This window comes from Astatotilapia calliptera, chromosome 20 (assembly GCF_900246225.1).
Source record: "Astatotilapia calliptera chromosome 20, fAstCal1.2, whole genome shotgun sequence".
In the NCBI taxonomy this organism is placed as follows: domain Eukaryota; kingdom Metazoa; phylum Chordata; class Actinopteri; order Cichliformes; family Cichlidae; genus Astatotilapia; species Astatotilapia calliptera.
In genome coordinates this window covers 22,884,200-22,947,738 of record NC_039321.1, presented here as the reverse complement: position 1 = coordinate 22,947,738, position 63,539 = coordinate 22,884,200, and the positions used below count along the sequence as shown (strand labels likewise).

Here is a 63,539-nt window from a genome sequence, read left to right as displayed (position 1 = left end):
TTAAAAGTTCCAGGTGGCAACAAGAGTTGCTAAGGAAGGACATGTTAAAATAAATGCTTAGACTACAAGTTGTAACCTATGGTGGTTACATATTTTAAATTATTACAATAGTAACAAAATGTATTCTTTAATCTGGTAAGTTTATTCGTCAAGTTGACAGCTCATACAACGAGCTTGCTGGTCAGTTAGTAGTCTATAAATGACTGGGGTTTTAAAATTAACTTGATCTCCAAATCTTCTTATCTTACTGTAAGCTGCACTGGTATAGTGGACAAAATTGATGAATTTCATAAAGCTAAATGAATCTCAGCTAATCTGAGCTCAATCATCAGCCCCACACACTGTTGTAAAGTGAAAAATGTGCCTGCTCCAAGTAAACACTTGAGGGTGCCCTCTTCCTCCTATACAAGCTATGTTACTGTGTAAATATGAAACCAGGACACATGCAAGGTCAAGCGGGGCAGTGGATATCATCTTTGCCCACTACTACACTTATCTATTTTAGGCTGTAGCAGACGCTGTGGGCCTTGCACTTAACAAGGTGCCAATCTGATAATGTCAGAGTAGGGTTTCTGCACTGTGTCAACAATGCAGTACCCGAAAAATTACAGTGATTGTGAATATATCATTTTAATCCTGTTTATATGTATATTTATTAACAAAACATGTATGTCTTCATTGAAAGACTCTTTCAAAACATTTTTTAATTGTCAAGTTTTATGTATCAGGACAAAAATAAAATCGTTTGAGTTAAAAACAACTTCAGCAGTGTGTGAAAGAGTGCATGCTAGGATTCAGTAGCTCATAGAAGCTTTGGCAGCCATAAACTTGAAGCATTCATTCTCTTTATGGGTTTATTAGTCTCTCTCACATTGTTGTGGAGGAATTTTGGCCTACTTTTTTTTTTACAGAGTTGATTCAGTTCATTGAGAGTTGGTAGCATTAGTTCATGCATATCTCTCTGTAGGTCCAGCTACAGCAGTGCAGTCAAGAGGCTTCGGATGAGGCACCTTGATTATTTTGTCAGTCAGTCTGTTGTAGATTAGCTGCTGTGCTTGTGATCAGTCATGTTACAAGATCCTGCTACAGTCTCAGCTGAAGCTTTTGTTTAGCAGCATTATTTGTTTTTGTGTTAATGGACTGAATGTTTGCTGCACTTTGTATTCTCACTGATGTGTGTCTAACCTCACATCCTACACTAGAATACTTTGGTATACAGAGGAGGCAATTGTTGACTCAATGACTGCAAGGTGTCCATGTCCTGGGGACGCCAAACTCCTTCTTACCTTCTGTATTTTTCCTAATAATTAGAAGATTAGTTTACCTGAGGTTGCATTTATCAGAATTTTTTTTTTTTTTTTTTAAATATACCAATACAGAAAACCTTTGAACCTTAAAAAGGTTTTTGTTGTTTTTTTTGTTTTATTACCGGTATGACTGTGTTGGAAACAAAATAATGACACACTGCAGGTGTAGGAATGACCTCTGGTAAATGGACTTGTTCTTATATAGCGCTTTTCTACTCTCTGAGCGCACTCAAAGTGCTTCATACAACACGCCTCATGCACCCGTTCATCAGCATTGTTTTTTGTATGCCTAAGTGCTTTCTATCTAACATTCTCACACACATTAATACTCTGACGGATGCATCAGAGAGCAACTTAGGGTTAGGATCTTGCCCAAGATATTTGATACGAAGACTGGAGGAGCTAGGGATTGAACCACCATTAGTCGATCAAAACTTCCTGTTAGCAGATTATCCTCTACCTTCAGAGTTACAGCCATCCCCTGCTGTGTACGAGACTCCTCTAATTCACATTGACAGCACAGTGTGAGGGAAAAAAAAAATTTAGATCTTAAGTCCTATATAGATCAATCATGTCACTGAAATCACTGGCAGGTGAGGTAACATTACCTGGTTGCTGTGTCACCCCAGGGTGAGATATAATAGGCAGCAAGTGACTAGGAGGTTCCTACTGTTTTGGAAGCAGGTACTAAAACGTTCCAGGCCCACAGGAGTGCTACTGTAACACAAATAACCTTGATGATAGCTATGAGGTAAAAAGGTCAGTGGATTGGATTCATCGAACTGTTGACACGTACCCCACACATCAACATTGTGGCTGACCACAAACAAGTCTTGCTTGCAGTGTACACCCTGATGGCAGTTGCCTTCTTCCAGTAAGACACCATATGCTGGCAGTGTCTATAAAAACAAAGTGTATTTATCCATTTCAGATGTTTTATTTGTTTGTTTTTAGAAATCAGAGTGCAACTTCTTGTTAAGGATGGATCATTAACTCAATCATATTTTCTCCTTTATCCATCCATCTTCTTCCGCTTTATCTGGGGCCGGGTCACGGGGGCAGCAGCCTAAGCAAAGAGGCCCAGACCTCCCTCTCCCCAGCCACCTCCTCCAGCTTATCCGGGCGAATACCAAGACGTTCCCAGGCCAGCCGAGAGATATAATCTCTCCAGCGTGTCCTGGGTCTGCCCCGGGGCCTCCTCCCGGTGGGACATGCCTGGAACACCTCACCCAGGAGGCGCCCAGGGGGCATCCTTGTCAGATGCCCGAACCACCTCAGCTGGCTCCTTTTCGATGTGGAGGAGCAGCGGCTCTACTCTGAGCCCCTCCCGGATGGCCGAACGTCTCACCCTATCTCTAAGGGAGAGGCCAGCCACCCTTCGGAGGAAGCTCATTTCCGCCGCTTGTATCCGCGATCTCGTTCTTTCGGTCACTACCCACAGCTCGTGGCCATAGGTGAGGGCAGGGACATAGATCGACCGGTAAATTGAGAGCTGCGCTTTTACACTCAGCTCCCTCTTCACCACGACGGACCGGTGCAGCGTCCGCATCAGCGCCGCATCACTCTCCTTTCATTTAGTAAAAAACTAAAATAATTAAAATTCCTTAAAATAAAAAAACAACAACAAAACAAAACAACTTGATTTTTTGTCCTTTAAACCTTTAAGTGAAATTCTGTGTGAAGTGGTGTTTGTAATTAACACACAAGAGACAGGATCCGGTTTAAAAACTCTCTCAGTAACTCTATTTCTGTATTAATGTACAACCGTTGAAAATTACAGCTTTTTTTTGGTATTTTCTTTTTTTTCAATTTTTTTTAAAACAATCTATCTATGAAGAGCCATTTTCCAGAAGAAAAGTGAACAATGTCAGCAGGGAAAGGAAAAAGAGAAAACGAGGGCAAAATAAAGTATAGGGGGATGATGGAAAAGAAAGAGGAGAGCATGAGATGGGACGAGGAGAAAAATTAACAGTTTGTTTTCTGCAGCGGAGTGTTTGAGCGTGAGTGTGTGGGCGTGTGCATGCCATGTCAGTGGGAGGTGCTGTAGTGTGTGTAAATGGCAGAGATTACACTCACAGCTTCATAACAACTTCATGATCTGATCAGCGGAGGTGCTAATGCTAGATTTGCAATAGAAAGGGATCACGCCGGCTTGGATCTAGATTAGCTGAGCACAACTGAGCGACAGCATCAGAATGCGGAGACCAGAACGGGACCGATTCGGTAGTTTTACTTCGGCCATAACGACTCTTTGCTGGCAGCGGTTGCTGGAGCAAAAGACAAAACAGTGGAGGGAAGGTGTGTTTACTTTAAAAAAAACTAGTGACTGAATCTAAAGAAGTGAATGTTCAAACAAGTGTTTGTTAAAGAAATGAAACCTTCCCTCCAGCATGATGCAGGTTCTTGCATCATATGAGAGGGCTGTGCCACCCATCATTGAAGATATCACTCTCCAACAGTGAGAAGATGATGCACTACAAACCCCAACAACAGAACTTCTACACTCAGTGTTTTCTTCCCCCAAAAAATATCTGGAGAGGAAACTAAATTTCAGCTTCGCATGTGCAACTACCATCAAGTGGAATCTAGCCATTATGGTCGCTGTAACACCACCCATCTGCACCTTCTGCTTAAAGAAAATAAATAAATAAAAGAAACAAAATCCTCTTCCCAGCTTTTCCTCATCTCTATCAGAACACAAGCTTCTCCATTCATGGCAGTTTGACTAGAGATTATGCCACAAAAGGTCACCAGCAAGTTTTTGCAAAAAGCAGCTCTGCTCTCTTTTCATAAGGCTTCACTCTGCTTTCAGGTGCTGGTGCCAGTGTCTCTATGTTTACTGACAAATAAAAAGCAAAGCAGCTGGCAGAAGACCTCTGAGCTTTGACCTACATGATCAGATCTGAAATGCTGAAACCAGTGTAACCGCGGTAAATGTGATGCTTTGAGGCAAAAACCTGTAAACGGGGTGGGGATGATGAAGAGGTACGGCTGATACAATCGTGCCACTCTGTGGCCCTGCAGCCTTATGGAAGTGAGGGGGAGGGAAAGATGGAAGCAAACAAGTGAGTGCAGTGAAGCAAAAGGAGGGAGGGGGTAAAGTATGACTGCACCGAGGCGTGGTCATGGAAGGAAGTAAAGGTTAGGAGGCAGGGAAGGAAGAAAGTAAAGAGGAAGATGCTGGTGCTTTGCAGTCGCGATGGAGCTTCAGGTGTCGTGGAAATCCTTCAGCAGCGTGCGTCGCCTCTGCTCAGCAATGTGCATCTGATTTTCCAGATCCTGCAAAAAGAAAGAAAAAAAAAAAAAGAAAAAAAAAGAAAAAGAAATCACTCACTATTATTTTAAAAAAACAATACTTTTCTGTCAATAAAAATCATATGAAACACTGAAATCCAAAACTCATCAATGAACTGAACCATCTAATGGATCTCAGTAGGATCAGTTATTCCCTTGTGTCTGAGATCCACTGTTTATCAAATTAATGAGCCATGGACTTGCCTAAAACAAAAAGTCACCTATTTTACTTGGGAATCAACTCAACAACAAATAAATACTCCACCATGCTTCATGTGCTGTCATTACTTGGATGTAATGAAACCAGCAACAGATTCCCATGGCTCATCCTGTAGTTTTCCCTGTCTTACACACCTAATGCATTTCCCCTCCCTCCCATTGTTTAGTATACTCTCTCACCCCTCTGTCACTGGCGCTGAGCTCCCCCTCGCCTCCTCTCTCGTAGCTGTCGGCTCGCTCGACCTTCCACGACAAGTTTTCTATCTCTGCTTCCAGTTGGGCCTGCTGGTACTCAAACTACAGAGGACACATGGAGGAACACAAACGTCAGGTCAAAAGAATCACTTCCCTCACCCAAAGAGAAATCTGACTGAAGTCACAATTACATTTGTTGAACAGATACAAAGTCAGTGGTAGGACAGTAAAAGGAAGGCACTGAAATCACAGCTGATATTAGATCATTTATTGAAGCTTGTTTCTCACCAGTTTCTTGCGCGGGCCCGACTCCATGTAATAGGCGTAAGGGTAGGTATACTGCAGTGTGTAGCGACACTAGGAACAAGACAACATGCAATCACAACACTGCACAGGCTTACTTGAGTTATTTTACTTTGCACACAAAAACTCAAATTTGTAAAACCTTGATTTAAAAACTTTAAGCATCACAAAGTTAAACTTTATCACCATCTGTATATACTCAACCCAAGCAGCACATATGTTGCATGTGAGGCATTTTCATAGACATGTTACAAAGCAGATTTTCACTTTGAAATCCTTTAAAAGCAGAAAGGAACCAGTTGATCAGTGCAGTGTTAAAAGTGTATTTGCACATTTACACTGATATGCCGGGAGACCACATGCTCAGTGTGTTTGTGAATTCTAGTTAATCAAAGATGTTGAGTTATTTGCAGCTCAAACTTAATTGTAACTGTGATTCAGCCCAAAGGAAATGAATAAATAGATCACGGTTGATATTTTTTTTCCCCTATGTGCATCTGCTTCCCCATTTCTGCATTTCCACCTCTGTAACTCACTACCCATGCATGCATGCAGCCACAGTACCTTTGCCAGTAGCTTTGCAGCGTTATGCAGGTACTGCCAGTCGATCCAGGTTCCCAGATTGTTCATTACTCTCTCCTGGATCTTCTCCTGAATCCTCTGGTATGTCTGAGCTTCCAACTGCAGAGATTTGTTGTGATTCTCCCACTGGTGGGAAAAAAATTAAATATTCGTTTGTTTCTAGCAGTACGACACTTTAGATGGGGTGCAGAATCTTTTAATTTCCAATGTCCCACAAAGCTTTTATACAATGTTAAGCTCCCTCTTGTCTAAAACTGTAGGTTTGTTGACAGTGTAAGAAGCTGTCAACCCAATAAAACTTCAGAGAAAATGAAATTTAAAAAAAAAAAAAAAAAAAGGTTTGTATCAGAGTGTTTGGAAACAGGACATAAAAAGTCAGGTTTGTTTAACCTGGAGCCTTTCTACGGAAAAACAGCTTACCCTCTCAAAGTAGAAGAGATATTTCTTGAGGGCCTCTCTGGCCTGAGCCTGCTGGCTCTGGTTGACTATATCAGGATTTTCTTTGTAGCGACTGCACTCGTAGTATTCACTGCCATGGGTCTTCCAGTCTCCAAGACACATCCAGCAGAAGTCTTTCACAAGAGGAAAAACAAAACAGATTTATGGACTCTCCACAGCACATGTTGACTTCACAGTACACACAAGTAAACCAAAAAAAAAAAAAAGAGAGAGGAAAAAAAAGCCATAATTATAACTTCAGTTCTTATTTCTAGTAGTCTAAAGAGGATGATGTGATAATATATTGTTATGTCAATGAATGACAGATTGATTTAACCACATTTTTGTGTAACTGATAATTGGAGTAGCTCAGAAGAAGCCGTGTCTGCTAGTCCGCCAAACCGCAGCTTCTAACGTTTTGTTTTCAAGAACATAGTAGCAAGCCGTGACTGGAAATTTCTTGGAAATGCAATCATTATCCCAGATGGATGCAAATTGCTCCACAGAATCCTCCTCTGAATCATAGAAGAGGTGTGACATTTTGAGACAGCCAACTTACCGTGTTTGCACTTGGAGCATTGCTGAAACAAAGAAAGAAAGAAAAAAAGAGGAGGAAGTCAAATTAGTGAACCAGAAACCTGAAAACACAATTTAAGATTCACTAGGACCGTGAATCAAAGCCATTCGGCAGATCACACAAGACTAATGAACACAATGCTGTCACACATACAGCTTAGAGACTTTAATAAATGAAAAGCAAACACAAATAAGTAACATCTTTCTGGAATGATTCACACAAGTGGCAAATGATTAGAGCTGAGGACAGCAGCTCTCAGAATGTGAATGTATTTTTAGTGTTTCCTGTGTTCTGGGAAAGTGTGAATTTCAGCTCTGACTCACCATGTGATTGCACCCTCCATTCTTCTCAATGCAGATATTGCACTTAGGACACTAGAAGACAAACAGACCTCTTAACTTCCTACTCCGAGCTGAAAATCTGCAGTGTTTATACAAATTACATTTTCAAACTGTGCAAGATTTGTGACCAACGGAGAGTTCAAAACGAAAGTAGGTGTGCAGGCGCACAAGTGTGTGCAAGCAACAGTTACAGTACATGCGCATATCAGTGTGTTTACATGCAGATGTTCTTACATCTTTAGTGTGGGCGCTGATGTAGTTTGCAGTCTCTGAGTCGTCTGCACATTTGGTCAGCCATTTCCTAATTGTTGCACAGTCTGTGGGTGCATGATACATCTGACGGCATTTGAAACTGAGGAAAAGATAACAAACAAAGACAGTGATAAGCTTCACTGATTACAGTGACATAAAAAACAGACCGAAGTTAAAACTGAGTAAAGTTCTCAGGAAAAACAATATGAACCAATTACAGTAGCGACATAATTCCACCACATAAAGTCTGAACAAGTAACAAATTCTGCAAATAATTCACCCCATAGCTTTTGGATTCATAAAATAAAGATTTTAATAATAATTTTAAAAAAAGTCACATAAGGGGAAAAACTTCGGAGGATAATTTTTAGTTAAACCGCTGTATGTGAAACAATGATCCAATTTACTAATTCATGAAAGACTGTTAGCTCTGTGCATATCTGTAAATGTGCAAGTTTTTAATGTTTTGAGCCTCGATAAAAACATATTTAAAATCAAGTTTCAGAGTTTCAGTGAAATCTGTGAGAAAATAATAGTAATCTGTCTTGTTTTTATTTTTAGCAGCATGTTATTCTACTAACTTAGCAGGATTTATAGCCAGCACAAAAAAAAAAAAAAATAAATAAAAAATCCAAAACAACAACACCCCCCTCCCAAACAAACAAACAACAGTATAGTAATGAGACTTTTAATTAGACAGCAAAAGAAATGAATAATCTACTTTGTGTGAAATTCTTACTGTAACTTCAATGTGTCACTTACCAGAAGACTTCACTGCAGCGGCTACACTGCACTCTACGTGCCCGTGGCTCCTGCACTTTGATGACCATGGGACAGTCTGCACCTGGACACAGCTGCAATTGGAAGTGACTCTGCAGAAAGCACAAAGAGACAATTAATGAATTCACCTCCAATGTAGGCACAAGTATCTGACATAAGACAACCTTGGTAATTAATTTCAACTGATGATGTATTTCTTTATCATCTGAGGGAATGATTGCTGGAAATGACTGTCTGATTGAGATATAAGAATTGGCATTAACAAAGATACCTAGTTGGTGAGACAGACATATATACAGGAAAGAAGTCAGATTTCACGCTGTGTGTGGAACAAATTCAAATTCAAATTCAAATTTTATTTGTCACGTACACAGTCATACACAGTACGATATGTAGTGAAATGCTTGGACAACTGCTCGTGACCTAAAGAAAACAAAAAAGGAAAAGGCTATGAATAAGATAGGAAATAAATATGAAAAATTAAAAAGGGTAAATTTAACTAGGAAGGAATAAAATATAAATTAAGGTTAAAAATGAAAACTGTACAACACAAATTAGAATGAAGGGTAAATTTAACTGGGAGAATAAGATAAAATATATAAATTAAAGTTGAAAATAAAATAACTGTACAACAAAATACACAATATAGAACTATATAAGAATGTATGAAGAAATATAAATAAATATATACACAATAACAGCAGCGTGATTTAAGTAATGAAGTGAAACAATGTCCAGAATGTCCAGTGTGTGTAAGAACTGTATGTGTGGGTCAGTACTGTGTGGTGGTGTGATTGAGAGACCGTATCGCCTGCGGGAAGAAGCTCCTCCTCAGTCTCTCTGTGTTGGTCTTCAGAGAGCGGAATCGCTTTCCTGACCTCAACAGAGAGAACAGTCTGTTGTTGGGATGGCTGAGGTCCTTCACGATCTTCCTGGCCTTGGTCCAGCACCGCCTGCTGTAGATTGAGTGCAGGTCAGGGAGCTCGGAGCGGATGGTGCACTCAGCTGACCGCACAACCCTCTGTAGAGCTCGTCTGTCCTGCATGGTGCTGTTCCCGAACCAGGTTAAGATGTTTCCCGTCAGGATGCTCTCTATGGTGCAGGAGTAAAAGTTCCTGAGCACCTTGGAGGGCAGTTGGAAGTCTCTCAAGCGTCTGAGGTGGTAGAGACGCTGACGGGCCTTTTTCACCACGGTGTTGATGTGACAGGACCATGACAGGTCCTGCGTGATGTGAACTCCGAGGTATTTGAAGCTGTCCACTCTCTCCACTGGGCACTCGTTGATGACAGGGGTCTGGTAGTTCCTCTCCTGCTTAGTGCTGAAGTCCACTATCAGCTCCTTTGTCTTACTGACGTTTAGAAGGAGGTTGTTCCTCTGGCACCAGTTCTCCAGATTCCTAATCTCCTTCAGGTAGGCCGTCTCGTTGTTATCAGAGATCAGGCCCACCATGACGGTGTCGTCAGCAAACTTGATGATGGTGGTGGAGCTGGTAGTGGCCACACAGTCATATGTGTACAAAGAGTACAGCAGGGGGCTCAGAACACACCCCTGGGGGGCTCCAGTGCTGAGAGTGGTGGAGGCTGAGACATGTCCGCCCATCCTTACTGCCTGTGGTCTGCCAGTTAGGAAGTTGGAGATCCACAGACACATAGATGAGCTGAGTCCCAGATGCTCCAGCTTGGTGGTGAGTGTGGAGGGAATTATGGTGTTAAATGCAGAGCTGTAGTCTATGAAGAGCATTTTAACATAATTCCCCCTTCTAGTGTCCAAGTGAGTGAGTGATGTGTGGAGGAGATGAGAGATGGCATCGTCTGTGGAACGATTTGGACGGTAAGCAAACTGTAGTGGGTCCAGTGTGTCTGGTAGTGAAGAAATGATGAAGTCTCTGACCAGGCGTTCAAAGCACTTCATCACTACTGAGGTGAGGGCTACAGGGCGATAGTCATTGAGAGAAGCAGGGTGGGGTTTCTTCAGGACAGGAACAATGATGGACTCTTTGAAGCATGTGGGGATCACCGACTGAGATAAAGAGATGTTGAATATCTCAGTGAACACAGGAGCTAGCTGGTATGCGCAGTCTCTTAGGATACGACCTGGGATGCCGTCTGGTCCTGCTGCTTTCCTGGTGTTCACTCTCTTGAAGGCTCTCCTTACTTCATGCTCGGAGATGACGAGCACGTTTCCGGTGCTGGCAGTATCTTCCTGTCTGCAGCCGTTAGCGCCGCTAACACTAGCATTGTTGGAGTCCTTAGCTGCAGCCTCGAAGCGAGCATAGAAAGTGTTCAGCTCGTCTGCCAGAGTCATGGCCGCGTTCGTCATACCGGTTGTTGGTGCTTTATAGTCCGTTATTGTCCTTAGTCCCCGCCACAGGCTCCTAGAGTCACTCTGTTGGAGTTGTGACTCTAGTTTCCTCCCGTAGCGCTGCTTCGCCTCTTTCACCGCCCTCCGCACGTTATATGACGCGGCTTTGTACGGGTCCATGTCCCCCGTCGTGAGTCCCGTGTTGTAGGCAGCGGTGCGGGATCTCAGAGCGTCGCGGATGGTTTTATCCACCCACGGCTTCTGGTTGGGAAACGTTGTGATAGTCTTTGTCTCCACGGTATCATCCGCTAGTTTCCCGATGAATCCCACAACCGCTTCCGTAAACACGTTGACGTCATCGTCGGAGCTGTTTCTGAACATGCCCCAGTCTGCGTCATCGAGTGCGTCCTGTAACGCGGCACCGATTGATCCGTCCAGCGCGCGACCTTCCTCTGAACCGGAACTTCCTGTTTCAGCCTTTGTTTGTATTTTGGCATGAGGAAGATGGCGGCGTGATCAGATTTGCCAAACGGAGGGCGGGATTGTGCCTTGTAGCCGTCGTTGACCGTAGTGTAGCAGTGGTCCAGTGTCCTTTCACCTCTGGTGGGGCAGGAGATGTGTTGATAAAAGTTCGGCGCTGCGCGTTTGAGGTTGGCGCTATTAAAGTCCCCCGTCACAATAAGCGCAGCGTCCCGGTGTTGTGTCTGGTGCTGTGTGAGTGCCTCATGCAGCTCGCATAAGGCGGTGACCGTGTCCGCTTGTGGTGGAATATAAACGGCACTTATAATGACCGATGTAAATTCCCGAGGTAGATAAAAAGGACGACACATGATGGACAGTAGTTCCAGATTTGGTGTGCAGGAGCGTGTGAGAGGAACAACGTTCGCACTGTTGCACCAGTTGTTGTTCACCATTAAACACACGCCGCCTCCCCTTGACTTCCCCGAGTCCCGTGTCCTGTCCATGCGGTGAACCGAGAAGAACTCGGCCGGCTGGATGGCGTGGTCCGGCACCGCTGGGTTCAGCCATGTCTCGGTGAAGCAGAGGAGATTGCAGTCCCGAATGTCTCTCTGGAACTTTACCCTGGCCCTGAGGTCGTCAAGCTTGTTCTCCAGTGACTGGACGTTGGCGAGCAGGATGCTAGGCAGAGGTGTGCGGTGTGCACGAGCTCTCAGCCTGTTCCTGACGCCGGCTCGCTTCCCTCTAGGCCGCCGCCGCTTCCCTTTGTTCTCCCTCAAGATCTCACTCGGCCAGCTCGGATCCAGAGTTAAAAACTTCGAATTGTGAGTACATTGTAAACCAATAGAAACAAGAGTGTCACTGTCATACCTAATGTACCCAATGGTGGTGATTTTGCCGATTTAGAAACGCTGAAAACTAACTTAAAAAACAAAGACAAAGAAAAAGTGGTCGGAGCAGTCGTGACGGCAGCCGACCTCACCGGCGCCATCTTTAAATCCATTCACTGATTCACTGATTCAAACATTCACTGATTCAACATTCACTGATTCAAAGCAAACACAAATAGGCCAACTCAGTTCTCACTGCCTCTCCAGATGCTTCTCATTCACTATACATGCAGACTTTGACACAGTATCTGAGCAAACACAGAGACTGTCACAGACCTCGACATAGTCTCTGAAGAGGTAGCGTCTGTATTTGTCCTTGAGCTCCTCTCCTGGCAGCAGTGGCAGGACAAAGTCTTCTGGCATCTGCAGGGAACAGTCCTGAGCCATACACGAGATACCTGAACACACAGACACATGCACATTTATTACAGTCCTAAATCACAGACAGCGAGACAAATAAGATGTAGACAGTGACTTCTAACACCTCTGTGTGCTTAATAGTACAAATAAACCCACTCTTTAAATTTAATTACAGCCATCCAAAAGTTCCACTGCAGCCATGTTTGGCCTAAGTAAGCTGGTTTCTTGTGTTACACTGACCTACAACTAGACTGGGGTCATCTGTCACCACAGACCCTTCCTTAGTGCAGCTGACATAGAGACACTTATCAGACTGAGAAGGACTTGGTTACATGGACTGACTTTATCAGAGAGACTGTTAAAGGCAGTACAGGGACGTGCACACAAACATCCTCACACATTTCACTGCTAAAGCATTTGCACTCCCACACACATGCAGCTACAGGGAGCCTGGTAAACTATGCACTTTATCACACATAAAATGTACAAGAGCTGAACCCAAATATTGGACTATTCTGATCATTTGGATCTCAGCTTAGGTGTCTGACCTCTCTCAGTCACAGGAGCGATCGTCAGGCTTCACTTCATCTAGTTGTTGCTAACATAGGTTTGTAACTAGATTTACCAACTTTTTGTCAGAGTGTAAGGTCTTCCTCTCGTCCTGCGGCTACACTGGTTTCTCTTTTTCGTCTGCTGAGTGAGTAACAGTGAGGAGCAGCAGTAACCGCTCATGGAAAAGAAAGGTATCTGGCACAGGTCTACAGTATAATGCTCAAAAAAAACTTAGAAACGATCAATGTACACACCCACACACCCATCTGCCATCCTGCTGACACAAGCACACTCTTTCACAGACACACACTGATAAATGAGGCTTCTGCAGGAGCATGTCTGCCTGTTTAACTCCACACCAGATGGAAATCATCAAAAGGTCACATTACACCACCTTTATCTTCCAAGTCCAAAGACATTCTTTAATTTTCCACACGTGCAGAAGCACAAATAAATATGGACATCCGGGATTTGCAGTGTTTTCTGTTAGTAAACATGGTATTGCTGGGTGGCTGATGTAGCGCAAATTAAACACCACTCTGCAAACTACGCTGGTTTGGCAGTAAAGCAAGGCAGATCAGAGGCTGAAACTGTGATGAAACCCTTAGTGGACAAATACACATACCAGCGCATAAATATACAAAGTGCAGACATACAGATTCTTGAACAGACGTTTGGGAGCTCTGATCAAACAAACTGTGACTCACTCCCACTCTAATAACCGCTCTGATGACTAGAGAGATGCTTACAAACACGCTTGCTGTGTACTCACCCACTCCCGTGCCATCTTTGACCAGTACGGTGCAGTGCTGCTCCCAGCATGCTTTACAGAAGGAGTGCTGGCAGGGCAGTGCCAGCAGAGAGTCTCTCCGTACGACCTGTAGACACACACCACACTGGAGGGACTGAGGGGCCTGAAACAGAAATCGAGATTATCAGCCTGATGAACCAGAGAGCTTGTTAGTAAGCTCAAAGTTTCTGACAAGAGCAGTCAAAGGTCATTTTTATTAATATAGTGCGTTTAAAACAACAAATACACATTAAAAGACAATAAAGAAAATAAAAATACATTGAGCTAAGAAGTTTATTGTAAGTAGAAGTTATTTTTTTAAATAAAGATTTAATAAAGACAAAATTTCACGTATTAATATAAAGCCAGAGTACTCTGATCAGCTGTGTTAGTACAAGTGGATTATCTGGTGCATTACAATCACAGTTACTTTGATGCAGATATGAGTACAGAGTTGAATCAGTGACAACAAATGATTATACCCCACTCACAGTGACTGATTTGCACGTGCTGCTGGGCTGGACCAGAGCGTCTGACAAGAGCAGAGACGAGTTGGACTTATATCTGTGGAAAGCAGAGGTCAAATGAGGAACTCAACAGCACATTAAAGTTGATCAACAAAGAAGTGGATGTTAAATGCCTGAAGAGATATCAAGTCGAATGTGTTACTAAGTATCAATGAGTACTAAAAGTAACTGTAATTTAAGTTTATTAACTTTTTTGATACCGTCTGCCATAAGTTGTTAAAAAAAAAAGGATGGGCTTAAAAAAAAACAACTACAAACAAACAAACAAAACAAACATCTAGTCTGTGCAGTTTAAACAACACAAAATGAAAAAGAAAAGAGTGTCAGAGCGAACTAAAAATGTGTGTGGGGGGGGCAGTTGCAGAGTGATATTACACAGGAAGATGATGAGATAAAAACAGTGAAGAAAAGAAAGTGCAAGGGCAGAAAATAAATTTGAGAAATGGATGTGAAGAACAGACAGTGTAAAAGAAATTCTGCAAAGATGAGAAGCAGTGGAGACATACCTGTCCAATATCTGTGAAACCTGCCAGTGGAAATGCACTAGGATCAGTTTTGCTACTGACGGTACAACCTGTGGGAAAAAGAAGGGACGCAGAGATGTTGAGATGTTGCTTCGATGATGTCCAATTCTAAGAAATAAAAGATTGCTTAAACGATTGGTGCGTGACTCCCTTTGTTGAAAGACTGCTACTCGAGTTCTGTGTGTAATTCTACAAATGACTCAGATCCAAGTTTGGCTGATGTTCAAAACACTGCATTATAGGTCCTGACCTACAAAGGTTTCCTCCTTAGTAAGACCTCTGCTACATAACAAGCGACTTAGTGGCAAAAGTAGACAGTTCGTTCAAAGTAGTGAATGTCGAGATTTGATGAGCTGAGCTTACGATAAAAGAAATGCCATTACAATTTTATAATAAAGAAAAGACACTCCAAGTCTTCTTAAATGTAACACTGTCTTTGTGTTTTAAACTCTTAAAGTACCCCTTAGGACTTATTCCAGCAAAGGCACTGAGACATACTTGTTTATTTCACCTAGTGCCATCAAGAAAAACACATGCCTCAGCTCTGCTAACAGGGGACTGCAGTTGTGCTGTGCAGCTGTCAAATTTGACTGTGTGGAACTGTGAGCAAAGTAACATGTTGATGGAAAACAACCTGTCGACTTAGCAATGTTACCCAAAACAGGTGACCTGAAGGGATAAAGATTTTTAAAAAAAATCTTTTACAGATTTAAAAAGATTTACAGCCCAGACCAAAAGTGCTACAAAGTTCTCCGTTCTTTATAGCATCCCACTGACAAGTATCACAGTTTGTAAATGTTTTCACTTCTTGTTTAGGGAATTTCTGCCTGTTTTTGACTGCAAACACCTTCTGAATGATTCTTGCACTTTTCAGGTCTCTCCACTGATTTTTGATCTGCAACCCTGCCCCTTTTAGACTTCGAAGTATTTTTACAACAAGAGCAGTTGAAGCCATTGTCTTTTTTTTTTTTTTTTTAAACACATACTAATAATTGCTTCAAGAATTTATTGAAATACGACTGAAGAAAATCCACTGCCTCTAGTTGCAACACACGCCCAAATCCATCCCTGCACTTAACAGCAGAGGAGATGTTTTCAATTAGTCGCCCTTTTTCCTACAATCAAACCTTCACTCATTGTCAAAATGTTTTACTTTACATTCCATCAGTTCAAAAGACTGGTATTGGTGATTTTTTTTTTTTTTATGTTTGCCTGGAACCTTCTGACAGCAAGTTTTGTGATCTAGACTTTCAAAAAGGTCTTTTGCAGTTAACCTCCTAGGACCTGGTGTCCACATATGTGAACATCACATTTTGGGTTATTTAGACCAAAATACTAAATTTTGCTCTACAAGAGCCTGACATCCACTTACGAGAACATTATACTGCCACTGTTCTATCGAAATTTAAAGTGAATGTCCTCATATGTGGATCTAATTTTTCTCAAGAACAAAAGTCATGTAAAAAAAAAAAAAAAAAAAAATCTTATAAGTCTTTGTTTTTACATTCATCGGGCCCCAATCAGCCCAAATAGCAAAAAGAAATTAAAAATGCATGCCATGAAAGATTTTGGCTGAAAACTACATCTTAATGACATTAGGAGCAGAGTAAATGGCCCCTGAAAAACGCTGTGCCATCTATTTTCACACATGAACATGTGAAACATTGTTCTAAGGTGTGTTTTCCCACGGGTAACACATACCACAAGCTAGTCTGCATCAGCTGAATTCTAACTACTGGAAACACTGCCTTTTTCTTTTTTTTCCTTTTGTTTTTAAAGCCAAGGGGGCTGCATGAGTAAAGCATGCATGAGGAAGGATGCAAGACTGCATGCCACCGCATGCCTTCCTTGACTCTTCTGCAACATTTCCTGTTTCTCTCTTATCCACCTTTCCAATAGTTTCTGCTCCAATTGAAAAATAAATAAATAATAATTTGGTTCATTAGATAAATTTACCCAACTGCAATTTTGTTGGTGATCCATGATAACTTTGTACCTGCGATTTACTGTTTCTTATGAAACTTTGTAAACAAGAAAGAATTAGATTTGTAATATTTTCAATAACATGACATATGAGGCATGACAAATGAGGGTGACCCATACTGAATTATCTAACTTGGGGGGGGGGGAACAAAAAAAAAAACAACCAAAACACACTTGCACCCTGCTTTTGCCTTTCAGATTTTGATTTCACACACTAAACCAATGTTTTTGAGAAGAGTGCAGCTCCACTCACCTTCAGTGCGGCAGCCACAGTGTTAACCTCCTCCATCAGCACCCGCTGGCTCTCTTTGTAGGTCAGACAGGTGAATTGGTACTCCTCTGGATCGAAGGAGTCGGCGCCTTGTTGCTCCACGTCACTGGCCACTCCGTCGTAGTATCCTGCAATATCACCCGGATCCTCCTCTTCTCCTCCATCATCCTCATCCTCCTCTTCTGAGTTCACCCCGAAGTCTTCCTCGTTGCTATCCGACGCCTGGCTATTCATGTCCACAGACATCCAGTCGACTGATTTGATAACCCGGACAGGTAGACTACCCGCCTACCTGTCGGATCCTACTCGTCCAATGAGCTGAAATGGCTTGACTGATGCGCCACCTCCTCGTTTCTCGCTGCCCTGTTTCCACTTTCTCGTGCCACTTCACTCTACGAGACACCGTGCCTTCCTGTCTGCCTGAAGCGCATACACAGCGCGTTCAGCAGCAGCGGAAGAAGCAAAAGAAGTCACACTCCCCGTCACTCATTTGGAAGGTTTGTTTGGATAATCTGAGGAGAAAAAGACTGGAGAAAAGGGGAAAAAGAGAGTTGAATAAGGAAAATGGAAAAAAAAAAAAAAAGAAAAAAAAAAAGAGAGAGAGTTAGAATGAGCAATTCTAGCTTCTTAATCCAAAACAAGCCGTTTGTCCACGCCTGCCCTCTCCCTTCAAGTTTCATTTACAAACACCATTTGTGTACATGAAAGACAATAAATACATAAGTAAATCTAGAGACGATGCCTGCATTATCACATGGTAAAATACAGTGACACAACATGTGCACTAAGCCACTCAATGTTGACTTCCTTACTTTGGTGAGAGTCTCTAATGCCATTTTCTCCATTTCAACAAAGTAAACACGTACAATGAAGTGAGCACTAGGGCTGGGCAATATCATACATTTTACGGTAATGCCGGTATAATGTTAGGCAACGATAAGAAAATGAAATATCGCGATAGAATATGGGTAAAACGTGCATGGGCAGTGCCTTTGTTTTCATATGCACATGGTGGAAAAAGCATGGCGCCGACGGAGAATGAGAAGAGCGAAAGCGGATCATTGAATGAAACGGATGAACCAGAATTGGTTGTAAAAATGCTGCAACTTCAGTGGTGTGGAACTGGTTTGGATTTCGTCCGTCAGATACACAACAAAGCACATTTTTTGGTAGAGCATGCAAGCGGGCCGTCGTTATTACCGAACTTATTTTATGTGGTACCCGGCACTCAAAAATTTGTCAAAAAATGTTTTAGTACGACTTTGCTAAACTACGAAGCCGCACCGCTTGATGCGTCGTCGGAGCGTTACGGCTACCGTAGTCAGGAGGCTCACGGAGTACTATGTACTTTGCTTCAACATAATATTACCGCATTGTGTGTGTGTGTGTGTATAGACTCTAAGTTTTGTGGATATTATACATTAGGGGTGGGTTTTGATTATCGATTAAAATCGATTCTGGCACTGACACTTGCAGTGTGTGAATGTGTGTGTGTGAATGGGTGGATGACTGGTTGTGGAAAGCACTTTGGGGTCCTTAGCGACTAGTAAAAGCGCTATACAAATACAGGCCATTTTACCATTTGGATAACGTGATATTGATTCATTAAAATCCTGAATCGATTTTGCCCTCAGGTTAAACCTCACAAAATTTCAACAACCACCAAACAGCTAAAACAGTAAATGAGAGCAGGTACACGGACTCTGCACAAAGATGTAAACACAAAGCGCGGACCCGCCGACGGATCAGAATCAGTGAGATGTCGCCTTTCTCACCCGACGGCACGGACACGGTCGGGGCTGAAAGCCGACAGCTCAATGATTCTGATGTTTCGGCGGGTCCGCGCTTTGTGTTTAGGTCCTTTTTGCGCTAGATTCTGAAGCTACAGGTTTGATCTCTCTCCAAACAATATTGACTGAACCAGCAGCAAAAGAAGATCCAAACTACGCTTCACATAAACATTGTCATGAATTCCCTCTTACTTTTCCTGTTTTGCTTCCACCACGATAAAAAAATAAATTAATTAAAAAAATAAAAATAAAAATAAAATAAAAAATAAAAATCACACTTCATGCAGAGCTCTTTGTCTCTCTCAGTGTACTTCACGAACAGTTTCACATCTAAAAATCTGTTTTCTGCATTATTCGCTTGCTTATTACGCACAAGTCTACCATTGTTTATAGCGCTGTCGGACGCTGTTTTTTTCCTTTTACTTACTTCCGACAAGAAAGTCTCATTTCTGCTGTTCAATAGGCCTGCTGAACAAATTAAAAAATTTTAAAATTATGCAAAATTGCAAAACGCTTAGCTGCGTCTCTAATAAAACCTCTAACTTTGCTCTGCTTCACTTCAGCAGCATCAGGTAATGTTCATATGTTGATTAATGGTTTTCTTTCATTTTTGATCTACTGCAGAATATTTTTAAGTTCATCTGCTATAAAATCCCAGGCCAGGATTTCTGTGTTTTATCCTCAGTTACTTTGACAAAGGCATCTGCTGCGATGCTCACACCTTTGATAAAGTCTCGCAAGTGTCAGCTTTCTTTTTATAGACAAAAAATATGGAAATGTACTGATGTGTGATCAGAATTATAATATTTCTGACTGTCTGAGTCACAATTTCCCCGATTCAAATCGATTCGGGACCTTGTGAATTGGAATCGAATCGATTGTAGAAATCAGTGACGATACCCAGCCCTATTATGGTTATGCTCAGGATATGTCGGCCAATTTCCACTGGAAATGCCTTTTGGTTAAACTGTCAGTGAGGAATTTGCATTTGCACTGTTAAATGTTTATATAGCTTTAATGCACATAAAAAAAACAGCTGCTTGTTTATGTGAAAATACATTGATGGGGTTTTTTCTTTGCACTAATAAATTTGTGGAGTTGTAAAGTATTTGTCTCGCATCAATTATATCACTATGGAAAATTTTCAAATATATATTGTGATAAATATTTTTACCCATATTGCCCTGCCCTAGTGAGCACGTAAATAATCTATAGTACTGTGCAAAAGCATTCAGCCACCCATCATTTCTTTATTTTTTCATTTGAAGGAGCCGGACTTTCTTGTAATTGTTTAAAGTGCTCTCGAGCAATAGTTCTCCAGGTTTTCTGAAGATCTTTCAAAGAATGTTTTGTGGGGGTTTTTTGGCTGCTTTTTCACTTATTTTCAACCCAGTCCTTGTGCTTGACTATTTCCAGAAGATTTTTCTGTTTGTTTGTTAAGTTTCTTAACACTGACCTACAAATCATTCAAGCATTAAAGAAGGCGCCTAACTCAGGATATGAACCAGTGTTGTGTCTATACATAACAGACAACTTGGCAAAAACTAATTGTACCTGCATGCACTTTGATACTAGCATCCTGTCACAAAAACACATAATTTGTTTCCTTATAAAAAAAAATGCTAAAGATAACACAGTTTGTCAGGCATAAAAATAATATTTTACCCCAACTAGGTGATTCCCAAAATGCTATAACCCAAAAACCTGGCATAGATTGGCAAAAACATGAGGAAATTAAACAATTTGAGGACCATCGAACAAGTGGCAGGCCGAAAAAACGATTAATGGCAGATGAAAAGTATCTGATACACAGCGGAACACTGTCAGTCATGGACCAGCCTCCCCAGAGCCCGAACCTCAACATTACTGAAACAGTGGGATCATCTTGACACAAGAGAACAAAATGAAAGGCATCCAAGATCCAAAGAAGAGCTTTGAATGTCTTCAAGGAGCCTGGAGAACTATTTCTGAAGACTACTTTAAGAAATTACAACAAAGCATGGCTAAGAGAGTTCAGACTGTGTTGACAAATAAACTTGATTTCTGCAGACTACTGTAAATAAATCCCTTCTATTTTTTTATTACTACATAATTCTGTAAACAAATTACATACTGCAAAGCTAAATTAAACAAAAGAAACAAACAAAACAAACATGTATTGACAGATAAACAATGATAAAAATAAAATTTAAAAAAAGCCTGAGTAATAAACTCTAGTTGGGGGAAAAAAGAAAAAGGGAGGAACCATAAAATAATAGAAATCATATTTGAAAACATAAAAGCTTATAAGCTGCAGATAAGGTTGAACAGGGCTTTCACCGCTGTCAAACATCTACTACCATGATATCTTTTCTAGGAATCTCTGAGTAATACCTTGGAACATTGGCTCACAAGGTCAAAATACAATACAATGATCAGTTATCATCCTCAATGTGGTAGAAAGCAAATGTCCCATAATCTCTAGAAAATTGTGTTCTGATAAAAAGGAAATAAATAAAACACAGATTAAAATGTTTCCCCAACAAACCAATTGATTTAAAATGATTGTTACTAAATAAATAAAAGACAAAAAAAAAAAAAAAAAACAATGAAAAAATGCCTGTGCCAAAGTTTAATGACAAACTGAAGTAAACTGGAATGAACTAATGAACCACATAACCTAATCACATGTCTTCTTCCTTGGGGAACACAGATGGATGAGATGGCGATACTGGGTCAAATGAATTTGACCACCATTACTTTTGACCGTTAACAATACTGACTTTCCTAGAGTGTTGTGAACTGCATCAAGCTGGCAACAGTCTTTGTGAGATGTGATTAAATACACTTTAACTGGAAGGTAGATGGTGGATTTTAGTATTAATTTGTCTTCGTTATGTGTGGATGAAATGTTGACTTCGTGATTAAAGTCATTCTGAACAGAGGACCTGGTGGTTCACACACTGAGGAGAGCCTGCAATGACTTTTTGTGAAAATTTCTCAATAACACACTTAAATGGATTCATACCTCACAACAAGTCAGGAAGACCAATTGCTAGTTTCCAAATTTGGTTCATTTACAAGAAAATGTGGTCTAATGAGAAAATTAAATCTTGTTATAGCTGACAAGCTAGAAAACAAAAAAAAAAAGGAAAATGATGTTAAGATGAATGGCTGTGACTGGATTAAATCCATGGTCCCTAACTTCAAGGGTTCATAGTTCAGTTACACTTACATGACTCAGCTTCTCACATCTTTCCCAAGGATGAACTTTCCTGATGTTTCCTGATGTTTCATTAGCATCTGTTCAGTATAGCTATGCGTTTACTCTCCGTTTAGCTCTGCTGAACATCATCAGCTGTTTATGTTAGTGTTTCCAAAAATGTGTGTTGCCAACAGTGAAGTTAACAAGTCCCTTCTGGTGGTCAAAGTATGCAACGATAACACTCATAACAGAGGTGAAAGGTGTTTCATCAGTCTCTTCTTTACTTTTTACATTTTCATTTATGAGTCATAAATATGCAAGCTTGTTTGCACCACTGGGCCAGGCACAGCTAAGCCATCATTTCAGGTCATATCAGAATTTCGAGTTCTGGTATGAACTGATATGAACAACTACAAATTTTGGAGCAATGCCCCAAAGTTTCATTATCAGTGCTGGAAACAAGCTTCCATATTATAAACACCAATACGCATAGATAACTCCTACCTAATTCTAGCCACTAATATTGGACCCCCAGTATATCGGCTGGGGTCTAACACAGACAGATGCTTTATATAAACTGCATTTACTTTCTAAAACCAACGCTGCACAGAACTTTACGTTTTTTAAAAATATGGGCGAGAAGCTTGCGTTTTTTTTTTTTACTTATGGAGAAAACGTGTGTCTTCGCCGTGTAATACAAAGTAATCCCCCACTTCTGAACGGAAAATACATTGAGGATAACTAAAACAGTGACAGCACAAAGGCCCCTCTAGTAGGCTTATTTCGACATGTGATTTGATCAACAGACACGGGATCAAAGACGACTGCTGGCACCGGTGTTCAAAATGTGACTTTGTAAATAGCCACTGGACAGAAAACAAGGTTAGCCGGGAAAGCCTGCCAGTCGGCCCCGGCAGACAGACGAACGCTCGCATTCCACCCGATCCAGGATAAAAATAGGCAGCAAACTGGGTGACACACATCTTGCTAGGCTAATGTATTACAGCGACTCAGCACAGGTTTGATAACAGGTCTTGTGGGAGGATGAGGGTAGCGGAGAGTCGAGATTAAATTACGCAAATAAGCACCCGGTCGTTCCTGGACTTCAGCGTTTCGGCTCAAAGCGCCTCTGAAGTTAAATCCACACAACAGCTGGCTAACTTACCGTTAGCCGGATTAGCTCCCTGGCTAGCGTACTGGTATTTCTGTTGAGCAGAGGAAGTCACGCAATTGCAAAGCCACGACTCGGACGAGTTACGACTGTTGAACACCTTCATAACACACTTGCAAAAGTTTTCAAGCAACACTTTTAATGTATTCCCCAACAAGAATTGACAACATAAGAGCTAGCCAGGTAGCCACCCCTCCTCCTCATTCCCCTTCCGCTGTGCCTCCGCCTCTCATCCACTCTAGTCCGGGGATCGAGATGTAAACAAGGGCCTCTGGAGAAGCTCGGGAGCAAAGAGGCACATTTACACAACCGCTGCGTGAATTTCCACTGTTTAAAGTCGGTGGGGTTTACCTCTTAGTGCAGAGTCAAGTCAGCCCGCGGTGACAACCAGAGGCGAGTTTGGAGTAAGGAAATCCCAAGAGCGATTTACACGCTTTTGCTTGGCTGGTAGACGGAAGATAGACCGTTACAGGGGTACTTAACAGTGACGTCACGTCCGCGTTTCTCTCGCAGCCTTGCGCGCTCTCTCTCTCTGTAAAGAAAGATGCAGCACTTCTTGTTTTGTCCGGTAGTATCCAAGCACCAAAGATCTGCCTTGTTTTGTTCCAAACATGCATCTGGTTAAATGCATGTTTTGATCAATATAATTTGACCTTCACTATGCAGAGAGATTGATTTATTGATTTCATGCTGAAAAGAGGATTAATTCTAAATTAAAATTTCTCAGGATACTGTAGCCTATGTCCACTGTATACAGTCGATGGTTTACACACATAGAAAATTCTCTCCCGGCATATTGCTCTTATAACGTGACACCTAAATCCCATCCACGTTATAAAGATTCCATAAGTAACTGTATAGTCTGGGACTGTGTTTCCTTATGCCCGTTCAGTAATCTAAAAAATAGTTACTTTTGGAAACTTCATGTTTAACAAACGCTTACAAGATTAAAGCTCTCACACAGTGCAACATACAACCTTCGTAATTGAGCCAGGTTGACAGAAAACTGGCAACTGCTCTTGTTATCAACCAGAGTACTTGTGATATTTCTCAGTATTTATTAAAAATCTGATTCATGTATAATGCAAGTTATCATTTGTTGCAGCTAGAAATTGCCTCTGTTAGCTATACAGCACAATCCTGTTTTACATTAATGCACGATCAATAATAACCTAATTAAATATTTTCCCACACGGAGAACTTTTTTTTTTATTATTAGTGGTACTCTGGCGATGATATACGGGTTGCTTTTATCTATGTAACTGTAAGAAGGCTTTTACTTGCACCCGAGTAGTTTAGGATTCGAATACTTCCTCCACTGCTGTTAGCAAATGGGTTTTCAATTGAGTATCGTTGTGTTAAACGTGTTTCTAGTTTTACGCCCTTCTACAACCCCTACTGGCCGTGCAGCGGCAGTGTGTGTGTGTGTGTGTGTGTGTGTGTGTGTGTGTGTGTGTGTGTGTGTGTGTGTATAAAACACCCAGCACGCCCCTGCGGGCGGTTTATCCTTCAAGCTCGGGTCCTCTACCAGAGGCCTGGGAGCTTGAGGGTCCTGCGCAGTATCTTAGCTGTTCCTAGGACTGCGCTCTTCTGGACAGAGATCTCCGATGTTGTTCCTGGGATCTGCTGGAGCCACTCGCCTAGCTTGGGAGTCACCGCACCTAGTGCTCCGATTACCACGGGGACCACCGTTACCTTCACCCTCCACATCCTCTCGAGCTCTTCTCTGAGCCCTTGGTATTTCTCCAGCTTCTCGTGTTCCTTCTTCCTGATATTGCTGTCATTCGGAACCGCTACATCGATCACTACGGCCATCTTCTTCTGTTTGTCTACCACCACTATGTCCGGTTGGTTAGCCACCACCATTTTGTCCGTCTGTATCTGGAAGTCCCACAGGATCTTAGCTCGGTCATTCTCCACCACCCTTGGGGGCATCTCCCATTTTGACCTCGGGACTTCCAGGTTATACTCGGCACAGATGTTCCTGTACACTATGCCGGCCACTTGGTTATGGCGTTCCATGTATGCCTTGCCTGCTAGCATCTTGCACCCTGCTGTTATGTGCTGGATTGTCTCTGGGGCATCTTTACACAGCCTGCACCTGGGGTCTTGCCTGGTGTGATAGACCCCAGCCTCTATGGATCTTGTGCTCAGAGCTTGTTCTTGTGCTGCCATGATTAGTGCCTCTGTGCTGTCTTTCAGTCCAGCTTTGTCCAGCCACTGGTAGGATTTCTGGATATCAGCCACCTCCTCTATCTGCCGGTGGTACATACCGTGCAGGGGCCTGTCCTTCCATGATGGTTCCTCGTCTCCCTCCTCTTTCTTGGGTTTCTGCTGCCTGAGGTATTCACTGAGCACTCGGTCAGTTGGGGCCATCTTCCTAATGTATTCTTGGATGTTCGTTGTCTCATCCTGGACTGTGGTGCTGACACTCACCAGTCCCCGGCCCCCTTCCTTCCGCTTAGCGTACAGCCTCAGGGTGCTGGATTTGGGGTGAAACCCTCCATGCATGGTAAGGAGCTTTCTTGTCTTTATGTCAGTGGCTTCTATCTCCTCCTTTGGCCAGCCTATTACCCCAGCAGGGTACCTGATCACGGGCAGGGCATACGTGTTGATGGCCCGGATCTTGTTCTTACCATTCAGCTGACTCCTCAGGACTTGCCTGACCCTCTGCAGGTACTTGGTGGTTGCAGCTTTTCTAGCGGCCTCTTCATGGTTCCCATTCGCCTGTGGGATCCCCAAGTACTTGTAACTGTCCTCTATGTCTGCAATGTTGCCTTCTGGTAGTTCAATCCCCTCAGTTCTGACTACCTTCCCTCTCTTTGTTACCATCCGACTACACTTCTCCAGTCCGAACGACATTCCAATGTCATTGCTGTATAGCCTGGTAGTGTGGATCAGTGAATCGATGTCTCGTTCACTCTTGGCATACAGCTTGATGTCATCCATGTACAGGAGGTGGCTGACAACTGCTCCGTTCTGTAGTCGGTATCCGTAGCCAGTCTTGTTAATGATCTCACTGAGGGGGTTCAGGCCTATGCAGAACAGCAGTGGGGACAGAGCATCTCCTTGGTAGATCCCGCACTTGATGGTGACTTGTGCTATGGGCTTGGAGTTGGCCTCTAGTGTTGTACGCCACATCCCCATTGAGTTCCTGATGAAGGCTCTTAGGGTCCCATTGATCTTGTACAATTCTAGGCATTCCAGTATCCAGCTGTGGGGCATTGAGTCATAGGCCTTCTTGTAATCAATCCAGGCAGTGCACAGGTTGGTCAGTCTGGTCTTGCAGTCTCGGCTGATTGTTCTGTCTACCAGTAGCTGGTGTTTTGCGCCTCTGGTATTCTTGCCAATTCCTTTCTGTGTCCCGCTCATGTATTGACCCATGTGCCTGTTCATCTTAGCTGATATGATGCCTGACAGGAGCTTCCATGTAGTACTGAGGCAGGTTATTGGTCGGTAGTTGGAGGGGACCGGTCCCTTCTTGGGGTCCTTGGGGATCAGGACCGTCCGGCCTTCAGTTAGCCATTCCGGGTGTCTCTCGTTAACTAGCAGCTGGTTCATTTGTGCTGCCAGACGCTCGTGGAGTGCAGTCAGCTTCTTCAGCCAGTAGGCGTGAACCATGTCGGGCCCTGGTGCTGTCCAACTCTTCATACTGGAGACCCTTTCTTGGATATCTGCCACTGTGATGGTTACTGGACCCTGTTCAGGGAGGTCGCTGTGGTCAGCCCTCAGATCCTCTAGCCACTGAGCATTGCCGTTATGGGTTGCATCCTTCTCCCATATGCTCTTCCAGTATTGCTCCGTCTCCAGCATTGGTGGTGCTGTTCTCTTATTGTTCCCTTGCCACTGAGAGTACACCTTTGCTGGTTCTGTGGAGAACAGCTGGTTTATTCTCCTGCCTTCTATCTCTCTGGTGTACCTCCTCAAGCGGCTGACCAAGGCTGTGAGTCTTTGCTTGGCAGTTTCCAAGGCCTATATATATATATATATATATATATATATATATATATATATATATATATATATATATATATATATATATATATATATATATATATATATATATATATATATATATATATATATATATATGTATATGTATATATATATATATATATATATATATATATATATATATATATATATATATATATATATATATGTATATATATATATATATATGTATATATATATATATATATATATATATATATATATATATATATATATGTGCATATGCATGCTATTTATCCTGATCCTCGAATGTCACTTTATGAAATTTGATCGTTTCATGCCAGTAACTGATAGTCTTTGGTATCAAATGCATCCTGGCATCATAAAGCTGCATTTCTAAATTGCTCCTGCTTTTGTTTCCATTCCTCCTAAAGCTGTAACTGCAGGCAGTCTAATGCAGCTCTTCAGCTAGACTGAAACATTAGACTTACAGTTCTTCTGCTATGAAAGTATAGGAGTGATGGCTTGATAAACTATGCATTATCCTCTGCTGTGCTTCTCAGCAGTGCCTGAGAGAAGTCGAGGGCTAAGCCCCAGAGGGAAATGGTATGGTAATAGGGTGGAATTAGAAGATGGATCTTCTAATGGAGCTGATGTTCAGTGAGCTGTTACTGCTGCAACATGACACATTTTACCTCTGCAGTTTACACTGATGTTGTCTTTACTTTTAAGGAATGCCTTACAGTCTACCTAAAAACAATCATTACCTTTTCATAAGAAAATTAGAAAAATCCAAATTTGAGAGAAAAGCAAGCCAAAGTCAGGCCCTCTTCTGGCAGTCCTTTTGTAGGTAAACACAGGCAGTTCACAGTGATCAAGACTCTGTGCCTAAATACAATTGAACCTTCAAGAACATAATTAATATGGCATTAGTAACACCTTTGTTTACTCACCATTTCAAGGTGGTTAATGGGGCAATCTTGATGATCTTTAAAAGTGTCCAATTAATAAGTATAGATAGCATAATCTATAAGAAATCTACAGCATTGTTTTTATTTCAATATATTTAAACATTTATTACAAAAATAAATTTCATACAAGAACAATTGGCAACTTTTAAATGGTTTGAAGACATGTAGTACGGAAAATCTTCCAACAATTACAAAACATTGATTACAACCCTGTAATCAATGTTTTTTCATCAATTTGTCATTGTTATGTTATTATCTCACAATTTACAGTCAGGCATCTCAAAATTTCTATTTACCAACTCAAATTTAGAAGAAAATATGATCCTAAAATTTGAACTTGAAATTTTGACTTATGGATGGTATTTTCTTTCTGTCTTTTTTTCAGTGTCGGAAACAATAATATACAGCCAAAAGTTATAAAATGGTGCCTAATATGTAAAAGAAATGAGTGTAAAAGAAATACTGAATGCAAACAATGACAAAGAGAAGAGGAGATATAAGCAAACCTCCTGCTAAACAGGCAAAGAGGACACGAAGCACTAAAGATAAATCAAAAATGAAAGAACAGTTTTAGTGATTTTCAAGTTATACACTTATTAAAAACTGTCATATAGTCTGCATATACTTTGTTAGATGAGGAGTCTATATCCATAGATCAACTTAAATGTGCACAGTGGTTGGTTCCTTACAATGGCTCTGTCAGATCTTTACCCAACATGAGTATTAAAAAAAAATCAGCTGACAAAAGTAAATAAGCGGAATGACTTTCTTTGTAAAAAAAAAACCCAAAACATTTAGATTGAGCCAGTAACAGAAGCTATGCTCTTATTTGGTCAGACCTGCAGGTTGGGGAAAAAACTGCTAACATGAATGTGATAAAACAGCAGCAGCTGACAGGAGCACAGATGCTGTGTGCTTATTTTTACCATTCATTATAATTTGTAGTGTTAGCACAGGAGGTATTGTGTTTAATTGCCACGCAAGTTATCCATTCATGTCAGCATAAGCTCTAAATGCCAACATTAATGTGCCCAGCAGGTTCAAACCTGTCTGTACTGGTCAAAGTTTGAAGCACTGAATATTTAAACCTGATATCAGTGCCCAATACTCACCTAATACACATGAAGATGTAAGGACACTTCCACAGTCTCCATGACAACCTATACTGTTGCTGTACATATGCATGTTTTTTTTCCCCATGTCCATGAAGTTCTCACATAAAAATCTTACAATACAGTGTACACCAAAATGGAGCTATGAACAGTGAGGCTTTATGTCGTCACCTTCACCTCGCTTCCCGTATTTCCTTTCCTTTCCTTCCAGCGTTACTTCCAAAGGCTCCAGGGTATTTCAGTGACCCATGCAGCATCCTGCTTTGAAGTGATGTGAACATCTTCCAAACTAAATGTTGCAAGAAGTCAGTGAAAGTGCTTCTTTAACAGCATAATGGAATCAATCTTTGCTTTACAAAAACCTGAAGGTGGTCTCCAACATCACACTTTCTCAAAGGGGAATAAATGTTGCTCTTGACCCTTCTTCTCTCGTTTTGTTACTTTCTTCTTCTTCAGTCCGCTGGCATTTCCACCATCCTCCTCTGCTTGTCTGTTCTGAGGCCAGGACATTGCTAGAGTCTCGGATGCCGTCTTAGCTCCCGGACTTTCACCCTCAGCAGCCTCCTCATCTGAGGAAAACCCTTCGGCGTCACCTCCATGAGCAAGGCTCCCCAATCCCTGGTTCTTCTTGTTGTAACGCTTTTTAAGCCTTTCTCTGATCAGGAGTCCTTTGACCAGCAGAGTCCAGTTGGAGATGGCCCTCTTCTCTTTTTTCTAGATGTTGCAAGAAAAGAAAAAAAATTAAGCCTGTCACATACAGGTTTCTACTTGAAAGTAACAGCTGATACTTTGTGTTAAAGTTCCCACCTAAACTACATAATCGGGTAATCTTACAGGGTTGCAATCAATAATTGTCAAATTCGTGATATAAAAGAAAACACACCTCTTTCTCCTTCTGTTTCTGAAGCTCTTGTTCTTCCACCCACGCAGCTCTGAGGACCTCCTCGTGCTCCTCACACGCAATGTAGCCATCAGTGCTGAAACACACACAGGTGAGCAAATATCCCCTTAGCTTTGACATGTTTGTAACAAGTGCATTTATTTCATTTCTTTCTTTAGGAGTAAAAACATCCTGATTTTGATCTTTTTATTTTAAACACTGAAATGATTCAATGCAAATGCTCACAGAGAGGGATTTTACCCAAAGCCAACTAATGAGATGAAAATAAGCTCGCTGGAAACAATACAGATAAATTTGGAAAGCAACTAATTAAGCTTTCAAAAAAACCCAAAAAAAACCTAAACAAAACCCGCAGTTGTGATTGAAATTTGAAGATACTGTTATCAGTATCTGCCTTCACAACTAAAACTTGAAAACAAACACAAACTGTTTTTTAAGAAAATATCACGATTTAATGAGTCTGTCTAGGAATCAATAATGATGTGCACGGGTCAAAAAATGCATGATTTTGTTTGAAAGTCCCTCAATATTGTGAAATTCTAACTCTCGGTGCAGTTGTTCATCCTGAGATTCTCCTGTATGACCGTATCCATCTGCTTAATTGTGTTTACACCCCACCGAAGGCTCCTCAGAGTCATCTTACACAGCGTGCGAGTATCCTCCATGGAAGTCGAAACCTGTGACTGCAGGCGCTGCGTCAATGTTCAGTTTCCTGGCCACGCGGTGCAGGTTGGGCAACCTGATATGAACACAGCCCACCGGCAACATACAGGGTTTAAACAGGTAGACATTACCGTAGTCATTACGTGGGACCTGAGGAAAACATACAAAACCACAATGACACTGACGCTTTATCCTGTTGGTTCTTATGTTGCTCATAAAACTTTGTTTCGCTTAATCTTCTGAATGTGATGCTCAATCCCACACATATACATACCTTCCCATCCACGGCTATCGGCGGCTGGTACTCTTCAGTTTGCCATTCTCCAAACAGAGCCAGGTCATTCTCATCCTTCAGCTCAGACGTCATCCTGGCCTTACGGGAACGATTAGAGAAGCCCTTCACCATCTAAAAAGGAAAAGACGTGTTTATATTGTGAGTTCATAAAGTCACCAAAGCATTTCATGTTTCCATTATCTGTGTGTCTATTCAGTATGCAGCAGCCTCAGTCTGTTATGATTCCCCCTTCCTGTCACCTTGACGATGCCATTGATCCAATTGATCCAATTAATCCAATTAAGCCAAACTAGGATTTAATAGCATCAATGCTACAAGAAGAATTCAATACATCTGCACTCAGCAGAACATCAATGACAGGAAAGGAAAGGTTTGCAAGATTTTACACCTTATATCATTTCATAATTACATCAGTCATTCTTCAAGACAAATATATCTCTAGCAATAACAGTTTATTCATGGGGTCAGGTTTAAGATCTGGGGGCAATATTGGTAGCATTCCATCAATTCCATATTATTAGTCCTTGTCCATGTATGCTTTATTCCTGTTGCCCACTTCTCATCAGTATGTCCTGGTTCCTAAATGCCTGATGTGGACCTTGTTAAGCTGGGCAATGTCTGAGCCGGTATGGCTTTGGCTCTATATCTCTCGCTCATGTTCTGAAGTAGGCTTGGGCGGGCCTAGCTAGGGGCCCTTACTGCATGCATGCCCTTATCGAGATTTGAACCCCTGGCTTATTGTCAGACCCACAATCTGGGATAAACCATGGAGCATCGGCTAATAGATCACGAAGATGGCCCCTGAGATGAGCTGCTACAAGAACACCTCCGGCAGATGAAGACAGACGGTGATGAGGAAAAGGAAGAGTAACAAGCACGGCCCATTGACAGATGGGAGGCACATCCAAGTGATTGGGACAGTGTACTGGAACATCTGTACCACATACACAACCAAAGGTGTGTGAGAATAACAGGGATAAAGTCCAGTGGGGGTTTGAGTTCCAGATTGACAAGCAGCTAGTGGTAAACCAACCTGACATAGTGGTGATTGACAAGAAGCAGAAGACCACAGTTGTGACAGATGTGGCAATCCCAGCAAGCAGGAACATCAAGAAGAAGGGGCATGGGAAAACACAGAAGTACCAGGAGCTGAAAGAACAGCTGGAGCAGATGTGGAAGGTAAAGTCCAAAGTGGTTCAAGTGGTAGCAGTACTCAGTGCAGGCTTGATCACAGGGCTGGTTCATTTAGAAAAACTGTGTTTTCATTACCAGGATAAACTCTCCTCCTCAGTCATGAAACATGCTAATGAACACCGCTCAGCTACAACTGCCTTCAGGTCAGAGTGTGACTGAGTTAAAAACAAACTGATGTAACAGAGAAACTAACCACAAAATGTCTCCTTTTGATGAAGGGAAGAGAAGCAAACAAAAAAGAGCTTGCCTTGTATGGCTCCTCCCCTAACCGGACAGTCCTTGCTTCTTTCAGCCACGTGTCTCTGGAGTGCAGGGTGTGCACACAGTCCCTAGAGATGGATAAAGATTTAAACAGGACATGAATGACGACAGTCCTTTTTTTCCCCTCTCACACTGAAATCCCAGTTTTCCCTTGCTTTTTGGTTTAGCGATAAGACATAACTAACTAGGTTAACACAGACTGCACAGTATAAAAAGCATTATGTGCGATGGATTTCGAGGTATACTTGAACTAAAATGCATCTGTGATGAAAGTTTAACTAGTTACCGAGAGTATACTGGCTCCCCTCTGCAGTATCCCAGCACAGTGGCTGTAGGAGGATAGATGGCCTCATATTTCAGCAGGTGTCTCTTTAAGGCATACAGCGGGTGGTTCTTATACTCCGCTACAGACACTGGCAGGGGTTTGTTCAGAAGAGTTTTCTGGAGCTGGGAGAGCAGAGCAAAGAAAGAAATTGAAGTAGGTCAAGACATTGTTTCCTTTCATGCCATTCTTGCATTGTTAACGATGGGAGTAGCTGATGGGCCACAGCAATTTCTTGACTAGGAGGAAAGAATTCAATGTTAAAAATAGAGTAAAATCCCGTGTACATTGAACATTTCCTGCTAATCCATATGATGCATACAGGACATGTGATGTGGCCACTGGTTTTGGTAAGAAGAATTGTGCAGAAAAGTAAAAAAAAAAAAAAAAAATTGAAAAAAAAAATCGAAGTCACCTCCTTGTCTTCCTTTATGTCTTTCTCGTCCTCGGGTCCCAAGAATGGCTCAAGCGTTTCCTCCCACCAGTCATCATCCACCCGCCTCTTCCTGGATGATGTCATCCAAGTCGGGTCATACTTCTTTCCCAGGTCTTTCACAAACCCGTCCCCGTCCACAGACACCACATATGTCACCGGTGTGGTTGCATTCCGGTAGCAGAGTTGAGGAACTCCAACACCGTGATCCACATCTACGCAAACCCAGGAAGCTGTTTTCTCCAGATACACCTCTAACCACTCGTCTGCACCTGGGCCTTCTCTCTTTGCCCCACTCCTCCTTTTTGTTCCATTGCTCGTTGTTCCTTCTCCTCCTTCTTCCTCTTCTTCTTCCAAGTCTCCATCCTCCTCATCTTTTACCTGTTTTTTACCTCCACTGCTTCTTCTCTTTGGAGCTGCAGTATTTCTGCTGCGTGTGCCCTTGGCCTTCCCTTTCCCTTTATTCCCCTTTTTAGATTTAACCCCACTCTCTGAATCCTCACTGTCATCCTCACTGGTGGCTTGAAACTCATCTTCGTCACTAAGCCCTCCATCCTCCTCCCCTTCGCTGTTGCTCTCTTCCTTGTAGCTGACCTTTGAGGCAACACTGCGGCGTTTTGAATTCTTTGGTCTCTGCCCCCCTGATACTACAACTTTTTTCTCTTCCTCCTCATCCTTTTCTTTCTTCTTTGCTTTCTTTCCTCCTACATCTCCTTTGATCGTTCTCCCTCCTGCTGGTCTCTTGGTGCCAGGAGAAATCTTTGGCTCAGGGGAGTTTGTCTTGGATGATTCCTTGCTTGTGTTGCTCTTTTCTGGGGCACCAGCAGATGTTCTAGCCCCTTTGGCCTGCAGAAATGAGATATTTCCAACAGCATGTTTGTAAGAACAGAACAACCTTAAAATCAAATGGCAGACACCACTGCATATGCAATACTGCAATGAGTTGAAATACTGTATATAGAGGCATATGTAAGTGTGATAAAATTGGTGGCTGTATCCTTTTAATAAGAACCTGACACCACAGCTTAGGCTGTACCTTTTGTATTTTCACTTATATTACAGTTTATTCATTTTTTACAGGCTAAAGTATTAGGTAAAGTGCAAAAGTATTTGCTCGTCTGCCTTCACATGCATATGAACTTGAGTAAAATCCCATATGATGTTTTTTCCACTCTTTTCAGCTACAACAGCTTCAACTCTTCTGGGAAGGTTTTCCACAAGGTTTAGGAGTGTTTATGGATATTTTTGACCATTTTTTCAGAAGTACATCTGTGAGGTCAGACACTGATGTTGGACGAGAACGCCTGGCTCATAATCTCCGCCCTTACTCATCTCAAAGGTTTTCTTTTGGGTTGAGGTCAGGACTCGGTGCAGGCCAGTTCCTCCACACCAAACTTGCTCATCCATGTCTTTGCTGACCTTGCTTTGCACTTATGCATTTCCATTGTTCTAGAGTCCAGTGGTGGCGTGCTTTACACCACTGCACCCGACACTTTGCATTGTACTTGGTGATATTAAGGCTTGTATGAAACCGCTTGGCTGTGGAAACTCCTTCACTGAAGCTCTCTACACAGTGTTCTTGAGCTAATCTGAAGGCCACATGAAGTTTGGAGATGTGTAGTAACTGCAACCACCGACCCAGCTCTGTGATTTTATGAGGCTTACCACTTCACAGGCGAGTTCATAGCTGGGATTAACAATCGCCTGTGGAATATTTAGTAGAAAGTACATTTCATGACTGGACTTGTTGCACAGTTGGCATCATATCACAGCACCACACTGGAATTCACTGAGCTCCTGAGAGCGACCCATTCTTCCACAAATGTTTATACAAGCAGTCTGCATGCCTAGGTGCTTGATTTTATACACCTGTGGCCATGGGAGAGACTGAAACACCTGAATTCAATGATTTGGATGTGTGAGTGAATACTTTTGGCAAAATGGTTTATTTTTTAATAGAAGGCTTTAAAAAAATGTGTTCTATACATTAAACTGCAGCAGTTATCCAAACGTGACTGTTGTAATTATACCGCAGTGTCTTCTTAAAGGAAAAACAACAAACTGTCAGTACCTTGGCTGATGGGGCTTTGAAAGGAATCGGCTGCAAAGAAAGGACCAATCGGCAGAAAAGCTGCAGAGAGCGTAGGACCAAGAGAAACAGCTGCAGGAAACACAGGTGCATAATTATTTATTTTTCATTTGTACGTCAAACTAGGGGCACTGTTTTATAGAAAATGGACCGGTTTCATGCCAAACTACTAACGTGAGTCATCTCCTCGTGGTTTCTGGCTGAGAGGCTTGCCAGTCGCCTCTCGAGGAGCCTCTGGGGGTCCGGAACCTCTTCACAGGGAAGACTGGAGTTGAGGGTAAATGTTGCTCTAAACCTGGGAAAGAAGAGAGCCGGATGGATGGAAATGGAATCATAAGATATGGCGATAATTATAGAAGGCTACCAGTGACTGATGGCTTCTGAATAGTAGCGCTATTGTCCCTATTGTACAAATTTCTTAGTTTTACACATTCTAGCATTAAAATAGTTTCAGGAACTTCACATTTATAAGTACATACCATTTAAGCAGCCCAGAGAGGTAGTTTTGGTCGATGCGCTTAGCTGCCATGGTGAAGTGGGCAGGCAGCAGCGACAGAGTGATGGCCAGCAGGTCTGGTTCACTGCACAACCTGTTGCGGAACATGGCGCTGGCAATCAGGCACATGAGGTGGACCTAAGAGACCAATCAAAGGTTCGGAACGTCAGGGATGAGCTAGAGAAGCACCATGAAAGGAAAGGTAGAACTAAACAGCGTGTTTTCACCTTGTGGGTGTCTATCAGCAGGTCCTTCTTATATCGGTTCACCATTCGCCTCAGATACGTCTCAAGTTCCGCCTGCTTTTTTTGCCTGGCCAATCAGAAATCATGATTATTGGGTTAAAACAAATATACCATTAACTGCACACCCATAGATAACGCATTTTCCACAAACTAATCACATAAACACACAATTACAGGTCCCTCTCCTGACACCTGTGGAGAAAATTCATACTAATGTACATTTGAATGAAACTCCATGACCCAAAAATGTTTTCCTGAATATAATGAGAGGATCGGGAGTTTGGAGACATCAGCTAACCTTGTCTGGAGCTACATTCAGATTGTTTTGATATAAACAAAATCTAATTAAACTCAGAGCATGAACACAATGAAACTTTATTTAAATTATGCTAGTGATTCCTGAGTTTTAATAATGAGGTTGATTTGTTTTGATTGACTTTTGGATGTCTTCCTGTGTTCATTTCATTTTACAGATTAACACCTCAACTGTTTAAGAAATAATATCACAAAAAAGTCTGTTTTGCAACTCTTTTTTTAAAGAGCTATTTTATTTTCAAAAGTTTAGAATTTTATGTTGAGCATGTGCATATTCTATATTCACTTACCTCTTTCTGACTTCTGGGGTCTCGATCTCAATCTCCACAGGCTCAGAGGGCAGGACGGGTTCTAGAGGCTCAAGTGGACCCAGCGGCTCAGCTAGCTCTGATTAACACACACACACACTATTCATTTCCTTTGTTTTCCATTACTCCCTGCTTAGCATAGGAATAAAAAACAAAACAAAACAAAGTGTTATTACAAATGTTACGGATTTTACACTTACCTTCCACTTCTTCCCAATCATCCTCATCTTCCTCCTCACTGTCCTCCCCTTCTTCTTCTTCTTCTTTCTCTGGTTTCTTGGTGTTCACCTTAAGCCGTGGTGGGGAGGTCACCATATCAAAGTCATCTTCGCTATCATTCTCCTCCATAATGGGTGACTCAAAGTATTTGCTGGTATTGACAGCAGAGCTGGTGTCAGATTGGGAAGACAATTTATTTCCTGCTGCTCGCTTTGAGGGCGCGCGGGGCTTAGGGATGACCTTCCTCTCTATCTTTTCCTCTTTATCTTTGATGTCCTCACCTGGTAAAACAGATTGAAAGATGTTTTGAAGCCTCTGTGCTTGACTGAGAATAAAGGAAAACACGTCAATACAAAACAGAAGTACAACCACCCTAAAAATGTATTATATTGCGAGCCAATTTTCTGAATGAAGATGTTTTTTCTTTCTTTTTTTGCTACAGAAAATTGACAAAAGTGCCTTAATTGTCTGGAGAATCATTTTTGTGCCACTGTAGGAAGTGCAACAGCATTGTTTATCTGAATGAAAACTACAGTTTATGAATGATTTACCGCAAAGCATGAAGGGAAGTGCTGATACTGGCCTATGAGTACATAAGATGGATGACCTAAATGCCTCTAACACTGAAGAATAAAGAAATCTATATGAATTTTTGATTCTTTAATCCAACGGAGGAAAAATCAACAATAAAAATGAAAAAAAAAAATTCCAGAAAAAATATTGGTTATTTTAAACCAGATGCTTGTATTAGCCTAAAATCTGAAAATTGGTTTATCACTACTATATACACCACAGAGATAATGCTCTTATTCAAATACACGTCAGAGATCACGTCTGAGAAGCTGCAGATAAACCAGCAGGATTAAGAAGTTAACACACACACTTACACCATCTATGCACAAAATATGGTTGGTGTTTTGGTATGTGGAGCACAGATGTGCATCCGGGCCAGCAGATCCACTTCAGCAACCATGCACATCCTTAAGCAGTGCACCTGGATGCTCATACAGTGCCTTTATGGTTATGGCCATAATAGCTCGATATTATGCATTGCCTCCAATAAACCGAAGCTTTGCATTGATGTGTGACATAAATTATATTTTTGTCACGTTATAACTGCACAAAAACTGCTTCTCAGAGCAGTCAGAGGGAATGGATGACAGAGGATGTGTTTTACATTTCAATTATTTTATAATATTGTGAAGTAGTATTTTTCATTTACTACAACTAATGCTGATGTTAGTCATCTGTGTGAAACGCTTCCTCAGATGAACGTGTGTAAGTTTATTCATGAACCCAGGCTCACTGTGCACAGACCGCTTAGCTAACCTCCCCTGTACTTCACTTAATTTCCTAACTATTGGGGGCTAGAGGTTCCATTTATTTAATGACAGACACACATTTTAGGCAACTCCGACTTTTCATACCAGCATTTTTTTTCTTCGCTCTTGTTTTTGCCCCGCAGCTCTTCGCTTTCAGCACCTGCTTCAGTTTCTTTGTGTCGCCCCCCGTGTTTGCGCACTCTCTCCTCCTCGCCATGCTAGCTGCTGTCAGTGGAAGAACTTTCTTTGAATAATAATATCCAGAGCTAGACGAGCAGTAGTCCTTCAGAGCTCCACATGCTGTTGTATAAGGGCGAGGAAACAGCAGTTACCCAACACTGCCATTCAGGAGTTTTCATAATACAAGAAACTGCACCCGGTTGTTGTGGAGGCCGGACCTTGACGTCATATCCGCTCTCCTGTCTTCTTCTTCTTCTTCTTCTTCTTCACTAAATAGATCCAATTCAGCTCCCTATAATTACAAGTTAACACCTGGATATTTATAAGTAGGCTGACACCAACATTTGTTTATAAATGGCTTTATGGTCTTATACATATATATACAGATATATATATATAAAATGTGGTGTTTCAGGGAGGTGTAATACCACTTTTGGGCACTAAGGGGTGGTGTTGTGCTTTCCATAAGGTTTTCAACTTCGACAAAGGTCAGCTCCACATGCTCCTGGTAGTTAGGTTTCATATTAATACTCGTTTTTAACAGCCAGTGATCTCTTTTAGGTTATATAAGGAAGCATTTAGCCAGAAGCATGTTCAGTGTGTTCAACAGTAGAAAAACTACAGTAGAGACACAGTATCAGAAGAACCTCTAGCTACTGTACATGTTTGATGTAATTTAGTGGTAGCTAAGCATGTTTGAAAGGGCTGATGTTCAGTGTTATCAAAGAGGCTGTAACTGAGCATGCGGTGTCAGCAGTGGAAGTCAGTGGTTGTGCTGAGAATGAGAGGTTGAAAAATGAAAAACACTGTTATCCACTGTGTAATGCAAACCACTCTGAGCTCCACTCAATAAAAGCAGCCAAATATGATTCATGAAAACTTTTTAAATGGTCTTCCCTTGATAAATGGATTTTTTTCCCCCCACAGACCCCAGTGTGCCCGGAAGCATGTGTTGAGACGAAGCAACAACCGGAAAGAAAACAGAAAAAAGTCAGTCACGAATTTGGATTGGACTTTAATACATTGCTGAACAGATTCTGCATGATCACCAGGGACAGGAGACCATTAACAGGCCCGTTCAGCTGTCTGTCAAAATCACCTTGTTTGCAAAGAAAAAAACAATCCTTGGCAGAAAGGTAGAGAAATAAGAAGCAGAAAAGCTGGTGTCATGTCATGTGAAGCAGAAGTAAACTGTGTTATTCTAGGTATTGTGAACAGGGATTTCCTCACAGTTATTTTCTAAAACTTTACACAAGCAGATATCAGTGGTTTTTTGGGAGGTTGTGTCAACTGTGTCACTGCCTTCCACCGAGCAAGATGCTGTTTTTGGGGGGGATTTTTTATCCCACTGGAGCCCTGAAAAGACTTAAGTGGGTAAACGACGATGCCTGAGCGCATTCTTCATCTTGTTATTTTGCGCCGGGGTCTGCGTGACTTCCCTGAAACAAGTTCTGCCTCTTGATTCTGAATCAATTTGGCTCATTTCAGTTCAATTTAATTTTCATTTAGCCCCGTTGTGATCTGTATCGATCCCATTGAGGTTCTGTGGCAGATGTGTGTGTGTTTCACTTCAGAGAGCCATCTGTCAGCTGATACAGTCAGACAGCTTCAGACTGACTCACTGCAGTATGAGCCTCCTGAAACCAGGGGGCCCTTTCCATAGGTACTGCATACACCATACATATGCATACATACTGCATGCATACGCATAAATGAATGCGTGTTTATGTGTGGAGCGCGTGTGCGTCCATACTTCTGTTAGAGGCTTTGCCTTGACCATCATGTGGATGTGTGCATGCATATGTGAGGATGCAGGCTAGGCTAAGAGTGTGCTTATACATATAGTCTTTAGCATGTGGATGGGTGAGGTGACATGGCAGGAGTCCATGGTCGTGCGCGCTTTGCTCCCAGCGCAGTGCATGGCTTCCATCCCTATATGAACCATAAGTACAGTCAGATAGGAATAAAAAGCCATACAATGCACGGGGCATTGAGAAGACTGAGTTCTATGAACAAGGACACACACACACACACTGACAAACACGCATGGAGTCGGATGATAGATGGAAAGAGATTCAATTGAAACCCCCTTGAGCGAGAAAAACTCGAAAAAGGATAAGAGCAGGTGAAGGACACAGAAACCAAGAGAGAAAAACGAGCTTATAGGAGATGACTCTGCACGGCACTCCAGGTATGCTGAAGATCACACCGAGACTAATCAGAAAACAGCCTGCAAGTCAGATGGGGAGTACATGAAGCCTCGTCAAAGGCAAGTGGTGGTGAGGTGTGGCAACAGGTCTGACATCCACAATGCAAGGACACGGGCTATTTTATGCCCACGGTGTTGTCTCCACGGCAGCTGGATCTGTATTGATGATGATCAGAGCGAGCTGTCCCGGTGTATGGTGTACAAGATTTTTATAACAACAGTAGTAGTAGTAGTAAACGCCATGTTCGAAAGCAAAGACCTTCTTTTTGGATTCTGAGTAACCACACGGGGTCTTTGCTTTACCTTACCCTGTATGTATCCATATATATGTATATATTACAAGGACATCCGTTTCACCCCTTAAAGCTTTCCCAAAGGCAATTCATGTGAATTTGCAACACAAGTACAGGAAAGTGTTTGAAAATTCTTACAATGCATGTTCATTTGAAATTTTTTCTTTGATTAAATGAGGCAGTTACCTTCTTGTTAACTTATATAGGTTTAAAAACATAAAAATCGACATCACCTGCTAATAGATTTTGGTCGTTTGGTGTTATGTAATTGGAGCATACGTTCTCCATATGATCTCTCTTCACACGCTCTAATCTGTGCTGCTTCTTACATGTGGATTTTTTTTTTGAGTAAGTTATAAAGGGGGCAGATTTTCTTCCATTGAGCACCTGTTGTCCGCTTGGACACTTTTGGTTTTGAAGCAGCTTGGTACTTTTTAAGTCCACTTAACACAATGTATTACTTGATAGTTTTTGAATCCCCCACTTTTTCTACCACATATGGTCATTTCTGGATTATCCCCATAAACAAATGTCTGCTAGCACATGTAAGACTGAGATCTGTCTCAGTAACAGACATATTTTTACAGTGGAGTTTGTGTTTTAATGCTGAAATATCTGCTGTCTGATATATCCTCCTAAGCCCCAGGAAGGATTTAGCAAAAGGATTGAGAATTTGGCAAGAAACTGTAATAAAATTAGAATCCCTCCTTCTCCCTCTTAAAAAAATCCCTACAAGTCTGGAGTAGGTATGTTATTATTGATTTCTAAAGAAATAAAGCCCCAGAAACCATTCCTCTCGTGCCTTAAGAGGCTTCGCAACTTCAAGGAGCGGATATGAAATAAATCCAATTACCGAGCTGTCAATCAGGCCGCTAATTAGTACGACTCCAGCACACTAAGTGGTATCAAAGCTGGAAACTCAAAATAGAGGCGACAAGAGGGAGAGACACACACACAAACACAAATTCACAAAACAAGCAATTCTTAGCTGAAAACATAACTACCGCAAATAAACCCCACATCTCAGACGCTTTCTCATACAACCTCCAGACAAGCTGCTGCTATTTCTGGATCGCCACAGACGAGCAACAGCAGCTTGAGGGAGGAGGAGGAGGAGGAGAAAGGGGAAGGTGGGGGGGTAGAAGAAGATGAAGAAGCGAGCATCCGTGCATCCGAGCCGGGACCCTGCAGGTTCTTCTTCTGACTCAGTACCCGCGTTCCCTGTGTCCTCTCGGGCTGCTGCTGCTGCTGTGGCGTCTTCTGAGCTGTGATTCGAGCAAACAGTGTCCGGCTTCAAACAGGTGGGCTCCGGGGTCGCGCTTGGGCTTCTCTTCGAGGGCCTGAAGAATTGTCCAAAAGAATAGTTGTTCCCTGCTCCCGTCCTCTCGTCCTCAAAGAGATAGGGTCAGTGATGCTGCCGCTGCCACCGGTGGATATGTGGAGTTTGACCGCCCCTTTACGCATCTGTGCGTATTTTCATTCAGCGGCAGAGGCAAACAGACGGAGAGAGAGCAGGGAGAGAGAGAGTGAGAGGGGAGGGAGGGAGGTGTGGTGGAAAAGGACAGTAGTAGGAGGAGGGGGTGAGGTAACAAAAGCCCACAAGTGAGGAGGAGCTAACAAAAAAAAGAGGGATTGTGGGGGGAAAGCGAGGAGGAGGCATCATCATACCTGAACAGGAGACCTCCCTCTGTTTATGTGTGTGTGTGTGTGCGCATGTCTGTGTGTGTGAGTGTGTCTGTCTGCAACAGAGAGGGTGCGAGGGAGGGGAGGCTTATGTCGCCTCAGTGACGCGCAGTGTTAATAAAAGCCAGGCAGAGGGGCTGAATAGGGCTCTTTTCTGTCTCATTCAAATACTGCCAGAAAGCACTTTCATTCTGCTGATAAAGTAGAGTGTGTGTGTGTGTGCGTGCGTGTGTGCTGGAGCAAGAGAATGTGTGAATATGTGGGTTTGCATCTCCGTGTGTTTGCCCTCTCTCTCTCCCTCTACCTCTTTCACTGCCATTTACACTGCGAACAGCCAGACAAACAGACAGATGAGTGTACAGCCCAACTGACGCCTGATAAACACAAGCCCCCCAAAGTCAGACTTCACATGGAAGATATATCTCTATCTATCTATATATATCTATATCTATATATATCTATATCTATATATCTATATCTATCTATCTGTAAGGCAAAAGATGAGGGAAGAGACACATTACTGAGCAGACAGGGAGAGACCGATCAGCAAAGAAGGAGTCCTTGGCACCTGCTTTCCTTAAATTAAGTGGGAAGCGAAAGGGAAGAAAATTAGTATGTCTACAAACGAGACACATTTAGAGAATAAAAAACAAAAAAACAGGGCAATAAAGGTCAAGAAGAAACGAAAAAGAAAGAAAAAAGAACTGGGGGAACACTGTGCGGGGATAAAGTAGAAATACTTGCTCTCGACCTCTTCCCTCCTCCTCCTCCTCCTCCTGTTCTCAGGGACTCGGCTGGAGTCGCATTCCAACGCGCCGCTCTCAATCCCTGTTACTCCCGGCAACACAGTTCCTTGATCTGGTCCCACGTCATGCCGGGCAGAGGAGGAGGAGGAGGAGGAAGAGGGAGTAGGACGTGAAGGTGGGTGCTTCAGAGAGGGAGGGTAAGACAGGATGGATGAGAAAATGAGTGTACGCAATGGGAGGAAGAAAAGGAGGAAGATGAAGAAAGACACAAGAGAAAAGCAAAGAGAGGAGAAGGTAAAGGAAGAAAAGAAGGAGAAGAAGGAAACAAATGAAGGGGCTGGGGGTGTTAGGGATAGTCACAGATGAAGGAAAAGGTGTGAGGAAGCAAAAGAGGTGGCAGAGGATATGAGAAGAGGACAGAAGAAAAAAAGAAGTAGAGATAAGATCAAAAATTAAAGCGAAATGGGAGCTGGTGAGAGGAGTCAGTCGGACAGGTGAGAAAAAATAGGAGCAAGTAAAAAAGAAACATTACCACCCTCCCCATGGCATTCCTTCCTAATTCTGAAATTAAAAAGGACAATCACTGTTAAGGCTCATTTGCTCCTCTTGAGGCCATTAAAGTCAGATGGGTTTGCTCTGGGCTGCCTGCTTTATTAAGGTTCAATAAACTCGTGTTAAGGAGAAGCGAAAAGTGGAGACAAGGGTAGAGTAATAAAGAAGACGGAGCGGTGACACGAGCGCACATGGCTGACGTAACATCTGGAAAGTTGTGGCGTTAGTTTTAAAATGCTTGCACCAGCAGACAGGTGGGATCCTGCCCCATCAAAATCACACGTAAAGTTCACACGGTTCAAGGCAGCTCTAATCCTTTTATTTTTTAAACTTTTTTGGACACTGTCTGGCAGAATATTGTGCTTTGGTTGAATACCCAAGACGAAAAGATGACTTAATCGCTTTTTAAACCACTTTGAAAATGTTTTGAAGCACATAGATCACAGCACAGCTGCCCGACAGCTAAAAGCGTGCTAATATATACAGTATCATTTAATAAACGAGCTCTAGAATAGGGTTTGTGGCCACTGGACGGCAGTGGAAATAAGCTGTGCGTGCAACACTGACAGTTAATCACTTTTTAAAAATGTGGACTCGTTGCAAACAGTTGCTGGTTGCACATCCGGCAAATGGGGAGGAACATCGTCTTTCATCCATCTCATTTACCAGGAAGGCTGGTCTAAAAAATGGGAACGCTGCAGTGCAGTTTGGCAACCCTGAAAACTAAATCCACAAAAACATGACCTAAACCAAAACAAAACAACTAGCTGAAAGACACTAAAAGTTCCACAGAGCTAAAGGGGCAGTATTTAGCCCAGTTGGACACAAGCAGTCGAGTGATTATTAATGTCAACCCATGGAGGCTCTGACCCTCTCATAGCTGTGGAGCCGTAACCTGTGAAGCAGACCAGCAAGACGCCATGCTATTACAGTGACCTGAACGTAGCAGTAACACATCAAGACATGCAACAGTTCTCTGAGAAGGGTGGGAAAGACAACTGTGAGCTAGAAAGCTCTGAGGTAAACAAAGCAAGTGTCAAAGCCTTTAGGAGGAAAGGACCAGAAATGCACACTTTTGCTAGAGCTCAAGGATACACACCAAGGATGTGTTTTGGTGGGAGTAAAGACACCTGTTGTTTCTTTTAAGGCGGCATCTTTAAAATAACAACACAGACTGCAGCGGCTTTAAAAACAGACTTCATAGAAATACCAATTTCCACATGGCAGTCTAAGAAGCAAGGGCTTGCTCGTAGGGGTCTATGGGTTGGCTCGCCACGTGTCACAGAGAGTTAGTCTTTTTTTCTGTCCAAAGACTGCCAACAATCCTTTAAGCAGGGCAGAAGAAGCAAGCAGGAAAATCACCCGCAGATGAAAATGTGAAGATTGGCGGTACGTTTGACCTGCTGTGCCCCAAACACGAAAACATATAGGTCTCTTAAAAATAGCATTACATGGAAGTAAGTCTGCTTTAATGGTTAATAATCTGGCACAAAGACATGACAACATGAAAATGTCCCCAAAGATGTGCCCTGATTACACGTTAAGCAGGAATCAAAAGCAACTAATCTCATGCATTCAGGTAGACCAGTTGTTTTTGGTGGAAGTAAATACGAGATTGTGTGAAAGTGTCCATCTGCAGTGAAACACTCTGCACATAAGTAGATGTGAACCATAATGAGACCAATTTTGGGCTGCACAATGGCCACAATGGGCAGACTATTCAGCAGTAATGGCTGCTGCGTGCTTCTTCTGAGGATCCTAAAATAGTAAACCATCTATCCAACACGCCAGGAAGGGTTATAGCAAACAGGATTATTGCAAATGGTATTATTGATCCACGGGCGTGTGTGTGTGTGTGTGTGTGTGTGTGGGGGGGGGGGGGGGGGGGGTGTGTGGATTATACAAGGGGGGGACTAAGGTTAAAGGGCAACTCATCTGGCTTTTCACTCATTTATCTTTATCGTGATTACGCCACAAACAGTGACGGGTATTCAGGCATTTGCTAGGAATCGTTTCTTTTCTCAGCTTAAAAGCTTTAAAAAAAAAAGAGCAGAGAAATTACAAAAGAGTAAATCCTCAGAGAAAAAGGAGCAGAGTAAAAAAAAAAAAAAACCCGGGGAAGCAGGTGTGACAGGAGAATCAGATTCCTCCTGTTGACGACAACCAGTCAGCTCCAAATGTCAAATGATGTCACTATCCAGTTCTCATTTTAAACCTCAAACACTTGCATTGGTTCGTGCATCTTAAGGAGCCGTGTAAATACCAACGTTATCTCAAATAAAATGATAACTTCAGACGTATGCAGACCTGAATTGGTGAGCACGCTTTTTAAACTTCACAGCTGCTCAGAAATATTCATGCATGCTTCACCAAGAGTGTATTCTGTATCACTGAAAGGCCACAGACAGACTTCTCTCACATTTTGACCATCTTTTCAGAGCAGTAATGGACACCTTAAAGTGGCCTCTGCTTGGATTCATCACAACAAATAGCTCAGTCGCCCCTTCATAGATCAAGTGCAAATTGAAGAAACCGTCAGAGATAAGAGATGAGGGACTATAACAGTCCACTGATATTCAGGGGAGTCCATTATGATCATTTGTAGCGTCAAACAGGCAGTTTGTAGTGATAACATTTACCGTTTTGCTACGGGCTATTCACAGCATCACTAATTTAAGCTTTCACAGCTGAAGTCCTAAGGCCTGTAGTTCAGGATACCCCAGGTATCTTTTTGTTGTCTGGCTTCACTAAGCCTAATAACTGCAATGGCTCTTGGCAGTAGATATCAACTCAATGAGTCAACTCAGGTTTTCTGAAATAACTAAGAGGGAATTCATGTGAAAAAGGGCTATGTTTGCTGCATGTGACCAATTACAAACGTGCACGTCTAGCTTTAGAGCAGCATATGTCACAAATGAAATGCATAATCCAGGCCCAAAGCAAAGAAAAAAAGGTAGGAAAAAAGTCAGGAAGTAAAGCTGTCAAAAACTGCTCCGTCACTAAGATACAAGTACATGTGAATATAATTACAGCTGTGTTTCCATTAAATTCCTGTGCTTGGATGTGTTCTGATGTCACAGTTTTTCTGACGTGGTTTTAATTTCATTCATCTTGCTGCATGCATGGTAGTGTTAGCAGGTAGAGAACAAGTATACAGTACTGTGCAAAGATCCTGACCCCTCCCTCATGTGCAAAGACAAAAACAGAGTTTGTTCAATTCTAACAAGTTTTACAGTCTATAATTGGTCAACTGAAGGGCTAGATGCTTCTCTCAGGACCTGCCACTTCTTCTTTGTCCTCAAATTTTTTGAAGACACACTGCACACCACACTGAGATATTGCTCTTTATGAATCACTTTTTTGGTGCAAAAATATAATTCTATGCTTGTTAAACTGCGTTATGTTTGGCTTTTTTTTAAAATAGATTCAACAAAAGAAATGAGGAAAAAATTCTACATTTTGTAATAGGCTGTTAGTAACAAAGTGCCTGAAGACACAATTTAAAACTGATTGAGCTGCCTCTTATGTGTACACATAACATTAGTTTGTGCCTTTAGTTAATTTTATAAAAAATTATTTGAAAGACCTTCATAAAGTCTGGTGAACTGTCGCTGAAGAAGAAAAGAGGGGCCACTCACGATTTTTGCAAGGAACTCTAAAAGCACAATTTTAACCATTAGGTAAGCATCATCTTATGGTATCAACAGAAACTTTTAGCAGTTGACAAAGAAAAAGAGTCTCCCCCATCTCTCATTTTTAGACGGTAAAGAAAAGTCAAAGTATTTAAACAGCCTCAAATTTTTCCTTTGTAGTCGAGGCATCTAGTGTCCTTTGTGTGTGTGTGTGTGTGTGTGTGTGTGTGTGTGTGTGTGTGTGTGTGTGTGTGTGTGTGTGTGTGTATTGTGTGAGTTTCTGGGCATTATTTTGTCATAGAAACCAAGACGGAGCAGCCTTTCCACTAACAGACTGGGTTGTTAGCAACACCAGCACATAAGTCTGACTGGGGGACGGAAAAAAAAAAACAGAAACAAGGAAAATCCCAGGAAGTAGGTCACAGATACACATCACAACACAAGCTGCCTAAATCTAAAGGAGACACGTGAAAATTCTGGGGTTTAGCAGCAGTGCTAACATGAGGATGCTCAAGTGAAACTGAGGATGATGCAGGACTTGGTCACAAACCAAAGTACTACCAACAAATCATAATGCTGATCAATTATATTACTGAATCAAAAGATGATTTTACATCTGCTTAAAATTTACCGAGACATTCCACTCAAAACTAAAAACCACTCACGTATGTGATGGTCAGCAACTCAACCACTTCATGGCTGATTTGCTGTCATTTCCAATCGCTTCCACTTTGTTATAATACCACTAACAGTTGACTTTGGCATATTTAGAAGTGACGAAATTGGTGGCATCCTATCATGGCACCACTCTGGAGTTCACTGAGCTCCTGAGAGTGACTCATTCTTTTTGCATGCCTAGTTGCTCGATTTGATACACCTGAGGCCACGGAAGTAATTGGAACTCCAGAATTCAAAGATTTGGATAGATGAGTGAATATTTTTGCTAATATAATGTATATTGCATGTATATGTCTCTAAACAAAAGTTGGACACACACATCCATGAAGGAAACATAAAACATAAAAAACAACTATACTAGCCTGAGGGCTGTGTTTCATTGTTAATATGCATTTGCAGATGATGCGACAAGCAGCAACAAAACATAGCTGGGCTCTACAGCTGTGATCAAACACAAAGCCATCAACTGGGGAATTTCAGAGTTTCAGTTTCTCAGCGTCTGCAAAGGAAAACACCCTCTTGTCTTACCAGAGTTGAACAATAATATTTTATGGAGTATAGATTTTTCTCGGTAAGTAGTCCTGCAAAAGTCTTCCTAGCGAGAGTCTGCTCACCTCATTAGAAGGGTGTATTTTGAAGACGCTAACTAAGATGGTGTTATTTTAACCTTCCCCTCAATGCCCTTATCTAACAGGTGAGGTTATGAACTGAGAATAAACACCTTTAGGTGGTGAGGCTGCGTGCTTTCATATATTACTTTCACATCTACTGTTGCAAAAGATCATTAGTGGAAGAGCAGAATAATGCAAAGAAAAAAACACAGTGAAGAAAAAATAAAAGGATGCATCCTTTGATCACAGCTTTAGGCTTTTGATCCTTTGGAGAGAGAAAAAAAAGAACTTGGAGAATTAGGTTTTAACGTTCCTCACAAACTCTGGGTGCTTCTGCGTGACTGCGTGCTCTGTAATTATACACAAAACATTAGTGGGGTAAAAGAAGGTAAGGCGGAGAGGAGGAGAAGTGAGAAAAGACTGAAATAGGTAATAGAGGGGGGGAAACAGGACAGAAAATGAATAGTGCAAGGCAGAATTGAACACAACAGAAGAGAATAAACTGCAATAGAAAAACATGAAATATGAATAGGCCCTTGATGATATTCCCACTCTATCTGCCTGTCAGTGGGACTTCATTGATATTCAGGGGAGAGCTCCCCTTCTAGCAGCACATATCAAAAGGCAGTGTTATGATCAATAAACATGCCATGGGAATCAAAGCTTTTTTCTTTGATAGCATTGGTCATTTGCCCAGAAACTGTTTGGAAGTGGGAGCCGGCTTTGAAGGCAGTGGGGTATGAGTCATTGGTTACATTTACAAGAGAGCAGAAAATCAGATTTTTAACCTTTTGTGGGTCAGCTGAGCCGGTGATCCTCTCGTCGCTGTCTCAACAGCAGAGAATCAGATGCCAGGAAGTCTCATCTCTGCTTACACAGCCTTGAAAAGAACAGCCGTAAAAAAAGAAAGTTGGGATTGACTGTAAAAAATGTCCATAAACAGCTTCTACCCTTCGGCGTTTTGATTGATAATACTGCAGTAATAACAAATTGTGTGACATTTCTAAGTTAACCTGTGGGTTTAGGATTGATAGAATGTTTGGAACTGCATGAAAATTATGTATATAAAATCTGTGAGGAAATACTGCACAGTGGAACCATTTCCCGAACTTGTGCTGTGTCATTCCCAGGAAAAAAAATAATCATTTTTTGAAACGTTTTATCAGGATTTGGGGGTCCAAAGACTCATGAAATTAATCTCACTGACACGTAACATCACATTTTTGATTAAAGAAAGATATTGGGTTAAATGCTCAGTACGGCAAGAAAATCAACTTCCACAGACTTCCAAATGTCCTTGAGACATCACTCTGAACATGTAGCCTGTCTCGTTTTCTGTAACCCAGCGGCATCGCTCTAGGGGGTGACAATATCTGTCCGTCAGTCCACCAATGTGGTTCTGACTGAAATAGCTAATGAATGCTGGATGGATGTCCTGAATGATCTAGATCTGCAATAAGATAACGGTTAGTTGTAACAACAAAGAGTGATGGGAATTTATGTGCAGCTCAGTAAAGCCACTACAGTCAGTGCAAAACTGTTATTTCCTTGCATATACGAAAAGCTAAAGACAGCGAGCAGAAGAAAGACCCTCCCTGGAGAACACACAGGGCATCAGTGACAACAGATATGACACAATTACATCAAATAAATAAGAGGAGTGGGGGTGAAAGTGGGTTGCAAAGGGCCTTGCAGCTGGGGTGTAACTGTAATAAGGCTTCAGCAGTTTCTAGATTAAATTTCTTTTTCAAATCCGTGAGCATCTGCATGGACTTTGAATGTAAGTAGTTCATGTGGATTTCTGTTAAATGTGAATTTCAGTTTACTGAAAACTGCTGACACATCCAAAGATTCAAGATTCAGAACAAATTTTTGGTTTCCACTGATTAATCGCCATATAATGACAGACAGATTGGACACAATTACCACCTTGACCTTGTTCAGACTGGTAACAGACTTTGCTCTATCCAGTTTATAAGTTGATCCAGTTTTAAAGTTGGTCTGAAGGTGACATCTGACTGTGGGTAGTTGCAGACCTATCAAATGGAACAAGATCACAAGTTCACTACACACGGTCGCAATAACTTTGGTTATGTAGTGGCCTCCGAGCACTCTTTTCTGTAGTCTTACTGTGGTATAAAAGCATAAAGGAACCTTTTGTAGCACATTTGATGACATTCCACCTTAGCAAACCAAGAGCTGACCATGAAACGGAGATCAAGGCACTAAATTACTCTCAGTGCAACTTCACAATGCTTTGTTATGCTGTTCAAGCTGCTATTATCAAGACTTTCACGCACAAAGCCGACCTGAACCTGGAGTTAGAAGAGCCAAAATCTCTCCACAGAAGAATGTGCATTAACACATTTGCTAGACATAAAAGTTTGAGATTCATTGAAATGCTTTACATCAAAATTTGGGTTCTTAGCAGCCTACTGTTTTCTTTGATTGATGCCCAAGTCTGAGCACATTTCAGTTTGAGTGCCTTTGAGTGTCTAGCTTCACTTCAAGCTGAGTAATTTTAAATTTAACTCTGACAAGCCTGTAGAAGTTGGAGGCAGTCCTGAAAATATCGAAGATTTATAATCGGGAAAAACTCTGCAGCCACAGAGCGTGCAAAGAGAGGTCAAAACATTTACTGAGGAGGTATTCTGAGCACTTTTAGTTTATACAAAACTTCAATCATCCCCGAGGACGTCAAGTTAGAAAAGCAATGGGGCTTCCTGCAGGTTGTTTAGTATCAGTGCAGGTCTACGTGTCTGTGTGTTGGCATCAGATTGTGATTCTGAGAGTGTAATGAAATTAATTAAAACAAATGACTACCTCCAAAGTAGATCAGCACCTGTGCTTTGAGAAATTGTTGTCAGCGATGTGGTTAATACCTGACTTCTAGTTAATGAGCTAAAAGATGCAAAACCACAGGAATCACCCTGCATTACACCTACTCCATTTCCTGTCATTAACATAGACTAGGCCACAATATCAGGAAACAGAGCAAACTACTGCAGACATCCATCTCTCCAAAGAGTTTCGCCATCTTTTCCTCAAAGGATTCTCAGAGGTTCGCACATCAGATCTGATCAATAATTAAACAGTAAATGTTTCTTTTCAGTTACGCTTGTAGTTCATCATCTCATCCTTATGATCAGTTAAAGCTCAAAGTAAGTAAATAAGTAAGTCTATGGATGAGTCTGTACTGTATACACTTCACAACTCAGCTTTGTAGTCTCCTTGTACTTCTCTGCTTCTTTCATGCACAACTTTCACTCAAACAAGAAAAATCAAAGATCAAAACTACTTTTTTAAAAAAAACACTCTGCTCAGCCTTATTAAAGATGTCTTATTAAAGTCGGCTTCTGAAGAGGCGATCAGTCCCACAGTCTGCCCGCTGCTCATCACACTTCTATTACCACCGCAGCCAAATGTTGCTGCAATTACTATCGCTGTCATGGCTAACACAAGTGGCACAATCCTGGTGATTAGAGTCAGGTTTTCACACACTCTCATGGAAATGCAGATACACACACACAGTTGGTAGCAGTACTTGGCTTAGCGGACGCTCCATCGATGTGCTCCACTCAGCCACCTGCTGCCGTCTCCGTACCTTCGTTTCAGGCTGGAAGATAACAGTGCCGGAGACATTAGACATTAGTCATTAATTGAGCTTAATCGTCTCATTGTTAAATTGTCTGAAACCAACCTAATGATTATGCCAAGCTCAAGAGCACTAAACACCTGGCTGCTATAAACCTGAAGCCAAGAGTTTCTTAATCTAAGGGAGGGGACTAGAAATGGGTCACAGGCTCTCCTCTGCCTGGTCCATGTGTGGTGAGAGCAGGTAACTTTTAATGAGCCAGCGACAAGGCTGAAGTTGAATTCGCAGTTTAAAACTTTACAAACACATATTCATAGTTAATGGAAGGTTAGTGAGAGTGTGCTACGGTCCTCAAATTTGATACAGATGACACTCGTGCAAAGTTCTGGTCATTTAAACCCAGTTGAGATTTAAAACTTGAGCTCAACTTGGCTAAAATCAGAATTAGGAGTAGGATTAATGAAACTATAAAACTGCTGTAATTTTCCTCACAGCCACAGTAACACAAAGACATATGACCATGTGTGCCTGGAGCAAAACTCCAATTACTACAGCTGTGACATTGTTGCTTGGCAGGACAGTGACAGATGTCACAGATGAGAGTGTGCACATACATTAATGCATGTTTTCCCCGTGTCAGCCGGACGGCCACTGATTCTGCAAGCTGAAATGCGACCAGTGATAGTAGATTGGATGAACGGCCATGTGGATGGAGTGAGGGGGGCAATGCAAGGAGGGATGCATGTGACTGAGTGATGGTGGGGAGGGTTATGGAGGGTTATTGGGTGGACGACTGCCCACCCTTTGTGCTCCAAATCCGGGGAAATCTGCTAGCCATTGTGGCTCTCTGCTTGTTCACCAGCCAGAAAGCTGAGAGCGGGGATTTCAGCTCCACAGAGCCGATGACTAGCAGGCTTTTTTTTTTTTTTTTTTTTAAATCATCCTCTGTGGGTTTCTCACTTGCTCTTTTATCCTCTCTGCCCTTCTTTTTCTTTCTTTCTTTTTTTTTTTTAACTGTCTGCCTGCTTTGTTCTGGATACAGTGCATAGTCAGCCCCAGCCAGCTAAAGTATAATCTGTGAGTGACTGAGGTTAGTGATCTGGGTTTTTCAGCGTAATTTAGGTTTTTGGTGCATTATTTGGTGATAGTTTATGCCAGGCAGTATAGTGCCATGTTTTTACATTTGCCCCTGTTTAACCAGCAACACAGAAACAGCCTGTGTGCATTTAGACCAGGCTATTTTTATTGTGTAAAAAAATCCAGGCTCATCCTCTTAGTACCTGCACAGCATTCTTCTCCCCAAAATTCAGCATGGAGAAGCCTCTAAAACACTGTGAGTGTCAGATGTAAGGCGTGTCGCAGCTCAAAACAATATAAATAAAGTTCTTCAGGGTGATCATATAGAAGAATAGAGGCCTTCGCTAAGAATATATATTATACATATGTAAATTAATTTCTAAATTCCAATTTTTATACCTCCTTAACAATATTTGAAAGCTCTGATCTTTATTTTAAAATGTCGGGGAGGGTCACAAGCTATTGCACTCCTAATGAGCCAGTTGATGGTCTGCATGATAGTCTGATATGGGAGTTGCCAGCAGCAGAAAATCACTACAGAGTGTGGTAGAGGCGGCAGAGAGCATCATTACCAAGAGCTTTCCTGCCATTAAGAATCTCCACCTCCAGCAGAGCCTGTGTAAGCCCTCCACCTGACACCTGACTGCTGCCACAACTGTTAGATTTGTCATGTACAATAATGTCACACACATCCCCCTTACCCCATCTATACTGTAAATTCAAGAATATCTATTTATTAATCCCTTATCTTTATATTTCTTAGAGGATGTTTATGAATGCCCCACGTCTGTATAAATAGGAGGGTTACATCAGGGAGGGCATCTGGTGTAAATCTGTGCCAAACCAAACATGCAGATCAATCTGCTGGAGTGACCACTTGGGAAATAAAGGAGCAGCCAGAATTACCTTCTAGTTTTTAAATAACTTACCCATCTGGATTTGCTTCAGTCTACACAGCCTGTGTTTGTGGTTTTGCTGGAACTTTGGAGCAATATGTTTTGCTCCCGAGGCAAAGAAGTGCTTTAGTTTTGGTGTGTTTTAGGACTCCACATTCTCAAATCATCCACATCTTGGTTCCAAAAACATACCTGGCAGTGCCCACAATGGGTAGGAGTATTGAAAATGAGGAGTTAAAAACCAGAAGATGATGGCAAGGTGGCTACATCCATCTTTTGTATACAGTCTGTGGCTACATCCATCTATAAATTGTTTTCTTTGTAAAAAAAAAAAAAAAAAGCTGACCATAAATAACAGGTCAGATCCGACATGAAACAGTCTTTAATTCGCCTGGAGTAGGCATCATGCGGGCTCCCCCCCTTCCTGCCTGCTCGGTGCAGGCAGCACCCTCACATCACCATTCAGAGTACTTTAAGAAGTCAGGAGCAGGTGACGGAGACTACCACTGCGTGCTACACGTCATACAACCTGATTTTCCACACACTTTCTATAACTCGTGTTTAAATAACTCAAGAAAAGCAAAAGTAATTTCATTATTTATCAGTCTAGATTGTACCCACTGATTTATCAAATCACTCTCACGGATTGACAACAGCCAATTGTGCAACTGCCTAATGCATCAGAAGCACATCTATATAAGCATACATACACTTTAGTCAATTGAGTAAATAATTATGCTAAAATTAGAAAAAGACTTGCGCTCAAGTCGAAAACAAGCAGATGACAAGTCTATCGTTTAGGTTCACTTCAAGTGGAGTTTAAGTTTAACACTTAAAAGCTTGTAGCTTGTGCAAAGATAATAGAGTTTGTGCAGTCAGAGGTCAAAATATTTACTCATGTGGGACTCAAAGCATTTCTGGCTCTGCATGACAGACATGTGGGGAATAATCAGTTGTTAGTAATCGAGGAAAGCATCTCCGGGGGCAACGAGTTAGAAAACAAATGGGGCTTCTCGGTGGTTTTGTCACATCGGTGCAGATGTGTGTGCTTGCGCGTGCGGGTTTGGTTCCAGTCTCGTGCTGGGCTGTCGCGTCGCTCTGCTCCATTTCCTGCCTTGCTGCTCTGCGGCCTTTCACCGGCCCAGAGGAGGGGGGATGCGGACGTGAAGGGAGGTGCGATGGATGCCCATTCTGCCTAAAAAAGTAAAAGAGACGTAAAAGTGAAGCGGTGGTTCACCATGATGAGGAGAGGGAGGGGCAATTAGTAATTGTGGAGATTAAGGTCCATGAGTGCAGTCTTTAGGTGATGTTGCAATCAATTGACAAAATAGAGGCAGTTTAAGTTTAAGTGAGCCCAGCAAGACTGAAGGAGGGAGGTAAAGACAAAAGGAGAGAAGGTGCAGAGTGAGATTAGAAATCACTTTAGCAAATTTATGTGACTGTGGGATTAGAGCAGTTCTCCAGTTTTAATGACCAAATATGTACAATAAGACCATCTATAGTATAGGGAGAGTGGGTGTTAGCAGGTGATAACATAGCTTGTTTAAAGCAGACATGCAAAACAAAGTAGGAAATAAAAGTGTGAGTATAACGCAGCAGAGAAAAGCAGCAAAGTAACAACATGAATTATCTATAAGATGTCAAAAGCATGAAAATAGTGAAGTTAATACAAATAAGGAGTGAAAAGCCCACAAGTTAGAGAGACAGAATCGATGAAATTCAATGAACAGGAAAGCAAACAGGCTGAACAAAAAAGTCTCAAACAGTGAATCTCAAAGTGAGTGTGGTAGGAATGAATTTAAAGAAAGACACTGTGAAGCAGCACGAGACACAGAAGAAAAAAAAAATCAAGTGTAGCAGAGAGATGTGCATGCCGCTGAGGAGAGGGAGACAACAAGTGGTGATACATTACACATGGAGCTTTTAACTGGAAACCGAAGGAGCCTACGCAGCGCAGTGTAAAGAAAAAAAAGGTTAAAAATTGGAGGCATGAAAGACGCGAAGCTGAATGCGTGCATGTATGTGTGCATGTATGAGTGCATGTGTGTGTGTGAGATCCTGCATGAGCCGTGTGGAGTGTCGGCTGCATGGCTGAGCAATTTTTGTCCAGTTGACTGGTTGTGTGAGTGTGTACGGCAGGGGGTCCCAGGGAGAGCTTTGATCATTACCGAGTGTGACAGAAGTGTTCTGACAGAGAGGTAACCCCCCAACCCATCACACACACACACACACACACACACGCACGCACTACCAGTAACAGCATCACCATGACCACCACTAATGTTACTCCTATACATGAGCAGAGATGCTGCGGTGAACCTAAACTGAGTTTATCACCCTTTTCGCTGATTGTTAATCCTGCTCTTTGAAAATGCGCTCAGTTAATAAAGTACAAGCTTTTTCATTAGAACTAAAATCATTAAAGAAATGTACTAATTTTCTTTGATCTGTCTGCACAGTCAAGTGTAACAATGGCTTTGCTTTTATAGACGAAAACATTTGAACACATACTGCTTACAAACTATGAGCGACGAGATGTGACCATAAAGTTAACCTCAAAAATGTCAAACAACTTACCTGATTGGGAAAATAAGCCTTTAAAGGCAGTCTCCTTGGCCAATCCTGCAAACTTCCAGCACAGCTGCTGTTTCTAGATTGGACAGTGAGTCCCATTTTCTTCCTGTTAGACTTTCAACTTTGGTTTATCCAAACTGCAGCCCCTCATAATTAATTTTATTATAAAGTTTGCCCAGTGAACTTTAGCAAATTTTGGCTTAAAGGAGAGGGCAGTCATCCTAAAAGGTAATGATGGAGTCATTTTCACTTCTTCTCTAATTACCAACAGCCCACTAAATTGGTTTTCGGCTTTATCTAGTGCACTAATTTTGTATCCATTATCCCTGTTAAACAGAAAAGCTCCTGTGTGTGGGGCCAAGCAACATCAGCAACACTGGGGTGTAGTGCTATGGCCACACTATGTAATGCCGTAGGGCCTAAAGGGACTTTTGCTAATAGTGGGTCACTAATAAACACAGGATTGCCTTCTTCCACTTGTCCAGATCAGGGTCATAGGGTGAAACTGCAGCCTATCCCAGCTGCTACAGAGCGAGGCTTCTGTCCAATAAAAAAAAAAACTATTAATCAAATTCATGTGTGCTCTCTCTCTCTCTTTGGAATATAAAACACACTCAGCATAAAAACAGGCAGGTGGAGAGAGCGTCTGTGAGCATAACTCTATTTTTTCTGTTATATAATTTCAGCATGATATCCATATTTCATGCTTATACATCATTACAGTTATTATCTCTGTTAATATACTTTGTCAGATGTAATTCACAAACACACACACATGCATGAGGCTGGACAGTAACGTACCCATGTTGCACACACTTGTACAACAATACGCTATGTAAAAAACAAAATGCCCAGACTTCTCTCTTTCTAGCAACCTCCTCCAGCTCTTCTGGTTCTACCTGAGGGACTCCACCCAGTTGGACATGCCTGAAACACCTCATAGGTGTCTAGGAGGCAACCTAGTCAGATGCACCAAATTCGCTCTACTAGCCTCTTTTTAAGTGTGGAAGAGTAATAACTCTACTCTGAGTCCTTCCCAGATGACCGAGCTCTCTAACCAGTCTCTAAAGAAGAGTCCAGACACTTAAAAGGAAGCTCATTTCAGATCTTATTTGGGTAGGAACATAAATTGATCAGTAAATCGAAAGGCTTGCTTTCATACTCAGCTACAGCATCTGCAGTTCTGCAGACATCGCACGTATTGACACGTCCTTTGCTGAGAGCCTTGGCCTCGTACTTGGAGGTGCTAATTGTCATCCCAGTTGTTTCACACTCAGCTGCAAACCGCCCCATTGCATGCTGGAGGTCATCGCTCGATGAACCCAGTAAAACACAACTGATGTGTAACATGTACATTCGGATGGCACCACCAAAATCTTCATCTCTAATCACACCTATCACCACTCTGGCTTAACCGACCTTTCTTTCAACAGCTCAGAAACCCTACTCACCGCATATACAGTTTCTCATACACATATACAAGCAGATATACACATGCACATAGCTCTGCACTCTTTAATTGTACTGTAAAGAAAGGCAGCGATAGGAACTCGAGACCTAAACGAGCTCCGCATCTTGGCTGCACCTAGGTAACTGATTATGACTTAATCAGTAATAACCTGAGTTATTGTTAGCAGTACTTGCCAAGTTCTCGCTTCAGTTGGATAAGGATCGAATAGTCCTCAACAACAGACCCTATCCCCCATATTCTAAAAAAAAACTTCCAACAAGGGATGTCTGGTCTGGAAAACTCTCATGCATCCTCAAATACCCTCAAGAAGATAAAGAGCTGGTCTTGTGTTCCACAACCAAAACAAGATGAGGACGTTATTCTATTGGATCTGATGTCTGACTAATGGAGAGGATTTCCTCTCCAGTACTCCGGTGTTGACTTTCCCTGTGAAGGTGGAACACACCCTCCTGTCCTAAAAAGGTGGTCACCCCAACGTTAACACAATATTGCAGAGGTACATCATCCGGGACAGCCTCACAACAATTAAAGTCTTAAGTGACTCAGGGGCACCCCGTCCACCCCACACCAGAGCCCTGGCTATTGAAGTTTTTTTAACTACCTGCAGTGAGCTCAGCCATAGTTATGGATAAGTCCTCCCACTAGTCTTCAGACTCTGCTTCCTCCACAGAGGATGTGTCAGTGGGGTTCAGGAGACCCTCGAAGAATTCCTTCCACTGCATGACGTTATCCTCAGCTGAGGTCAGTAGCACTCCATCCCTACTGTATACAGCATGAGCAAGGGTGGTTCTCCCGATTCACTTCACTGCTGTCCGAAATCCTTGCTTCACGGCCTCATGGAACTCCTCCCACGCCTAAGTTTTGCTTCGACTACTGCAAAAGTAGCACAAGCTGTAGCTTGTATAACTCAGAAATATTGTTAAAGTAAAAATGAAAATCAAAGTGATGGCACAATTGAGTTTAAAGTTAAGAAACTCTTAAACGAGTTAAAAAATGTTCCCGCACTGCCTGAAGTGCCAGAATAATCATTTGCACAGTGTTGTTTACAGCTTGCTGTACAGTAACAGTGTTAACTGTATTAATTTTCATAGTTCAATAAAACTGCCCTCTGAAAAGGATCAAAAGTGACGATAAAGAGGATCAAATCATCAGACTCTGTGAAAATCCCAGCCCACACATGCTTTCACTCCAATAATAGAACATTAATTTCCCAATTTATTTTGTCTCTAGTTGCCAGCCTGCCAGTCCTTCAGGTGTTTTCATTGAGGTTCAGGTTTCTTAGACACTCTGTGAACTGGTAATTAGTTTCTCCTGGCGTTCAGTCCCATAGCTTCTGTGTGTGTGTGCACGCGCATGTGTGTGTGTGTGTGTGTGAGTCACATCCAGACAGAAATCAATTTCAGGCGGAGATCTATCAGCTTTTGTAGCCAGCGATCCAATCATCAAATAATGCATCTGATATCACGCTGTCGAGGTGGTCTGTTCAGGGAATGATTCACTCTCTCTCCCTCTCTTTTTCTTTTCTCCTTCTCTCTTGTTCACTTTCTCATTCCCTATCTCGCTGTCCAATTCTTGTCTCCGTCACCCACACACCTGCACTATCTCACACAATCTGTCTCTTTCTCTCTCTTACACACAGCAAGATGGATAGTGTTTGGAAAAATGACTTCACCTGTGTATTATCAGGGGAAAAGCCCTCCCTCAGATTCTTTTACGCTGTTAGATATCATCAGCCTGAAATGTTTACAGCATGCCAAAAGATATTTTCACATCAGGTGTTGCGATTCATTTTCCCCCCCCTCCCTCCTAAACTTGATTTGTCTAACTGTGATTCACTTAGCAATTTTCTACATTTCACAAAAAGCAGTGACAATGCTCCCGACTGTGTTGCCAACAGGTTGAAATTGCGGAGATATTACAGAGGAAAAGCAAAAGCAAGTATGGCTTGCAGAAGTGTTTGTAATGAATGTTGGTGCTGGACTAAAAAAGCTAACGATAGCACTAATAGCTCTGTCCAGTATTCCTATCTATAAGAATAAGGTTGTGCTCAATTAGTCACTGAGATCAAACGATCAGAAATGCTTTTATTTCTCGGTTGATCTGATATCCTCGTGTTGGTGTTGTTCCCAGATCATCATACTAAATGTTGTTCCAGGATCAACATTGCAAGTGACCAATCAGGATGTTGTGACGTCATATTTTTGCGACTTCGGGAAAAACCGGCGTAAAACAAAAAACTGTACTAAAGCTGCGTGAAACCGCCTCTGTCCGCCGATCAACGGACCCTAACCCTAACCCTAACCCTTTAATAAACGCTAAGCAGAATTGATATTGTCTTTGCAACATTGGAATTTCATAAATGCACGAATGGCTTGGCGCGCAAAAGAATAACGTCACAACAATGTGATTGGTCACTTGCAATGTTGAACCTGGAACAACATTTTCATGATGGTCTGGGAACAACACCAACACGAGGATTTCAGATCATCCTTTATTTCTCAATGTATACGTTTTAAACAGTCATCGTAATTTCTCTTCTTTATCAGCCATAGTAGACATGTCCAACTGGGACTTAACCCACATATGATTGCTGGAGTCTATCCCAGCTATCACAGGGTGAGAAGCACCATACAATCTTAGCAGTTGCAGGTTTAACCATTCATGCTCACATTCACACCACATCAGTTTAGAACCACAATATAACCTATTATGTCAGCATTGAGGGCAGGCTGGGGGGTTTGTACCATTTTCTCTCCAGGAAGCTTTGGGAGGTTCCTTCTGGTGGAGCTACCTTCCTGGGCTTTCTGTTCCCTGCATCTGGAAGTAATAATTCATTAGAGACCTCCATATTTAAGGACCGGTTGTGGCCGTGATTTTCTGCCAAACTGTTATACCTACCTTCATGAATTTATTATCTACCTGCTCAACCACCAGAAGAACTCTCCTGTTTCTCTTTTTTCACTTTCCCACTCTCAACTGGCCCTGCTTCCTGCACCTTCCACATTGCTCCCCACCTCTGTGAGACTCAATATGCTCTGGACCCAAACCACCATGCTCTTTACCCTGCTCCAGAACCCAGCCTGCCCACAGACCTACCTCCTCTCTTCCTCCACCCTCAGCATCCGACTCCACTCCCTTCACTACTGCACCTCTTGAAAAAATAAAATAGCTCCAACAGAAAGACTCAAACAGGGTGATGTGGCATGGAAAGCTTCCAAAGGTTGCATGAAAACTGAGTAAATTAAAATAATTTACTGCAGTTCTAACTGTAAAAAAATCATCAGTAGAAAAAACACAACTCTGCTAAGATTAACACACATCTATATAAAGCGGGAAAACATCAGTAAATCATTTTTATCTTTCAATAAGGGGATGGGAAAGTCTCACATTAGGATGCGCTAGTTACTGTTTTCTATTGAATACATTTTTAGAAATTGTGACCTGAATATTATTTTGCTGAATGTCTTTAACCGAATGACTGACTTTCCTGTCTTTTTCTTTCGTTTCTTTCCTCGCCTCAGCTCTCACACCAAAAGAAACCAATGATCATTTTATGACAGTTAAAAATAGAATAATGGTGCACACAGATTGCAACGTGATTGGAGAATAATGTGCTCAATTATTTGTGTGTGTGTGTTTTAAAATACATGAACACAAAAAGTGGGTAAGACACATCTTTTCTGAGAGTGTATCTTTCAAAGGTCTCTAGAAAACATCAGTGGGTACTTCTAGTGTTGGGTGGTTATCCTTCAAGTTGAGGGTATTAACTGTTAAACATTATGGTGTTAAGGTTAGGACAATGTGCTTGATTCAAGGTAAATGTATTTAATGGTTGTTGACCTCTTAGACTAAGCAATTCCCATGCTGTGTTCTGTAGAGCTTTCTCACACCTCTCCTACCAGTCGGTACAAAGACTATACTCCAAATGCAAAAGAAAAAACTGAGATGCACTGACTGTAAACAATATTTGACCAAGAATTAGTAGAATTAATCAAATCAGGCCCTAAAAAATCAGCACTATAATTTTGTGATTTAGTGCAGTGGACCATCACTTTACACAAAATACCACATTATTACTAGACAGATTAGCATAACATTTCCTACAGGTAGCTATTGCCTGAAGAAGATGAATCTTAGTGACTTTGTTGATCCCAAGACTTTATAACACAGGCAGCCTTAATTTTCAGTATTTTAGCATCTGAGAAAAGATTAGATGCCCTGAAAATTCCACTGGTATCTATTTTGTGATTAAGACAAATACACTATTCCTTTATCTCAGCATTAGTGTATGAAATTAACCCCTTAAAGCTCTTGAGCCTCTTCTTTCTTTCTTTTTTTTTTAATTAATTTTTTTGTATTTGTATTGTATTTGCTATATCTGGCTTCTTTTTCTTCTTTTTTCTTTTTTGCAATTTATAGCTTAATAATGTATCGTACAATCCATTAAAAATTATTTATTTATGGGTGATGAGCTCATGTATCAAATGTGATACACTTATGCGGGGGGAGGGGGGTTAACAAAGCAAATATGAAAAAAAGACGTTTGCATTTCATGCCTGTTAAATGATAAGCAGAAATCTGAATATATTCAGATGCAGATCAATTGAACATTTTTTGTAATCAAACCAAACCTGAGAGCTGACATTAAACATTCCCCACACCACATCTACTTAAATAAATACAACACACAAAAACACACACACACTCATATACAGCATTACCACTCTATGATACACTTTCAGTGTACTTCAGACACTAGCATTCCTCTGAGTGTTAACAGGTTTTCTTCCACTTGAATGTGCATGCTTCATGGCTGTGTGTGTGTGTGTCTCTAACTCAGGCTGAAGGGGACTACACGTGCAGACTGGCATCATGTGTGCATTTTTATGTAAATGCATGGTGTGTGTGTTTACCATCTGTATTCAATGCCGTGTTTGTAGCAAATGTGTATGTGCGTGTACATGTGTGGCTGTTTTGAGGGTTAAACATTGATGTCATAATGCATTGAGACAGATAGCCTTTCCCACTGTGATGTCGTCATGGTTACCACATGAAGACAAATGCTGTAAATATCTCTATTTACCATCAGTTCAGCACACACACACACACACACACACACACACACACACACACACACACACACACACGTGG

General features: G+C 41.8%; 2 protein-coding genes across 3 annotated transcripts; both read right to left on the bottom strand.

Annotated features, from left to right (window-relative positions):
• Positions 1–3,022: 3,022 nt before the first annotated feature.
• On the bottom strand, positions 3,023–23,602 carry arih2 (ariadne homolog 2 (Drosophila)). Its single transcript, XM_026154166.1, has 15 exons — positions 23,443–23,602; positions 16,929–17,473; positions 14,675–14,742; positions 14,133–14,205; positions 13,624–13,765; positions 12,216–12,337; positions 8,271–8,380; positions 7,491–7,608; positions 7,239–7,289; positions 6,898–6,919; positions 6,321–6,472; positions 5,883–6,026; positions 5,304–5,372; positions 5,001–5,117; positions 3,023–4,586 (listed from the first exon to the last, which is right to left on the bottom strand). The coding sequence occupies exons 2-15, from the start codon at positions 17,190–17,192 to the stop codon at positions 4,515–4,517; spliced, it is 1,524 nt and encodes a 507-aa protein (XP_026009951.1). The 5' UTR covers positions 17,193–17,473; positions 23,443–23,602; the 3' UTR covers positions 3,023–4,514.
• Positions 23,603–28,125: 4,523 nt separating this feature from the next.
• On the bottom strand, positions 28,126–38,681 carry xpc (xeroderma pigmentosum, complementation group C). 2 transcript variants are annotated; one of them, XM_026154683.1, is made up of 14 exons: positions 38,297–38,677; positions 36,851–37,150; positions 36,633–36,729; positions 36,010–36,094; positions 35,766–35,920; positions 35,461–35,581; positions 35,269–35,358; positions 33,180–34,043; positions 32,729–32,889; positions 32,429–32,510; positions 30,967–31,098; positions 30,673–30,842; positions 30,012–30,105; positions 28,127–29,842 (listed from the first exon to the last, which is right to left on the bottom strand). In XM_026154683.1, exons 1-14 carry the CDS (start codon positions 38,406–38,408, stop codon positions 29,510–29,512), a joined length of 2,796 nt encoding a protein of 931 aa, XP_026010468.1. In that variant the 5' UTR covers positions 38,409–38,677; the 3' UTR covers positions 28,127–29,509. The 2 variants fall into 2 exon arrangements, with proteins under 2 accessions (XP_026010469.1, XP_026010468.1); XM_026154684.1 differs by lacking the exon at positions 33,180–34,043 and having other exon boundaries at positions 28,126–29,842; positions 38,297–38,681.
• Between the last annotated feature and the right edge of the window lie 24,858 nt (positions 38,682–63,539).

What these genes read in the sequence shown, in the direction of transcription:
- arih2 (XM_026154166.1), bottom strand. Translation starts at nt 17,192, where the DNA reads ATGTCTGTGGACATGAATAGCCAGGCGTCGGATAGCAACGAGGAAGAC. An exon ending in ATGGAGGGTGCAATCACATG is followed by an intron (nt 6,920 to 7,238) that starts GTGAGTCAGAGC and finishes TCTTTGTTTCAG; the next exon opens with CAATGCTCCAAGTGCAAACA. An exon ending in ATGCTCCAAGTGCAAACACG is followed by an intron (nt 6,473 to 6,897) that starts GTAAGTTGGCTG and finishes CTCTTGTGAAAG; the next exon opens with ACTTCTGCTGGATGTGTCTT.
- xpc (XM_026154683.1), bottom strand. Translation starts at nt 38,408, where the DNA reads ATGGCGAGGAGGAGAGAGTGCGCAAACACGGGGGGCGACACAAAGAAA. An exon ending in ACCACGAGGAGATGACTCAC is followed by an intron (nt 35,359 to 35,460) that starts GTTAGTAGTTTG and finishes TGTTTCCTGCAG; the next exon opens with CTGTTTCTCTTGGTCCTACG. An exon ending in AGAAACAGAAGGAGAAAGAG is followed by an intron (nt 29,843 to 30,011) that starts GTGTGTTTTCTT and finishes TGCAACATCTAG; the next exon opens with AAAAAAGAGAAGAGGGCCAT.